The sequence below is a fragment of the Perna viridis genome, chromosome 11, assembly GCF_037379345.1.
Source record: "Perna viridis isolate PV_CMFRI_1.1 ecotype Kerala chromosome 11, ASM3737934v1, whole genome shotgun sequence".
Classification (NCBI taxonomy): Eukaryota; Metazoa; Mollusca; class Bivalvia; order Mytilida; family Mytilidae; genus Perna; species Perna viridis.
Window position 1 is genome coordinate 5,795,267 of NC_142455.1, and position 57,544 is coordinate 5,852,810.

The window sequence follows — 57,544 nt, forward strand, 5'->3', positions numbered from 1 at the left end:
TTTGTGAATTGTTTTGGTTACTTTATGTTTTTTGATATGTTTGTCAGTTTCCCATGTCTGGTCTTTGTCTCCGGATTTTATTCTTTTGGTTTTCGCTGGAGTTCTGGTTCCCTTGATTACTTATTGTATGACGAAATTTAGGCGAATGTCTATACATTTAAGATCTAGCTCTATGTGCTTATTAAGTACTATGCTATTTAGTGTATCAAGTCAAAAGAAATCCTAATACTCAAATATTTTATCGGTTAATTAATATTTAGCGAGAAACTAACGCGTAAATCTCACAACAACATTCAATTAATAGATAGTATAAAAATGCTAAAACAAGGTACCATTTAGAAACGGGATTCTAATATCGATTATCGCAAGCATATGGCAGTTACCACTGTTTTTTTTAATGAAAAATCCACACCTATACATGTAAATACTGATTAACTTTAAAATTCGCACTGCCCTGGAAGACCCCGACAAAAAGTAATTAATCATGGCAACAGAACGATTACAATTATTCAAAATCAAATAAAAATGTAATGCAAATGTATCATGATACAACGACATACTAATGACCAACAACTCTTGACTATTGACTGTGCATACAATAACTGTGGTGTGGTTTAAATAGTTTTATTAAGTATTAACCATCCCCTGTGATATAAGGTCAAAAATAATTAAAACATCAAACAAATACATCATACAAATCAATTAATAAAACACCCAATTCTCTTGTTGATACACCTAGACATACACCATAAAGTGACAATTAGTGAAAGTTAGTTTAGGTCATATTTAAGAATGGAAATATCATGAAAACTACCTGCATTAAAGATAATCAGGGCAATTAATCTTTGAAAGAATGAATTACAACTTATAGGGAATTATAGTTAATTGACATACTCTACTCTCAATTGTCAATTTTAGCGGTAGAAGAGATACAATCCTGGTTCGATTCATTGATGAATGTGCGTACATTACATGTAAAGATATTGATTACGTAAATGTATGGTAATTTTCTAAAAGGGTTAAACTGTTTGACATACAATTAAACCTCATTCCCAAAATATATACACCAAAACAACGCCGATTAACACATCAAACTGTACAATCTTAATTAGCATGTATCTCACTGATTCCATATACAAACGAAAAAAGTAAAGAAACATAGTAAGGAAAAGTAGGCAAATTAAGGATAACGGAGATAACTATCGAAATCAGTGATATGTTTGTATCATATTCAATTTCATCAAAGCTTTTCAAACATTTACTTGAAATAAAATGAAATCAATGTAAATTATATTTAGACTTTTACATGGAATTAATGTAAATTGATTTACACAAACGAACCAATGACTTGTAGAAGTTATGCCCATTAGGCTAGGTCTACCTGCTTTCCTTTAACAGTTCTAGCACTATATTTGTCATTTCTCTTTCTGAATAACAGCTTCGAGTACACAAATCGTGTTTGAATGTATTTGTCTACAACGGTCTTCAAAGATGCGACGATATTCATTCACAGCTTTTTCTTTATCCTGGTGATCTCGTTCTGTCGATAATCCCGACATCAGCAATTGTGTCAACCATGTCAGATAAGGCAAAATGATTTCTTCTGAAAAGATGTTGAATTATCAAGACGGGAAGAATAAACTAATGATCCATGAGACAACGCTGAGAGGAATAGTTTGTATCGAGAAGCAATACATTTATAATATATTCTAAATTTAATATTTCATAATTGAACAACCAGTAATTGTTCATATAATGAACCATAATGTTGTCTTTATAATATATAGGGAAAATGCGAAATATGACCGTTCATTGTTGTCTTGTCACGCTTGATCGAACTTAAACGTTGTTAAAGGATTAACCCCCAGAACATTTGAACATTCGTTAGCTAATGAGAATCGGAAAGAGAAATACGCGAATTATGATAAAGGTAATACTGCCCCATCAATGAAAAAAGGAAAACTGTTGACCGGGTAAACAGAATAATCAAAGTCAAATAGAAAATAAATGCGGAAGTATGATAATAGTAAAAAAAAAATAATAGGAACATTTGTTGTAACTTAAATTGATTTGTATCGATAAAAATATCTAGAGAACAATAACCCAATACTATTTTTTTTGTAACCAGAAAGTTACATATAATATTTTATCAATTGTATTGTGAAGGAGAAATAAAAAAAATATAGGTTTTAGATGAGTCTCTAATTGAGATTTATGATCTTTTACATGCATGGCTATTACAAAAGTGTGCCTGAGACACGAGTAGAGCACCCGAGAGGTAAGGGCTGGCGTAGGTATTAGTTAAAAAAGCAAATTAACAAAAATACATTTCTATCACAAAAAAAGAAGAAATCTAAGAGATCAATGTTCTTCGGAAAAACGTTACATTTAATAGAAAATCAACCTGTAGCACAGTAATTTATCAATATTATTTCCAACAACCATTTTGGGCTGTTGAATTATTTCGTTTATTTGTTATAATCTGATAATCCATAAATCAGCTACTTTGTAACTGAGGAGGAACAATGCAAAATAATAAACGTAATTTCAAATGAAGAGCAAATTAACTAGCATTTTGAACCAATTTTGGATGAAAAGTATGATTTAAAAAAAACTAAAACACACCCAATACACAATACATAAAAACGTGTCAGGCCATACAAGATACAATCTATTTAAAATAAATGTTTTCCGGTTTAAGAAGTCAATGTTTTTTTCAATATTCATTTCTCATGAAAGTAAGGTGTATAAGTCTCAAAACGTTGTTAACGAGAATAAATCCTGGTCTAATATGTAAAAGAATGTAATTTTGTTACAGAACTTTGAGCGCTATATTAAAGAAAACACCTCTCTTTGTAAAATGTCAATGAAAAATGGCAAATATCTATTTCTATCCGATAAAAATGTTTAAAAAACAATAAACAGTAGATTTTGTTTTGTAATGTTGCGTTTGGAGAACCTGGAAGTAAATGATCCAATGCAGGTCGGTCTTTGGATTTCAATACGTTCTACATCGGAAATTATGGTAAGGAAAATCAACTAACTACGGGACTCACAGACCATACAGCATAAAACGTTATAGGTGTTTCATGTACTAGTTTCGGAAGTGATTGGTATGTCTACGTATGTAGATGATTCCTCATACTTTGTAAAAAATCATTCCAAATCATTTTCCAAATATACAGAGTAAGATGTTTACAAAATGCTGGAATTTTTAATCGACAACACATTTGTCCAGTGTAGTGGCCGTTTTTTTTTTCAATAAACGGTCGACATTCCAATGGGAACAAATTGTGTTCCTTTAATTGCTGACGTATTCCATCACTTTGATGAGGCTGATTTTATAGCTGAACTGACCCGAAAGAAAAAATATCGTTAGATACTTCAATCTCAGTTTCCGATGTATAGATGACGTATTATCTTTAAACAATCCTAATTTCAGGGATTTTATACATCGCAAGAACTTGAGATAAAGGATACCACAGACACCGTAAAGTCAGCCTCATATCTTGACCTTTACTTAGAAATTGATGGTAAAGGAAAACTATTGACCAAATTTTACGACAAACGTGATGACTTTTTATTCATAATTTCCTTTCTTCTATGACAACATCCCTTCAGCACCTGCATATGGAATGTTCAGCCCATGGTCTGGGAGGGTCCACCGTGCAGCCCCCACTCATCAACTTCATGGTGATTTTTTAGGTACCTTTATACCTCCCATTATAAATCAATTGCTTGACCGTCTAAGTCTTCCTGGGATAGCATGAATGAACAAACTAAATATATTTAGATATTATCATGTAGCCAAATGTCTCAGCTTTTCAATGATGCCAAAACAGTTGCGGTAACAATCAGAGTTTAGGGGTAAAGTGAATAAAATTAGAAAATCCCTTTGTTTGCATTTGTGTGTAAATTCTGACTACGAAAATTCGCAAAATTTATCGAAAGAACCCAAGAAGTATAAATTGTGATAATACTAAACAGAAAATACCAAATAAACCATTTTTGTACTGAAGCATAAATGCTATAGGGGTTTTGACATTGAAAAATATATGTCAATTTAAGCAATTTGTCGGCGGGGTAGGGGTACATTTTATTCCTTTTACCCAAAACCCTACGTGTTACCGCAACGGTATTGGTACCATTATAAGGCTGAGACATTAGGCTACATGTTGATACATTCATATGTAAGTTTACTTCTTTTTAAAGACGAAGTTCGTAGAATCAAAATACTCAAAACAAGGATTTTTGCCTTTACTAGGTATAAAAGTAGCCAAAAAATACAAAAATGCTTCAGGTAATTTTTTGGCAACAAAAATATTGTTAAATAGGAGGTATTAGGGTACCTGAAAATCAATTTTTGGTTGATGAGTGGGGTGGGGTGGAGTGTTATCTCAGCCCACGTACTAGTTCATATCACAACTCATACGTTATGCCAGAGCTTGCCGAAACTACGCAGACTTTTTGTATCGCGCTAGAACTCCAACAAATAGGCTTCTGGAACAGGGTTTTGTTGCCATAAGATTGAATTCATCACTACAGATGTTTTATGGTCGTCATCATGAACTCGTGGATCCTTATGGTGTATCCATCGGCCACATGAAAACTGATTTATTCGATGGGTCATTATTTTCCTTTCCTCGTTTGTCCACCTCGGACTTGACTTTTTATGAGCAACTCTGCGGGTGCTTCTAGAAAGGCAGAAGACGCTTACTCTACCTGTACATCTGGTCCATGCTCCCAGTTGTAAGTGGAGTCCGAGTTGCTCATTTGCTTTTGTTACTTTGTTTAAGTTTAAGTTGAAGACTAAACGTTGTATCTTCAAACGGTGCTCGAATTTCATCTTCGCTTCTCTCATACTGCATGAAGTTGATATTTCGTAGTTCTTCCTAGTAATAAACCATATTATAATATAGATAGCAACGATTTATTGAATGGTCCCTTGTAATAAATTTCGATAATTCACTGTGTGAAGTAAAAACTCCCTTTCACACTTCCCCTGCGAAAACATCACTTCACAATTGTCATTCCATCGATCACGAACTTGTAACAAACAACATATTATTAAAATAAAATTATACAAATAGATTCCGTGAATATCCAAATTATTCGGGCCGGACCAAATTCCGTACATTCGTTCAAATTTGGCATTTATCACGATCGGTACTTATAATATATTTCAGTTTTTCACTTAAAAACAATCATATAAACAAAGAATCAAACAAACTTGGTTGGTAATTTGGTGTTTTGATTTCCGTAATTAGACCTTCCGACTTCAACACCCTTCTTGTGCATCACTGCTTTTGTAAAGGAAAAAAAATAAGAACTTTGTTTTAGCAACGTAAAATATTGTTTTAAAAAAACAATAAAAACGGTTTTTTAAAGGATTAGACAAAATCCTATTTCATATCTATTTTGGATCAGTTTAACTTGATAAGCGATGTTTTAAACCTTCAAAATATAGTCGTGCAAGCATAACTGGTAAAAAATTGAAGTCAGTTTTAATAGATTGATCTTTCATCCAGTCCAGTCCAAGTTAACATTAAGTTTAGATCTTAAATCAAAAAGTTACAAAATTTTGGGTTATTTGAATCGCAGAGTGCATGCAGATCTATTGATATTAAAGACGTCATGGTGCTAAGTTCATTAATACTAAATAAACCAACTGTGTTGGTCATAGAAGGTCAACCTTTCTGAAGGCTTATTACAAATTAGCTCATATTGAGAAAAGTACTATTTTAAAAAAAGATAGCCGACGCAGTAAAATTTTGTTCTTTTTACTTATAAGTTTCTACATTTCAGTAACAAAAATTAGTGCATGGTTTCGATACAGTTTTTTCGAACGCCAGTCAGTTATTAGTATTTGGCCCATCGGAAAAAAAAAGAATTTCCATCAGGTGACTTGCGTATCCAACGAAGAGCGCCCTTAAGGTCAAAGGGTAAAAAGCGAAACTATACTGAGTGCGTCGGAAAAAAATGCTAAAGTTTCAATCAAGTACAATGAAATGTGAATCACGAATTTCTATCTGTTTTCAAAGAACTGTTACAAGAACATTGAGCTGCAGTGAATGTTTTCGTCATATGATTTTTTCGCGCATCTAAATCTGCGTGAGAAGTTAATGACAGAAATCGGGAACAAAGACTGTCTACATTTGTCGGTTTATTGAATATATTTTTAACAAAAGACAGGGAATAAAATACACACATTAAGAAAGTAAGAAAAAACAAGTACACAGAAACTGTGTAAACAAGCAAAACAAACTCAACTAAAACATTGATGCAGGCATTGGTAGGCTCAAAATGACAAACTTCATTGTTTCTTTTTATTTAAATAAGACTATATCTATGTTTTTCATTCTTACCTTGGTAATTAACCCAAGCTTATAGATATCAATAAATGTGTACTCGAAAGCTTTTGTGTAAGCCGGATCATGTTTAACAGATCTGATGACAAGATATCCACCTAAAAATAATAATTTTGAAATGAACAAAATTATGGTAAATGAAAACAAAGGGCACTAGAACTTATCGTTTGAAAATGTTTTTTTTTTCAATTCCTTGCTTAATTAAGGAAAGAAAATGGGCTTCGAGAGATCCTAGTAACATGGATATATAATGTGTATAAGTAAGCATAAATTATACGGAACGGGGAAAATAAAAAAAAGATACTTCAATATTTTAAAAGTAATTAAAAATGAATTTTCATTTGATTTTTCACAAAAATCATCGTTGTTTTTCATGCATCTCTTGTATTTGTTCTGATATAAGTCATTTGTCAATCAATGTGAATCATAGTTAACGTTTGAATAAATTAACGTATTCGGTATGTTTTCAGTAAGCAGCGTTCTGTACTAAAAAGTTAGAGAAACCACTAATGACTGTTAAATAATAACACGTTAGAAAATAACATCAGAATTGTGCACTCTCGCAATTTTTCGAAAGTATATATTAAGAGCATAACTCATCCCCATTTGTATTGCTTTTTATGAGCCCTCAGGTATATATCGCTCTCGAATATAACGATCCTTTGGCATATGTATATGTACAAATATATGGCTGATAAAACGTTATTCAAGAACCTATATTTCCTTTCCTGATTTCAGGATTATTTCAAACTTAATTTTAATTACGTATTCATTTTATCATCTATGACATGGCGTGTGTGGGGTTCTTTGCGCTTTTGTTGGATATTATATATCACTTTTTCGAACAGTTTTGTACAATTTGTTGTCTTTTGTTGAAAGGGTACTTCAACTTGCAGTATGAGTTAGATAAAAAAAATATGAACAGGCTCTGGGGAGTATCCATCCTCCCTGTTTTAAGGGCATAACCCAGCTTCTTTATTTTAGAGAAAACTATTCTTTAAGTACGTACGAACCCGTTTCATCGTTATCGTTTATAATTGGTATCAACTGCTGTTAGCAATATCTTATTATAAATGATACGTCAGTCGAAACGGTTTACAGGTTTACATGTAATTACAATAATGAAACTGATACCGATTTTCATTTCTTCATATCTTTGGGTTAGAAAATGTCTCCAGTCACTTGCAGCCTGGTCTTTCATCCACTGCCTTTCTGTCTCAGTTGCAGTATGCCATCCTATCCCGTTTTCTATTCTTCCCCTGTAAAGATGAATTTAAGTTTAATAAAATGTCTTTCGCCGTTTTTGTTTTTGTTTTTGTTTTTTTCCTCAAACTAACTGCATTCCTCATAGTGTCTTCAAAATTTTGGCAGAAGCCGTATTTGATTGATAAAACTATAAAACGTACAACTTTACGGATTTTTATCTTTGTAAAACTAGTTACTTTTGTCAGACAATATTTATTTTTCATTTTCAAAGTTCTTTACATGAGGGTTTTACATGTCACCTTTTCCCCAATACCTTAAATGCGCGATTTTACCTAAATTGGCTATCAAGAGAATTGAAGTGGGTTGGTCATTGATGCAAATAACTTTACCATTTTTGTCCTCAAACAAATACGAAGTTTCTAAGCCCTATCTAGTTATTCTTACTTTGTTAAAATTAGTATTGCATATGTACTAGTGCATAAGTCCAGAAAATCTTTTGGGAGACATCTTTCGAACATATCACACGGATTCATCAATATGTGTACAGTCATTCCTTCATCTTTTAATGCTAATTGAAAAATTTACATAATTGATTTATTTTTGTAAATGTCGAAGAATTCATTCTTCTTTCATAAATGTCTCCAGATGTTTAATCAGATTGCATATACTGATAATTAAATATATGTTAATTCAAAGTTAATTGGGGATTCTTTTTGTTTTTGTTTTGTTTTTTGTTTTGTTTTGTTTTGTTTTGTTTTTTTTTTTGGGGGGGGGGGGTGTTTCAAAGTTAAATTTGAAAAAACGACAGTACAAAACATACTCGAATTCTTGAGATGTATAAAATAAGTAAACGAAGATATAAATCATCTGACACCTAGAAAAAGGCACAACGGATATCTTTAAGAGCACTTGAAAGGTTCGTGAACTGTCCAACTTGATAACTATAGTTTCCATAAATGTTGGTCGTTAAATTACGGAAATCTTACCCCTGACCTTCTTGCTTAATACGTTATAATCAAATCCAGGTAAGTCATTGAATATGAGTGTCAATTCTCCAGAATAATCTTTGCTCTTTAAAAAATCTAAACAAAAGATATATATACCAGATTCTACTGGAACTCTGTTTAGTCAATTTGAAAATATAGACACATTTGAGGAGGTAGAACAATGGTAAAGAAAACAAATCTTACAAATCATTCAAACGATTGTATTAACCATTTAACATCAATCTCATGTAAGCATCAACGTTACTTGGACTGATTTCAATCTGTTTCAAAAGAAGTTTTGAAAGGCTTTGGTGAAATTGAATAATACAAACATATCACTTATTTTAAGACTTATGTCCCTTTCCTACGGTCTACCTCCGTAATATGAACAGAACTTGTTCACGTTTAAAGTTTAGCAATGCAATGAATCTATTCAATTTTCAATTTTAACATGAGACCACAGTAAGAAATATGAGTCCACTCACTTGAAACTGGTTTGCTTTTCGACAATAAATTATTGGAATTCAACTCAAAATAAATCAAAACTACTTGCTTCAGACGATTGGTACTGAATGATTTTACGGATACGTTGAAACATGACATGTAGTTTATGTTAAAGTCATATGCATAAAGTGTTTCATTTTCAACACCCTAATATCATAAACTGATCGAATGAAGATGACAGTATTTATTTGCAAAAAATACAAATTTGCACTGGTCTGGTCGTGGAAGCTAGTTAAATATTGAAAGACTTGCCCATCACGCTTTATTGTCCTCTACCTGTTTTCTTATGTAATTTATATGTGCAAGTATAATCAATTTGGAAACATGTTTTCATCCAGACAGGCATGTTATATCCAATTATTCATGAACTGATATATTTACTGATATATACTGGCCTTTGTCCCTGGATTACATTCTTTTGATTTCTGGCTCTAATGATTACTCTTATTTCAGCTTAACAAAAAACATCTTGTATCTTATTCGACATTCTACCAATAATGTGTTTCAAAAACGGGATGACGTTTCCACCATCAGAGGTACCGAGGTCAGCTATCACCAAACTTGTAGTTTTTTCTTTCGTAAGATTTTCTGAAATATTACCAAATATTGTGAATTTGATAAATCACCGAAAAAAATGTAGAACAGTAGCTTTGTACAAATAAAAAATACTAATTAACGTTTTGAAGTGAAATATGAAACAAATCAGTATAATATTGTATAAATTTTTATATTTTTTTTATATGTTCCACAATCATATAATGCAATACAGTTTTGTTTAACGTTATTTTAGTCTTAAATATATAATGGAGACAATAAAAAGTACATTATTATCTATTTCAAGAGATTCGACCAGATAACTCAGCCTTTCTAAAAAATAACATTTGCTGAGTACCCTACGCTTCGTTGATTTGAATTAGGATTATTACTGCATTAACAATAAAGAATCCCGCAATCACAACTTCGTTTGTATGACCTTTAATACACTAACTATCTTCCCTGTATTATAAAAAAAAGGATGAACGTCTGTCCCTAGAGTGCGTTTAAACGCATAATAAACGAATGATACAGTTTGTATTTGAGTCATGCATATAACTAAAACTACTATATGTATTAAATCTGTCAGTGATTGGCTATCTACGTGAAAGAACACATATGTAGAAGGTGTTTTTAACATAAAGTATAGCAGGTAGTTTTAACTTCATACTCTTTTTGACATTTGACAGTTGATAAGACTCTCCAAAGGTGATTCAAAGATCAATAATTGTCTTTCTCCTCTAAGTTGCCAAGTCATTCTAGTATTTCGTCTGATTATTAAGTTTCTTCTGCTTCAAACGGAAAGACATTCTTCTTTTTTTTTTAAATTAATAATGTTATCAAAATCATTTTTTATTATTGGCTGGCATTACGCAATGTCTTTATGGTACTTACTATACAGTTTAATCATCTGGATGGCTCTTTAACATTGACCCAGATAAGCGATTCAAGCCCCTAGCTACAAGGCTGTGCTGTTTACCTCTTTTAACGGTATTAAAGTAAGCGTATTTTCTATGCATAAATAAATTTAGATTAAGTATGACCTTACTCATAATATACACGCAAATCATTAAATATTTACTTGTCAAAGAGAATACACAACCACAAATTAGTTATATATATTCATGTTAATTGTGCTACTTTCGATTTTAACTTGTATACACATTACAATGGAGTCTCTAATATGTATGATTGATTGATTGTTGGGGTTTAACGCCCGGGCAGCAATATTTCAGCTATATTCAGGCGATGTACATGAAATGGGTGATAAAATGAAAAAAATGGGATGGGACACAAGGATAATAGGGTCGACAAATTCTGATTGCCACTGGAAAAAGGGAGAGGTGGGTAAGTTATTTAGCGTCCTGTGGCGGGGCCCTACGGTTCCTATTCCGGGAGAATACCACTACAAGGTTCTTTAACGTGCGAGGAACGTGGCACCTTTCCAAACACATTGCACCACTATGGTTTGCGGTCAGGTTTTCCGTAGTATGACCTGACGACCCCAGCATGTAACGTGCCAGGGTTACCCCATTCCATCACCTGGGGCACGCAACCCAGTTGCTCTGTGGGCAGAACGTCCTGACCCCCGGCCAGGGTCCTGAGCACTATTTAGTCGCCTTTTACGGTAAGCTTAGCGCTGCTGCGGGTCTATTTTTTTGCCACTCGGACCCGTACGGGGCCTCTAATATATAAGTCACAAACGGATATGATATGATAACTGAATGCAGAAACTAATTAAAGATGATAGAAAGTGATCAGCTTTACTTTGGCATAGTGAAATATGTTGAATGAAACGTACATATGATTATGACTTTTGGTATCGCCCAAATAATTAGATGGACTCTTCCAAACGTGATATAAAAGCATTTGTATTTTTCCAAAAACGAAAAATAAAAAATGATAAATCTACATTTCTACTATATAAAAAGTCATTCTAGATTACAGTCCATGATTGTTTGAAGCAAACGGTCTCTATTTTAACATGTTATTAATTTGATTGAGCACTTGATAATAGTACGATATTGCAAATCGGATAAATGTACGTTATAGGTATCTCGCAGTTTTTTTGGCAAATCTTATCTTACAACTACGGACTTTCTTGTTTTCTTGGGGATACGTTTCTTCTGCTATGGCAAGCGATTATGTATGTCGTCAATAGACATTGTCTTTGACTGGTACTACATCTCCTATATAAATGTTAACATGTTCATTGAGTCCATTAACGGCGGAAGAGTAATCAAGGGAACCAAGGTTAAAGCGGTAATCAAAAAATTGTAATCCAGGGACGAAGATCAGACATGGAAAGCAGACATACACAACAAAGAACATAAAGTAACTAAAATCATACATACAAAGTAACAAAAGCAAATGAGTCTCCACTAAACACTGGGAGCATGGACCTGGTGCACCGGTAGCGTAAGCGTCTTTTGCTTTTCTAGAAACACCCACCGAGTTGCTCATATAAAGTCAAGTCCGGGGTAGACAAACGAGGAAAGGAAAACCATGACCCGTTGAATAAATCTGTTTTCATGGTGCTGATGGATACACCATAACGATCCACGAGTTCATGATGACGACCATAAAACTTCTGTAGTGATGACTTCAATCTTGTAGCAACTTAACCCTGTTCCAGAAGCCTATACAAACATTCTGCTTAGTTTCGGCAAGCTCTGGCATAACGTATGAGTTGTGATATGAACACTCCAATACCGAAGGTGCCGAAGGGATGTTGCCACAGATGTTCCCATTGGAATGCCGACCGTTTTTTGAAAAACACGTCCACCACACTGGACAAACATGTTGTCAATCAAAAATTCCAGCATTTTGTAAACATCTTCCTCTGTATATTTGGAAGATGATTTGGAAATATTTCTTACAAAGTATGAGGAATCTCTACCAAGAACTATATATTTGTATCTAGGTGTACCATCTTTTTTGGAAAAATAACGATGTATAATGTTTTTAAGTCGGGATTTTAACTAAGTATGGGAAATAGAAGTATACAGTGTTGAAAAATCATAGGTTTTAATGCTATTATATTCAGATAATAGTCTTGAACTGATTGTCTCCAAAAGATCTTTCGAATTTTCTGTTAGCTAGTTCCGTCTTGCCGGCAACTACTGATTTTCCAGGGACCAAAACAATCCACTTCTAAACTTATAATGCTTGGACTTTTTCAGTTTTTCATCGACTCCTGAACTGGTCGGAAATATACTGAACGAACTTCCTATGTTTCTTGTAAATGTCAGCTTTGCGCACCCTTTGTCCAGGATTGATATTTTAATGAAGCTTTTGCATCAGAAGCAAAGATGGCGATAACGGTGTCGGAGTATCGGCATCCAATGTTGGTGCTGTTAGAGGCCTTGAGGTCATGATTGCTGATTCTACAGAGAGAAACGTTACGAGCATTTCATGTGTGAATTTGTTTCGACGATGATCCATGAGAAGACAATTTATTAAACGACGAGTGACACCGATGAGTCTCTCCCATACTACTCTCATTTGCTAAGCATAAAGCGGTTAAATTGCCGGACGGTTTTGTTTTAATATAGAAAATCCTTGACTCGGACATATTCAACGTTGGTCACCTGTATTCTTAGGTCATCGTTTCACCTAACAAATTTTGTGCTTATATCTCATCTGAATATCGTAACAGGTCTTATGGTTGATACAAATCTACGTAAAGCCACGACGAAAGAGGATGAGCTGATTGCTTTAGTGTGAACAGCTCGTGTAGTTAAACATGTGAATATTACAGCCAAGCTCCGTTAGCTAGTCTCGTTTTGCCGGCAACTACTGATTTTCCAGGGACCAAAACAATCCACTTCTTCTCGTGTAAATGGAGGTCCGGGTTGAAGTCAGTCTGTTGGAAGATCAGACCTCTTCTATTCGCCAAAAGGTCTCCTTAACTTGCGGCATCTAAAACATTTATGTATGACATGAGAGGTTTTGTTTTTGTAATCCAAATTCCAATAGTTCCTCCGGTGATTTGACGATTTTGGTGCTTGGCAAGATCGTGGTAATGACGAATTATTACGTAAGATGTGGGTATTTCCATTAACGAGAACTAGATTCCTTTAAAGAGCAGATGATGTTCAGTTACGTAGTCTTCCTCCGACCCTTAACAGTCCATTTGCGTCTAGGAACAGGAAAAGACGATTGAACTTGACATAGACAACTATATGCCCTTTAATAGAAAGTATGTCTCATCCTTGTACACGTCGTGGTGTGCTTGTAAGAACTAGCAACATGTAGCAAGATTTCTCAATATTAAGAATTTTTCAAAGCATGCACTTGGTCGATGTTTTTTTAGTTTCAGTCATGTAAACTGAGATGGTCTGTCTGAATTCTTTGTCGTGCTCCGGGTCTTGTAATCGAAAGATTTCCATAATGAGTTTTTTTCATGTCCGCTTCACGTATGCCACGTGTGCTTTGATCGGCTGGAGTTTTCAACGTGGAAGTGCAATTTCATTGATTTGGTGTACTAAATGTATCGATTGGCAACATAACTATAGAAGTGCTACGTGTCGTTGTTGATATATCATATTATTATATTTCATGTCAATATGCTGAATTTTTATTGGTTCATACATAATTGTAGAATCGATTGGTATCGTTGTTGATATATCATATTATTATGCTTCATGTCAATATGCTGAATTTTTATTGGTTCATACATAATTGTAGAATCGATTGGTATCGTTGTTGATATATCATATACTTATACTTCATGTCAATATGCTGAAATTTTATCGGTTCAATACGAGGGTAATATTCTGTTCTATCACATGTCTCAGAGGGTGATTATTGTAATGTCTATTGCCATCTCGTAAAAGGCTAAACTGGTTCGGGTAAAAATTAGTTACTAGTTCAGTGTCAGGTTGGCGTTTGAAGGAATTTATATGCAGAAGGACTGTTATGACGATCGATTGATAAATTAATTTCACCAGGAAATGTAGTATTTTTTTTGGTTATGATGCCAATTCTACTTCACTCAAACAATGCTATTAGTATTATCCAGTTAAAAAGTCACGGAGTTTGGAATTGGAAAATGTTCAAATGAGAATTTGTTGTTAAATTTCCATACACCGCATTAATGACATTTTAAGTTTTTGTTTTGTTGTTGTTCATTCTGCCACGGAAATACATACGGTAACAGTTGGATTTAATAAATATATACAAGTAAATAAAAGCCGAGAACAAAACTTCTTTTCATTGAAAAATTATCATTTCATGTGTAAAACTGAAACAAATATAGAAACGTATGTCCTATCACCTCAATGTTTGAGGAACCCCTGCTAGCATCCCCTTTTTTCTGAAAGGTGTATGATCCAAAATTGACCTGAACGAAAATAAACAAGTAAAGCCAAACATACAAAACTTATTGTTATGGCTTACTTAGAAAAATAATGACAATGGAACATACAGTATAACAAAATAAATATCATATACGTTAGAGAGTGACAGAGTTTGTTACCCCTTGAACATATAATGCCACCCTCGGCTACGCCTCTATCACCTCCTTACCTCTGTATCATTTATATAGTACGACCTTGCTGTCTGAATAAAACCTGAAGTATCATGTTTTTTTTCTAAATTGTGTCAGCTAATTCGGTTGAACGTACGACAGAACGAAATTCTAAACGTAAAATGGTGTGTTCAAATGTTGGTTACACTTTTGAGTTCACGAGAGAGAGAGGAAAACTGATTTCTAGTATGTTTGATGAGTTCCTGACGAGTGAGTATGCTACCTCAGTTATTACCTTTTCTGACGCAACGCAAAATGTATAGACAATTTTTTTTCAGAGAAGTGAGTAAGGCTAAATGTAAGTTGATCCAGGTTTTGTAAAGAGGCTGTCCATCAATTCCAATTGCTGTGGTTTTCTACAGGCAACGGTTCATCCAATCGTTGGTTATTTTGATTAAATCTGTCTTCTAGTATTAATGGGCTTAAGAATCCGAACGGATCGTAAATAGATTTGATGATAGACAAAACTTCTCGCCTTGAGAAATACTTTTCGTTATCTGTTCTTTCGAATATAAGAAAATCAGTTTCTAGATTCCATCTTATTCCAAGACAGCGTTGAGGCGGTAAAGTGGCAGAATTGTCAAAATATAGATATTCAAAATCCTATGCTAAATCTTCTGACAGAAAATTTCTTACGACGTTGTTGTTATTTGATGCGATTTTATACAATCTGATGTTTCATTTATTTTGAAGTACTTTTTGATTTTTCTTTAGTAAGTTGATTGCATCATCAGTGGTTGGTAACGAGAACAGTCCGTCATCCACGAGAAATTCATTTTCTACAAACTTGATAGCCCCTGATGCCGCTAATCGTAAGCCTCATGTTTCGATTGACGGTGATGCAGTGTTGCCAAATATGTGACCTCAGAAGAAGTGGTTTCATGTGGCTTTGCCGTTGGTAGAATCAATACCTGAGGCCAGATCATGAATATCGTAAAGTTTTATGCTTTTCTTTATCCGATAATTTTGAGAATTTTACTGCTCGTCTCCCTATGGCAGCTTCCAACATCTCTAAATAGCCATATCCCTATTCTAGTCATCTCCAGACTTTCGAGGCCTCGTGCTGGATAGTCGCTGTTTGCTCAGTACATATCGTTTTGACTTAGTACCATTCTATTTAACTAGACGATCCAATTATTCAATTGGTCTTGCTGACAGTTCATGCATCACAGTGCGGAATGACGATTTCCATGTATGGAAGGTCTCTGGTTTGTCGTCTTATTGAAACTCATTTACCTTTGGGTACAGTAATTTAATGGATTCTGTGAGTTACCTCACAGACAGTTATTACATCTGCTGCGTCATCTGTGTAATCTGAAATTCCTTTCATCTTAATGACAGGTTTTTAATCTGTTTGGCGATGGTTCTTGTGTTTTAGTATAGTTCATATCCCCTGTCCCTGTCTATTCTTGCAAAAGCTCCTCTACCTTCTTTAGTCAAGTCTGACATCGTGAGATATAGCTTATTTATAGGGTAATCCTGAGAAAAACGGGGTGATCGGTAGACCATCTTAAAGAAAAAAAAGAAACAACGTCAAAATATCAAAATTAAACAAAAAATGACATTGAACAGTATTAAATGCAGTTTAATCTGACTATCATAACGGTTAAAATAACAACAAAATTGATAAAGTGTATAAACGTGGTGAGTAAACAAAGTAATGACCTAATTACACGTGTAGCGAGGATTACAGAATAATCTATTTTTTTTCTTAACGTGAGTGCCGAAGAATGAAATAAAGTACAAGGCGCAGGTAACAATGCAAGTAAATTTAGAGAAAAAAACAAAACTAAAGGAAAATGAGAATTTCGAAATATAACCAAACCACAATGTAGTTTTTGAATTTCGTCCCTACCCAGGTAACACAAACCTTTTTGAAAACATTCTTTTAATGACATATTGGAGGTGCTAAAAACGTTCCATAGAAACATTATTTTAAAATTACAAAACAATTTCTAAACAGAAAAAAACCCAGTATAGACACATTTCAAACAGATTTTGATAGAACGTAAAGAGTGATCTGTACTCATAAATAAATGTTTTAAAAATGTTTTGTCAAACATTCTAAACAAACATATCAAAAACTTTTTCAAAATGTTTTTTTTTATCATTTTTGACATTAACCATTAAGAAAGTCAGGAAAAACATTTTAGTCAAATTTATATCGAAACGTTCTTAAAAATGTTAAACAGAAACACGTTACACCAAAACGACGTTATAATTGTTTTAAACTTGCATAAAAAGTGGTAATAAATCATTTGATAAAAAATTCTAAGTTTAAAAGTAAAAACATCGAATAGACTTTGAAGCAGTGATTATAAAGAGAAATAAAATAAAAAATCAAAGTGTTGAATTCAAATCAGGAGTACCTGTACAAAACACGTAATTTGATATTGTCTGCTGAACGCATAACATGAAGTTCTTGGCCAAATGACTTAAAATGATCTCGTAGCTGTGATTACTGTTAATAGAATATAAAAGATAAATGTAACATTAAGTTGAAACTTGAAACACTAGTACTTGTCTTATTAATTCCTTATAGTTTTATTTTTTGTTTAATGAAAAAACAAAAAAAAAATTGTACAAATAACTTAATTGATGTTATAAATCAGGAGTGTCTTGCTACAAAAATGCTGCATTATGGGAAGAGAATGGGGAAAACGGGGAAAACACTTTTTCACTATATAAACGGTCAAAAAGTTTTTATGTCACAGATGCCTCAGGACAAATTCAAATAACTTTTCATTTGCTTCCCAGATGTATTAAAAATATTTGCAGCAAAAAATACAATAAAATAAAAAAAATAAAAATAAATAAAAAAAAAAAAATAAATAAAATAAAATGAATTGAAATAAAAAATAAAGAAAAATGATGTGCCACTCATAGTCTGATTCTTATACATACCGGTACTTTATAGATTTGGTAGCTTTTAAAGAAAATAAATTACATGCAAAAGCAAAGGATACTGCATATATATAGGAAAGTTTTAAAATAAATATGAGTTTTGAAAACTTGTTTTGTATCAATCTACTGAATCTTTGACAAAAAAAATCTTTAAATAAAAACAAGGAATCCCAATTTTAACATTTAATTTTCTTGAATTTTAATCTGAAATGTTTTTCTTTGGACACACTATTTTTTTCTGTTTATACATTTCATCTGGCATTTTTCAAAAGTAGTGATATTCATGAAAAAAATTGTTTTCTTTTACTGAAATTTACTTCAATCACTATGTTAATAAAAAAAAACAAAACACAAAAAAAACAAAAACAAAAACAAAACAAACAAAGAACCAAAAAAAAAAAAAAAAAAAAAAACGCAAGAAACAAACAAACAAACAAACCAAAAAAACAAAATGATATGTTTAACCAGGTCAGACTTATATTGATCATCATCATTATCATAATTTTGATCTCTTGTCTAGATTGACAGAAAAAAGTCATCATTATAAAGCCTAAAATATAACATTTTTAAATATAAAGTGCATTATTCAATTTTAAATTAGAATTAAATTGTCGAGAAATGATCGCAAAACCCACAAAGTTCACTGCATCAATTTATTAGAAAAGGTACTGATTCATTGGTTGTGTCCCTATACCAAGCTTTTCTACAATGCAAATTCTATATTAGAAAACATGTATCTAGAATGTCTTTTGCAGTAATTTTCCTACATCCAAGACCAAGACACTCTTATGTTATTAATCCGCTGAACGATACAAATGAATGACAAAAGATATTAGTGCATTCAAACTGACCAGTTGCTATTGTAAGAGCTGATAAATACTCACTAGCTCCTGGATATTTAAATCTGGATTATTCTATATTTTTCATTGGTAAGGAGAGTACAAATATGATGACTGAATGTTTGTTTTATATTTGAAGGGAAGTTAAAAGAAGATTTATACTACTATTTTGAATCAGAATTTTAATCTTAACCAAATTGCACAAAAGTCTCAAATATCAAAATAAAAATGATACCTCTTTTTTTTCTTCTCTCCTTCATGCAATATGAAGAGTCCTAATAAGGAAACATTTCAATGATGGTTGTATAATTTCTATTGTAGTTAAGGAACAAGCATTATATAAATTTAGGTTACAGACCACCAATTCAACCAATGAGCATTTGGAACGTACGCAAAAATAGTCCTACGCAGAAATTACCCCTGTTCCTCATAGTGCTGTGAAAAAAGTTCTCATCTTATTTAAAAAAATTTAAACAGGTTCTGAAAGGAAAAACATTTCTGAACATTTTATAGGTGCATTTTGCTTCTTGTGATGTGAAGCCTAATCTCCATAATGATTTTTAAATGTACCCCTATCTTGTGAAAACACTGGGATTTCCCATGCTATTTATAGACCCTTCACTTCCGGTGACCAGTACTGCACTGCAAGTCTGCTAACCCCACATGCCATTCTGAGGATTGTGAGCTGACATATGTAGAATCATGCTGATATATAGTCATCTGCAGGTTAAAGTTAAGGTAAAGTCCAGAGAAGCCATTGAATATTGTGAAATTAGCATAGAAGCCTATGGGAAGTGGAATTAGTGGTTTTTAGCCTTAAGTTGAAGCCATGGCAAAATGAAAAGTTTCTTGAAATAGCTTTAAACTACTTGAAGATCTTGTTAACTTTGCCATGACAGGAATACACTACAAAAATCCTTCAAAATATGCATTTTTTTAAGTTATAGGTCCAAATTATGGAAAATTGGTCTTTTTGGCTGATTTTTATGTCCTATCTTGTAAAAAGTGTAGAAAATTTAGTAAAAATATCAAATATTAAACTTTGAGGGCTATATTTACCTAAATATGGTAGTAATAAGCACTTGAAATCAAGTTTTGTGTAGATTTGAGCAAAAATTAGGTTAGAAATGAGGAAAAACTCACTTTCATTACTGCGGTTAAGGCCATATAAGCATTCCCCTATGGCAACATGGAAAATCCATTATTGAGCACTTTTTTTGCTTTAGGTGCCCTTTACTGGTCATGTTTTAATGTGAAAACACTGTATTTACAAATTTAAAGCCAAATATATCACCTTTTGTGAAAATTTAAAGATTTAGGATTTTTGACATGTGATCAAGAAAAAGGGGGAGGCATGTCAGAAATAAATTTTTAAAAATAGACCAATTTCTCAGAAAATGATTACTTTTAAAACTATTTCTTCATTAATATTGTTAAAAAACAAGTTGTGGTTGATATTTTTTATTTGAAAAGTCAGAAAAAGTTCTTTGCAAATATTTAATGCATTTCAGTATGGTAGAATATTGTCACTTTTTTGCTCGCACAACTTGGTTACCCTATATTTAAAAATCAAATATTTAAAAAAGTGCTTGTCACATTTCACTGAAACTTTGCAGATGCATTCAGTATGTGTGTAGGAAGATACCTGTATAGTTATTAATTTTTTCTAAGACAAAAAGTGACTCTTTAGGTTACAGACCACCAATTCAACCAATGAGCATTTGGAACGTACGCAAAAATAGTCCTACGCAGAAATTACCCCTGTTCCTCATAGTGCTGTGAAAAAAGTTCTCATCTTATTTAAAAAATTTAAACAGTTTCTGAAAGGAAAAACATTTCTGTACATTTTATAGGTGCATTTTGCTTCTTGTGATGTGAAGCCTAATCTCCATAATGATTTTTAAATGTACCCCTATCTTGTGAAAACACTGGGATTTCCCATGCTATTTATAGACCCTTCACTTCCGGTGACCAGTACTGCACTGCAAGTCTGCTAACCCCACATGCCATTCTGAGGATTGTGAGCTGACATATGTAGAATCATGCTGATATATAGTCATCTGCAGGTTAAAGTTAAGGTAAAGTCCAGAGAAGCCATTGAATATTGTGAAATTAGCATAGAAGCCTATGGGAAGTGGAATTAGTGGTTTTTAGCCTAAATGCATACATTTTAAGTTTCATTGGTAATATGGTTTTTGAAATACCCCTATGATATTTCTATGTGAATTTGTAAAATGAGGGCTGAGGGCTTTCAAACTGTGAATGATTTTGTTATATTGTTGATTATAATTATTTCTGACGTTTAAACCATAAGAAGGAGGTTTAGAACTAGAGTTTTTATATAACTCACATTATTTAAAAAAAAAAACATCAATATCCTCAGAAACAGAGCATTTCTTCTGGGAAATCAGCAATAAATGATGAAACATCCCTAAAAATAGTTTATGCTTTATCCAGGTTTGAACTGAATTATTTAACATATTGTCCAGAAATTCTCCATTAAAAAATATTTTGAGCACACAGACAAACAGCTTATCAACTAAACAGCAAACATCAATATAGGCTTTTTAATTTATATCTTATCGATATGCGATAACAAAAACACAATATTCCATTACAAAATTGAGACATCACAAAATCTACCAAAAATATTGTCTTACCTTGTCAATCAATAAATAAAATCATCAATATGAGGACAAAAGACTATCAATGAATAATGGTGTAGATTTCAGTCCATTAAATGATTTGATTGATCGTGTTTTATGCTTAATTTATTACTACCGCCAGCTGCATTTGTCCTGTTTACAGGTCAAAACCTAATATTTACATCATAGAAATATGCATAGTCTGATGCAGTGATATGATGAAAACAATAGAGTCGAAATAATATCTTCATAATGATCATAGGCATTGTAATTCTGTCTATTCCTGACCAAAACAAAAAAATATTTATAATATTTCAGTCCTGAAATGCAAACGAATTAGGAAAGAAACTGGACAAACGAAAAAGAAATAAACAAATACAATATAAGAAACAGTACACAATACGGAGGAGATATCGACATGTACAATTGCTAGACCAGTTTGTAATTAACAAAATGGACAAACTTAAAGTTCGGGATTTTAACCATTAAGAAAGAAACTTTCTGTACTTCACTCTAGCTAAACGAACACTTTTTCTAACAAAGGTAAAAACATTGTCATTCCTATATATTTCATGGAATAAAAGTCACATTTTAGGTTACTACTCCATAGTTAATTAACAGTTTCATAGATATATGAATGTGAATGTAAATTGATGATATTTTCTTTCTGGGGCTTCAGCCATTATACAATACTTATTGTCGTAAAAGGCGACTATATAGTGCTGAGAAACCTAGCCGGGGGCTAGGCGTTCTGCTCACTGAGCAACTGGGATGTGTGCCCCAGGTGGTGGAATGGGGTACCTCTGGCATTTTACATGCTGGAGTTGTCAGGCTATTATACGGAAAACCTGACCGCAGTAGTATACCCTGTTGGGAAAGATGCCACGTTCCTCGCACGTTAAAGAACCTTGCTGTGGTAATCGATAGATGTAGAAACCTTTGAACTCCGCCACAGGAAGCTTAATTGCCCGATCCTACCCATCTCTCTCTATTTCCAATGGTAATCAAAATTTGTTGACCCCATTATGCTTCTGTCCCATCCCATTTTTCATTTCATCCTCATTTCATGTTCATTTAATCATCCATTTCATGTTCATTGGTTGAATATAGCTGAAATATTGCTGCTCGGTCGTTAAACTCCAACACTCAATATATCAATCAATGCACTCTGTATCTATCTAGTTTGGTTCATTCTGTTCACGTTTCACCTTATTGGTAAACATTGATCGGTAATATAATTAATAAATAATCACACAATATTCCTCAAATTGTGAATCTGTGTTAAAATATATCTGAATGCGAAATGCAATTGAAGTATTTGTGATGATAATAAGAACCTGTTCTTGGAAAGGGAAAATGCTAAAGACCGATATCTGCGGCTTAGAAGGGAGTTGCTCTGATAATATTATTACGCAAATAATAATAATAATTTTTATTATAATTCTGAGTTTTGCGATGCGATTAATATTCCATAAACATACCGGAAGTGAATGTTAGTATTATAGCACAATTTACTCGCACGACAAGACCGTAATTTAACATTTATGTCCATGGTATGCAAACTATATTAAGATAGAGAACAACCGCACTTTGACGTTATTTGACATATCGGGACGTATCGGGACGTAAATATAAGAGAACCGGCTATTGTATAATTATAAAATCATGACAAAACAAGCGTATGACAAATTGTATTTCATGACCTATGTATTAACTTTATTTTTTTCATTTTTTGTTAATTTATCTAAACTATAAACCATCTACAACAATTTTTTTTATCGTAAAGAATGTGTTCACTTAAGGAGGTAGGCCTAGGATATGGAACATAACTCATGGAATCAGTGATATAATTGTATTATATTATTCAATTTCACCAAACGAAGGCTCTCAAGCATTCGTTTGAAGCAGAATAAAATGAATCCAAGTTAATTAGATGCTTACATAAGATTGATGTAAAATGCTGCATACAAACGTTCCAATGATTTTTAAGAGTTGTGTCCCTTACCCTCGGTCTACCTCCTTTATCAGTAAGTCGGTTACGTGTCAGTATGTTCTCTTATGTTCTTGTAGACTGCTCCAAGTTTACTATTTTTGATTAAATGGCTGTAAATGTTTTCTTTAATATTTAATGAAATTATTCGCAAAGCATGGAAGCATGTCACAAGAATATAAAGAATAAGTAGTTTGAATCCATTAAATTACTGTACCCAAATGTAAATGAGTCTCAATAAGACGACAAACCAGAGACCTTCCTTACATGGAAATCGTCATTCCGCACTGTGATGCATGAACTGTCAGCAAGACCAATTGAATAATTGGATCTTCTAGTTAAATAGAATGGTACTGAGTCAAAACGATATGTACTGAGCAAACAGCGACTATCAAGCACGAGGCCTCGAAAAAATCTGGAGATGACTAGAAGAGGGATATGGCTATTCAGAGATATTCGAAGCTGCCATAAGGAGACGAGTAGTGAAATTCTCAAAATTATCGGCTAGAGAAAAGCATAAACTTTACGATATTCATGATCTGGCCTCAGATATTGATTTTACCAACGGCAAAGCCACATGAAACCACTTCTGAGGTCACATATTTGGCAACACTGCATCACCGTCAATCGAAACATGAGGCTTACGATTAACGGCATCAGGGGCCATTGAGTTTGTAGAAAATGAATTTTTCGTGGATGACGGACTGTTCTCGTTACCAACTACTGAGGATGCAATCAACTTACTAAAGAAAATTCTAAAAGTTCTTCAAAATAAATGAAACATTAGATTGTATAAAATCGCATCAAATAACAACATTCTAACTCCAGATCTTGATTAATTTCGAAATCCTAATTTTCTATAATAGTGAGTATTTGTGAAAAAAGTTTTTTGGGTGCTAGGGGAACGCTCCAAATTACAGACCAAGTATGGTTTAGGTATTTGATATAATGAACATGACATGTTAAAATGTTATCAACCCTCGACCTACATCACCCCGTGGACCGGTAGCCCTTGGTGTGATATACGAGTCTCTGTTTGTAACAGAATGTGATACATATGTTGACATGTAATATTCAGTTTTGATTGCCCCCCTTTAAGAATGTTCGCTGCTCTGTTAAAATCTGTTTTGAGATATAAGCATTTGAAAGTTTGCCAGAAAAAGCATTTCTCTGCATTTTGTATAGGTTTGTCGTTAGAAACGAAATGTAATTGTAAGCAATTTCGACTATGAAACCCCCTAACCTTGGCAAAACAATATATTCGAAACGATTAAGTACTTTTACCCAATAATGTCGACTTATTACTATACCATTGTCTTCCTTTCGATTGATGACTGACCTATTGCGAAATCGGCTGCATGTACATTCAAGGATGCGTTAATACGTAATTCAGGTCAATATGAATGAGGCATTTCAAGCGTAGTTGTTTTCTCCCTTTTACTCTATTATCATTTATTGATATGATGTCGAAATCAAGCACGATCCACTCCTAAAATACAAGTACAATTAAAACATGCATAACTCGTACAAATATTGCTACAATAAATATTCCTACATGTACTCAATTAACCTTAATATAAACAACGTAACCTTACTCAATATTTTTTAATTTTTGTTTTCTTGAGAGCAAGGTTGTTAGAGATCATTTTGTTTTGGGTTTCTATTGTTTGTTTGTGTTTTTTGGTATTAATTTTTCTTTGCAATTATATTTAGTTTTGTAAGCGTTCTAGATGCTCTTTTAAATATGAATTCAAACAGCAAGCTGTTCATTTTAATTACGTGTTGTCATCTATTGCTTTTGTAAGATATGCGAGATACGTCATGTTATATAACTATCTTCCATTCGTTTAATGAATAAAGAATAATAAAGCTTTTATATTCTTTCATTGTTGTTTAATAAATGGATTAAACCTTGAACTCACATATGTTATATGAATCATTTTAATTGGTAATAATTAAAGTTGCCCACAAAACGATTTAAGGTACATGTAGATCATACCTAATATTTTTAGTAGATTAATCACCTTTTTTTTAGGTTTACATTAAGAACACTTACATAACATTATGTCATCATTAAAAAAAAAACCAAAAAAACAAAAACAAAAACAAAAAAAAAAAAAAAAACAAAAAAAAAAAAAAAAAAAAGAAACATTTTCTTGTAATATTAAAAGAAAAACAATAGAAACCCCATTACTTTTTTCTGCCAATTAATCAGTCCTTACAATAGTTCAATAGTTTTTACAATTAATTTTTATCGTTCTACTAAACAACTGTTTCAGGTTTTTTTCTTGTAATTTAAACATAGCGTTTTTTACATCATTTAAAATATATTTGGTTCTTGAAAATGTAATCGTTTGAACGATTTTGAAAGTTAACAGAAAAGAATGCTCAATGTATTAGGTATGATCTGCTTTAAGATAAAAGTTCTTTACTAATTAAGTGAAAGAAAAAAAAACTTTTACAAAATTTCATTAAACTTTGTATTTTGTATTCTATTTTCATCAATTGTTATTGATTGTCATGTTTCCAATTTTTAACGAGCTTGGAAAGGTTCAACATTTTAACACGTGTTTATTAAATGAAACAAATAAATACCTTGAACAAAAATTTCCTAGGAGCTTCCTACTCTAAGCATATTTTGTCAGAATCTTGCTAGGACATGTATTTTATATCTTAACAAGAATGTGATGCAGTTTGTAAAACGATATTTATTTGATTCTTGTTTAATAACCATCTAAGTTTTCTGGTTAAATCGACATTAAATATTTGACTCCTTTTAAGATTAAACTTCATGTTGTTGTAACGTCATACTTGTGGGAAGTAGAAAACATCATGAAGTACTTCATAGCAATAATGTGGTGACGCGAAATTTCCGGTAAAAAGAGAGTCCTACTCGTGGAAAGTAAAACTAAATTGAAATAAAGGAAGTACTTCAGAGTAATTCGGATAATAGTCGGCAATATATTCAGTGACACTTGTAGTTTTATTTATACAATGCATTACGTGACAATAACTATTTACAAGCTTTATAACAAATACTGGGAATATGTCAAAAAGACAACAAACCCACCTGGATGAAAAATGTCGGCTCGAGACGTATCAGAAAACGTTGTGTTCGTAGCATACTTGTGCGTCATTGGTAGTTAACTGTCCCCATGCATTCAAATTAGTGTCGCAGACATATACAAAGAAGTCAATCGGCCGTTTTCCCAATCCTATAATTAGTAAAATTGTGTTTCTGATTATAAAAGATGAAGAGAAACCTCTCATAATTCATAACCTTTTAGATGGAATTTATAGCACATTAAGAAAGCCTACACTATTGTTTACAAACGCAGTAAATTAGTGCTAGGTAGCATATTCACATAAAATACTTGTTCTAACGATCTTCGTGTAGCTTACTCATAATAAATACTACGTGAATAGTAAGGAAAAAAGTTAGCATCATTGTCTTAACAAATTAAGTCTAAAAATGGAGTTAGTCGTTATAACGAAGTAAACATTCATTCATGTCCATGCCAGTTTTTCATTTTCGAATTTACATTTTTATTATATCAATATTTACCATTCTGGACTCGATTTTATATTGTAACAGCATTGATATCATATTACTGTCCCATGTCCACAGCCCACCAAGAATCAGCCTGATTCGTATCCGTTTGAGTGCAGTATATACCATAAGGATTGTTAAAAGTCTGATTTCTGTTCCCATCATCCGCCCAATAAGCACCGCGGTCAACAAATACAAATTCGGAGCTTTGATGCGATTCTTTTCCATGTGCTTTATTCTCTTGCAAAACTTCTGAAGAGACAAAAAAAGATAAAGATATGCTACATTTACTTTAAACGAGATATAAACGATATTGCAGTAATGTTATCGTTAATAAAATTGATACAATAAGTTTTACCACCTTTAAGTTTTACAAAAATGAAATAAAAGTTGATTAATGTAATCGCTGATATGAATCCGAGTGTCAGCTTTTTGTTACTACTCTTCACGAGAAAGTCTTATTATTTCTTACAAATAAAATATATAATTTGCGATCTCGCCATAGTACTTTAACGTTGCCACATTTTTGCGCCTGCCGAAGTCAGGATTGTCTGGCCTCTGTGTGACTTTTTCGTTTTCACTTTCAGTTAATTTATGTTCCTGGAATATACAGAGGTAGAGTTTTCATTGTATCTGTGTATAATGTTCTGTTTGGGGCCAACTGCACTTGCCCAGTGGTATGAGGGTTGCATCGTTGTTCATTGAAGACCCATAGATGGCCTTGAGCTGACATTTTTGTCCCCGTCTGGTTGCTGTCTACATTGTATATTCCATTATACTCATACATATCATATTAATTTGGTTAAACTATAAACATGATCAGCCAGCTTTATTAATGTATACCAAAATGCCCGCCTTGTCGAATATCAAAAAGCTTATGTACAACTTCAGATGGAATATGTACCGCACACGTATTGGAAGTTCCGTCAGAGTCCTCATTACGGTTTTTAAAAATCGTTGGGACAAATTCATGGTCTTGAAATTGAAAGATGACTGAAAAAAATAATGATAATAAAAACGAAGTAGAAAACAATAAGTCAACCCCACTTTGTAGTTGGTGACTTAATAATAATAAGGTTCAAAGAAAGATCAATAAGTATTTTACTAACTTCGTGGTCGGTGATCATAATTATTTATCCATTTTTACAGGAATAGCACCGTCAAAATAGCAAAGAAAGGAACTTATATAATATATTGATACATTACCACTTTTCCACAGTACAAATATAGCTTTGAATGCAAAATAAAATTCCGAATTTCAAACCATTTGCATGACTATTACAAATGATTTTATCTTTAAATGAAATGATGAAGAAAATACATAATCACATAGATCTCAAACTATTTATCCGCTACGAGAATATATACATCTAGAATCCAAATGCCGTAATAAGAATTTCATTTCATTCCTACTTTAAACTGCTTTAAATCCTATTTTATTGAATTTTGATTATGATTTTTGATCCGCTATCATAGTTAAATAGTGTATTTATAAGTGGATTGAATCGTTAAATGCCTAATCGGGTAACACATATTTTCTATTTTTCTTTACTTAGAACAGATATTTCTAAAACAAGTTATGCCCAATAAAAACACAATGTCCCAATCTTATCAAATTCCAAGTTATTTCCTCATATGGTTATGTTAGATAATAAAGAGTAAGTTTTTTTTTCTATTGAATTTGAATATATATTTATCATCTAAGATAAGCTATTTCAAAAGTGCAACAACTAAAAGACTGGTTATGAGGTATGAAACTGTGAAATTGTGAATTTGTAGATTTTTTGCATGCACATATTTCTACCTGTCTGATAATTTTAAAAGCTGCTTGTTATAGGCAATAATTATTGTGTTCATATGAAAACTACATGTATATGTAGGTGATGCATGTTTATGTGCATAGAAATATAGCATAAGTTATTTTCATCTTTGATGAACATTTTCAGAAATCCAGATGGAGTTTCATATATTCCTCCAGAATCTGTACCCATGTTAGGGGAGGAATCAGAGGTTGAAGAGATAAAAAAAGATGCTCTGACCTTGTCATTTCGAGATGAGGCTTGTTGTCATGGTAGCCTGGTTGGAGGAAAGGGTGCACAGCTAGGTCAACTGACATCAATACAGGATAAGGTTATAGAGCTACATAAATTTGATTGAAAATTCATATAACACCAAAATAATGAAAAAGTGATTAAATGTTAAAACTTTCTTTTCTATTGTCATGAATAATGAAGAATTGTACAGTTCCTGAATCAATCCATGCAACGATTTGATGGATCGCTAACCCTGCCTGATTGATTGCTGATTGATAACAGATGACCTCTGACTGACTTAATTGCTGTTTTGCTATGTAAAATGACGAATGATCTGATAAAAATAAAACAATTGTAAAATAAAAGTATTAATTTACGTTGAAATCGACTGAAAGTAAAAATATTAATTGATGTGTAGAATGTTGAAATTATGTTTATATGTGTAAAATTGACAAATAGAACAACAGAATCTGTAAAATGTATTGACCGCGCCATGGTCAAGTGATGCGATCACCAGTTTAACAGATTGGTTTGATGGATCGATGAATGATCAGAAACTGATCAATCACAAATTTTGTTGCATGGACCAGTTCAGGTACTGTTTTATCAGGATTTGCTGATCCCTAAGATTTTTGTTGGAGCTTTGCTCCTTTGAACTTAGTTTTGGGAAATGCCTTTCTGAAACATCTTTTTATCCTGCAACTAAGCTTTCTACTATACAAATAATTAAAATTTAAAAAATTATCTCCACTGCATATTATAGTCTCCTGGTTACTTTTTCAGTTATGGGCAATGTCAAAAACAGGAAATAGATAAGAAGTTAGAAGGTGCCCTCACCAACTGCTGCGCTTAAAACATTGCTGGAAAAAATAAACTATTTTGGACAAATTTTGCATGTTTTATTTAGAAAATTTTGTTGCCAGACAAAAATAATACATTTAACATTGCCAAGATATCAATATATTTATTTGTACTAACTTCAAAACCGTCAGATTAGCTCTGGGAACCCTCAGTATCTGACTGTTCCTAAAGTTCGTCAAATGAATGATACATTTTCGGGCAATTTACTTGTATTGTATATTTAAATGAAACTCCTTGAATCAAACAGTCAAAGGAGATAAAATTGTTTTTTTTTTGCATCATCAGTGTATAAAATTCCCCAACCTTAAACTGACTCTCTTCCTATGTGGATGTGTCCAGTATGTGAGCATGCTCACTAAATTCTTGAATAATTTTGATACAACTACTGTTAATGAATGACAATTCATGGTTGTTAAGTTTTCAAGGATTCTGTCAAGTGACCACATTTAGGGGTATCAAGTTTTGTGGTTTCAAAAATTAATATCTGTTATATAGTGATATAAATAAATTTCAGGGGTACTATTTTTCAACCTTTTCCTTCCACTGCAAAATAGTGAAATTAGTAATTTTTACAGTATACATGTATGGCATTTTTCAAAAAAGAATGGTGTAAAATATTACTCTATACATCATAACTATCCCCCATGCTTTCCACACTTTTATTTCTATATTGAACACTTTTGTGTAGTTATGTTTTATATGATATAAAGATGTACTACATACATGTGCCTGAAATTTTTAGACTTTTAATTAATAAGTCTTTAATTCTGAATTTTTATTTCTTTTTATAGGTTGACATGATAGTACCTAAGGGTTTCTGTGTAACATTAACAGCTTTCACAAAGCAACTTGAGGTATGTGTTCCATGCCACTGGCTGGTGATGTCTTGGTAGCATGCTCGACTCAAGTGAGGGAAATTGTGGTTCAATACCTGGCTGAGTCATGCCATAGACTTTAATATTGTATCATTTGCTAGTGACTGCTTATTTGCCAAGTATGTTGCATATTGAACATAGAATCACTTCTTTTTGGCTCAGTTTCAGAATATTGTGCTTGAATGGAGTGACATGCATTCCTGTTGGGCTGTTGCTTCTGTCAGCAAGCACAGTAAAAATCAAGTTCAAGGTGTAGGAGTTTTGATCTGTCAAAAAACATGGCCCCTATGTGTTCAATTAATTTTACATTCCCATCCAGTAATATATGAAATATCTGCAATTAGATGTAAACTACAATCAATCAATCAATCAGTTGGTTCAAATACAAGTCCATAAAAGAATCAAGCAAGTAATGATGCATGTTAAAGTTTCTGTTTCAAGTGTTTAATACCTTAAAGGTACCACTATCGTATTGCATATCCCTGAGCGGGTGTAAGTTAAAACATGGATGCTATAAAAATATAGTGCATTTTCTTTTTGCCTCTCTACAAACAATGTTTTGTCAAAAGATATGAACAATGACTTATAAAATAGAGCACACATCACACTGTAAGATGAAGAACTTTTTTAAAAGAAAATCTAACATAATAACATAAAAATGTTCCACTGAAAAGGTTGCTTTGGTGAGTGCAAAAAGAAAGTGAAAGTAGGGAAAATGGCTATTTATAGTTCAAGACTACTTTTCTGTCCGATCTTCGTGGACTCACCCTATTTTCTTTGCGGGAAATTATTTTTTCACATGTCCTTAGAAATGCTACATAAGTGAAAGTTTTATTGAATCAATTTACATATTTTTTAAATAATCCTAAAAATATGCACTTCACTATAGAAGTCTATGGGAAAATTAATATGATACTGAGACCAAAAGTGGTCATAGGTGTAAAAGTTTCCAGCTTTTAGCCTGCCTCCTAATATTTAAAAAATTAAACAATTTTTTACTTATGTGCCTGTGTTAAATCTGGAGATTTAGCCATATTTGAAAATTTCTCCCATGTTATTTAAATTTTGGGCTTAATAAATGTTCACTTAATATTTATGTAACTCCTTTTGAAAAATCATTTCCCTTGATAAAGTTTTTTTTATAGTGCAAACGTACTATTTCAGCAGTCAAAATGTTTGGTCCGAATATTTGTAAATGATATACGGTCACTGACTGAATATAACTTTACTGTTATGACGACACGAACGTTATATTGTTTTGAAGTTGCCAGGATGTTGTTCGATTCGAATAAAAACAACATTGTTTTTCTTGCATGAAACGTTATTTTTTGTCTATAATTTTGTTGCAGTATAAAGAAAATAAATGTGTACTGACTTAACCAGTACTTTAATATACGACTCGACTCGAACCAGTGAAAACGATCGACACAGACTCGCATTTCCCGCGGTTATAAGACTCATCCGTATATCAGTCAGTGCACTGTTATTGTCTTTCGTCATCACCCTTATGTTATATGTCCTCAATTCAAAATCCAAAAAAAAAAAATGTACACTTTTTCTGCCAAGACATTTCTATCTTCCCAAAAGGATTAAGTATATAAAGTTATATCCTATGTGTCAGTCTCTGTAAGAATCAGGCTGTGGGTGAAACATGGTACATATAAGAAAAACTCTCCATTTCAAAGTTAATTTGGTTATTTGCACCATCAGAATCAAGGAAAAAAGACAAGAATTTCCGCATTACTTCGGTAAATTGTGTTATTATTTCATTGCGATGCACTAAAAATGACAATTTTAAGGGCTTATAACTCTGTCTCATTAAATAACACTAAAACAATAAAGTTATTTATAAAGCTAAGACAACGTAGCTTCGAGGATATAATTTGACGGTCTTAGTGGATATAAACCACAAAAATTCCCCAAAACCTTTCGTAACGTGGTGTTAACCAATCAAACGCTCGATATGGGTGACACTGGCGATCAGTTGAGTGTTCCTGTACTGTTCCGTTTTTGTGCTAAGAATATATACTCAATTCTTTGCACTCATTTGTTGTATTTGATTATGACCGACTAAGTGAGTGATTCTCAACGTCCTTGGCCATTATTTGTTCATAGTACTATAAATACTAATTTTATTATTTATTTTGCAGTCTCTGAAAAGCCAGCACTGATGAAATGCACAGGAAATTATTATAGTTCTTTCTCCTAAAGGTGCAAAAATGTTGGGGAAATGGCACCAACTTTATTGCTTTGATTGTAAGAAAAGTTCTAATTCATGTAACTTCACGTAATCTATAACAACCATGCAGCTTCCTTTCAGAGTTTTGGAACTTAAAAACTTCAGTACAGAAATGTCTTTATTCAATGTAACTGATAGCTACCACACTGTTACTTTCTGTTAAACTAAAAAACCTTAAGATAGTCCAGATTTAGAGCAACTAATCTATATTTAGCGAAATGGTCAATCCTAAACATGAAATAGCGAAGTTCCACAAATACATGCAAGTACACCCTAAGCTAAATATATGTATATAACTTGACATAACATATAAATCTAAACCTTAGTTTCTAAGAAATAGGACTTCAACACTGAAAAACAAGCACCCTCCATTTCCTGTATAATATGTGTCATGATTTCATTTAGAATGGTATTGATTTATTTGGGGATCTTTATTTTCTATCATGAAATAAATCGAGTTTGCAAAGGTGACTAATGTCAAAAGACCAAGAGCCATGACTACATAAAGAAAACACTTTTTTTTAATTTTAAGTAGCAGTCTTTTTAAGAATCATGCAAATTCTGTAAAATGTGATGCATCGCCAAAAAAAAAGGCTAGACTTTTAATTTTTTTTATTAAGTTGCTTTATAGGTTTATATGATGAAATGTATAATTATTCATTCCGATCCATCTGCTTTTAATGAGACAAGCCGCATGGAAAATCAAATAGTTTCTATTGTATTTTAGTGTCATTCATAAAGTTATATCCCTTGATTTTGAATCAAGTACAGTACATTCTATATATATATTTACCTCCTGTGAGCATGGGTTATATAAAAAACCACATGTTATCTGTTACCTATGACATTTTAAACAAAATATCAAATATAAAAATATGTAGGCTTTCCAACCAGTAATCACAGTTTGCATGATTTTGTTTATGTAGAGTGCTGCTTAAAACATTTTATACCAATTTTGGTTGTATTTCCAACATTATTGCATAATACTATGTCCACATGTAAGAATTATCAGGCACCCGAGTTGTGAGATGTGATATTTTTAACTTTTCAAAAAGATCTGTTAAATAAACATTTCGCCTACATATTACCGTATAGTGCACACAATAAAATACATTCTTTACCTTCTCCCTCTTTTACATCATTATTATTAAATCTTCTGAATACATATGTGTCAATTTTAGTTTTATACTGCAAACGCAATTTATGTTTTTTTTTTTTATGTTTGTTCTCCTTTTTTTCTTTTCCTTATGTCAACTGTGTAAATTTATGAACAAGTAGACGGGTGTATCTAACAAAGCAAAGCCTTAAATTTTATTTCTATGTATGGGAATTTTGATTATTATTTTCTCTTTGCAGGTGTCTATTTTCTGTGTTTAATGTTATCTCTGGAGAGTGTTCTTTGTTTGTTACAGTTCCTCTCGTGCTTCCTCTGACTAACGCATTTCCTTGTACACACTCAGTTGCAGGTGCTAAACAATGAAGCGTTGTAACAAAACATAAAAGAAGTTCTTTACAATTTATTCTCTGTACTGCACATAAATTGCTTCCTCATTTATTCTACATGCATTTTAACACCTTGTTATGCATATTAATTGCTTCCTCATTTATTATACATGCATTTTAACACTCTATACTGCACATAAATTTTTTCCTCATTTATTCTACATGCATATTAACACATTGTTATGCATTTAAATTATTTCCTCATTTATTCTACATGCATTTTAACACTCTGTACTGCACATAGATTTCTTCCTCATTTATTATACATGCATTTTAACACTTTGTACCGAACCTAAATTTCTTTCTCATTCATTCCAGATGCATTTAAACACTCTGTACTGAACATAAATTCCTTCTTCGTTTTTTCTACATGCAAATTTACACTCTGTACTGCACATAAATTCCTTCTTCAATCATTCTACATGCATTTTATCACCCTGTAATGCATATAAAGTCCTTTCTCATTCATCCTATATGCATCGTTACACTTTTTACTGCACATAATTCCATTTCCCTTTATTCTTCATGCATTTTCATACTCTGTCCTGCACACTATTTCTTTCCTTATTTATTCTACATGCATTTTAACACTCTGTAATGCATATAAATTCCTTCCACATTCATTCTATATGCATTTTTTAACCCTTTACTGCACAGATTTCCTTCCTTCTTTATTCTATATGCATTTTAACACTCTGTAATGCATATGAATTTCTTCCTCATTCATTCTATATACATTTTTAAATCCTTTACTGCACACAATTCCTTCCTTCTTTATTCTATATGCATTTTAACACTCTGTAATGCATATAAATTCCTTGCTCATTTATTCTACATGCATTTTTACACTCTGTATTGCATATGAATTCCTACCTCATTCATTCTACATGCACTTTAACACTCTGTACCGCATATAAATTCCTTCCTCATTCATTCTACATGCTTTTTTATACTCTGTACTGCATATAATTCCCTTCCTCATTTATTCCATATGCATTTTAACAATCTGTAATACATATAAATTCCTTCCTCATTCATTTTTTATTCTTCTTTTCTCTCTTTACTGCACATAGTTCCCTTCCTCAGTCATTCTACATGTATTTTAACACTCTGTAATGCATATGAATTCTTACCTCATTTTATTCTACATGCAGTTTAGCACTCTGTCATGCATGTAAATTCCTTCCTCATTCATTGTACATGCATCTTGACACTCTGTACTGTACATACATATCTTCCTCATTCTTCTTTATGCAGTGTTATACACTCTACTTCATATATGTTTTTCTCACACATTTTAAAAAGTAATTTTGCCAACAAATTTTAACGTAAATTCCATTTCAAGCATTAGACATGCACATTTTCATCAATACTACACATTCATTCCATATAAACTAAATTTATGACCATGGTGCGGCAGTTGTGTAAATCTGATCAAATCAGATTAATCTATATAATATTATTTCTGTTAAATTAAATTGACCTTCGATTCCAACATTCATTCATGAATTTGATAGTTATTTTAGTATTTCTATAGAGCTACTGTTTAATATATCTGCTATGTCTCTTGGTGTAAGGTGAGGTTTGGATGAAGAAATTAAATTATGGTTGTCTAATTTCATTCTGTATTGATTTCTTTGCGATGTGTAGTGGGTGCACACCGAGAAGAAGTGATATTCACCCTCTATGTTCCCACTATTACATGATTTACAAATACGTTTTTTTTTTCTTTATATTTTTGTACCGAACCCTTTCTATTTCTAGTGCTTGTGCACTCAAAAGAAATTTACTGGTGATAGATCTTTCTCTTTTTGATTTACATAAATCAATATATGGGGGTCTTTTTGACGATATATTTTACGGGAAAATGACAGTTTGTCACTCATAGCTAGTGAGCCTACCAAAATTTGCTAAAATTGATCGTGTAGTTTTTGTTCGATTCTTTTGATATGACAGAACCCTAATTTAGTTTTTTTTTACATGGGACATCCACAAGTTGTTGTTTTTAACTTCTCTGAACATTTCGTAGACTAGTGTATCAGGGGAGTTAAGAATTTGGTTTAAACATTTAATCGTATTCAATTGAAATTTTAGATGTAGAGATGTTCTGTTCAGTTCTGTTAAGCATGCAATGTTTGTAGTTTTGCTGTTTACTCCAAGGATTTCTTGCATGAATTTCAAATGTTCATACATGTATGGACCAGAGTCCCTGAAAGTTTTTCCAGCTCCCCAGACCACACTTCCGTACAGAATTACAGGTATTACCAAAGTGTCAAATAACTTTTCAAGTAAATTACTAGGTACATCTATCTTTTTCATTTTAAACCAGGCCTTTTTTCTCTTCTCCATTAGGTTAATTTTGATAGATTCAAATTACCATTATAGTTAAATGTAATGCCCAGGTAGCAGGAAGATTTTACTGCTTCTAGCCTATTTTTATCAATATTAAAGTGATTGAGAAAACTTTTACCATGTGAATTGAATGTTATAATTTTTGATTTTTTGTATTCACTTCGAGTTTCCCTGTTTCTGACAGCAGAAAAATATCATCTGCATACATAAGTTATGTAATTTTTAAATTATCAATTAATATTGGTTCAGTGCTCCCATTTTTAAGCTGAACAAAAATACCATTTATTAGCTTACTTAAAAGGGTTGGACTGAGGACATCAGCTTGTTTAACTCCACAACCGGAGGGAAAATATTGACTTAAACTGTTTGGGAATTTAACTCGGCATTTTGTGTTCTGATACATAGAATTAATGATATTAAACATATATTCGGGACTTTATGTTTTGATAATATACAGAAGAGGCCCTCTCGCCAAACCGTATCAAACGCCTTTTTAAGGTCTAAAAAGGCGACAAAGTCTTTCTTTTTCTTTCTTTTGTAGTTATCTATTAGTGATTTTAATGTAAATATGTGACCAGTAGTTCATGATTTTGGTTTGAATCCAATTTGATTTTTATCGATCAGTTTATTGGATTCAAGAATAATTTTATTAAAATGTTTATCTAGACTACAGGTAATTGATATCCCTCTATAGTTTGATGGGTCTAATCTATCTCTTTTTTTGGTAATAAAGAGATGTAGCATTCATTCCATATTTTAGGGAATGATCCTGTATTGAATATTAGGTTAAATTGTTTACATAATGGTTTCAATAAGACTTGTGTACCACAAATGATCATTTCATTGGAATTAAATCAGCTCCTGCTGATTTGCCATTGTTAGTGTCTTTATTGCCTTTAATATTTCATTTGAGTCTATTCTGTTGTTTAGAGTGTGATCATTATTGAGATTATTTTCTGCAAGGTCATTCTGAAGGTTTGAAATTATCATTTTATGAAAATTGTTATTTTTTGAATTACCAGAATTCATGTCCTTAAAAATTTTTATGAATTCTTCTTCATAAAACGTTTCATCTTTATTGCTTTCTGATAACCTGTTTAGTTCATTCATAAGTTTTCAAAAGGAAGTTGTTTGATATCTTATCATAGATTTGTGCTTTGTATTTTTTCTCTTCTTCTTTACACCGCCTTCTATATTTAGATCGGAAGAGTAAAATGTTGTTTTTTTCTGTACTCACCATTATTGGGATTTTTATTTACAAGTGAACAGTATTTGTGTACATTTACATGAAGGTCATGGCAAGATTATGTGACCCATGGTTTGGGGGAATTTCTTTTATTTTTATTTTTTTTTTTTGGAAGCTTTTAATAAGTTTAGTAGAGTTTAAGTCTGTATCATATGAACCTGTATTTACGTTTTCAACGGCTGTTCCACTGTGAGTGTGTGCAGTTGTCATGAAATCATTTAACTTTTGTTTTACATGAGGGCTTTGAATATTATTTGAGTATTTAACCAGTGTTTCTTCATTCCATATGAACTTGCCCGGAAGGGATTTATGGTTAGCTTTTTTGAATTTTTTAAGTTATTAAAGCACGTGAACAGTGAGCAGCTAGTTGCGCAAATGATCTGAAATAGTTGTAAAGTCATGAACATTGAAAGTTCCAATATTATTGAAGAGATCATGCGATGCTATTGAATAATCAACAACACTACATTCCTTATATGTTATACAAGTGTAATTACTAAGTAAATCACCTGGTTTTCTTCCAATTAGTATTCCTATACCTCCTTCTCTACATAAATCTAACAAGAGTTTGCCACTTTTATTTAGGTTTCTTATTGAGATTGTTTCTATAAAGCTGAGAATCACAAACATATTTTGGATCAGTCATTTTTGGGAATTGTGTATCATCAGTTAGAATAAAATCATGAATATTACCGATGTATGCATATAAGTCCCCTTGGATAAGAATATCTTCTAGGCTATAATATTCAATATTTCTAAGTAAATGAGAATATCTTTCATTCAAGTCATCTATGCTATTAAGAGAGTTTTCTGGAGAAAAATAAGCTATTCCAAGATATATGTCTTTCTTCAGATTAAAGAACGTTTTGTCTAACTTGGCCCATACAATGTCTTTATGATTATTCTGCAATGCTGTTTCGCATTTACCTAAATTTTGATCAACATATATGGATATACCACCAGAGTTTCGTTCGTCTTGTTTATGTTTACGTCTATTGCTATTACAAATACATACAAATCTAGTGATATATTTTTGTGGGTTACATGTACCACTGTCACACCATGTTTCAACTAAACTAACTATTTGCATTTTAGAAACAAAATTTACAAATTCTTGACTGCTTATCGTTTCATTTGATAAGCCTTGTATATTCCACATTCCAGTGTTAAGGTTAGAATTGATATTATGTATTTTTGTCATTGTTTTCATCTTTCCGAATCACCATGATGCATCAATTTCCCAAAGTTAGGATTGTTTAAAGATGATACGTCATCTATATAACGGAAACTGAGATTAAAGGATCTAGCTAAAATTTGAATAAGATATGTAAATAATTAGAAGAAAAATACCTTAATGCATATATTTTGAATAAAGAGCCAGTTTTCAATGGATCTAGATTTGAAACTGGATAATGTTAACGAACTGTAGCATTAATTTCAAGCTTTTTTTAAAACACAAATTAAAAAAAATCAATGGAAATTGATGGTATTATTTTTCCGTACATTTTCCGTTTATTTAATCGGCGAGTTTCTTAATATTTTAACTTAAGAATTAAGAACATTATCGACTTTTAACTACAAATCTACAATTAACCCTAATTACATTTCTGCAACACGGTAAAATATTTGAGAGGCCTAAAGTCTTACATGAATATAAATTTAATAGAAAATTAAACAAATGGTAAATTGTTGCTTTTTTGTTTTCAAATTATTACCATTCATCAGGTTGTAAATATAGGTTAATCGTTGGTATCTGAACCACACAACTGTAAGGGGAAACCACGTTGATCGACGTCTAAATAACAAGTTTTTTTTTTCTATTATACTTCATTATTGACATTAGGCACTTGACCTCTCTTAAAACATTGACACATATGTAGGACAAAAAGAAAAGTTCATAGCGAGAATATAAAGAATATATAATATATAAGGCCATAAGCGTATTAATGATTTTAGTTTTCTTGGCCAAGGAGTAAATATTATTGACTATTCAAAACTGAGGTAGTTAAACAACTTGACAATTATAAATGTAGAAGAGGAAAATATTGATTTAATTTTGACAATATGATTAGGAGTTGTCCATGTAAGACCCAGGCAGTGGGTTGTACATACAAAAATGTCCTTCTAGAAGAACCCGTTTCTCATGTTTTCTAAACAAATAAATGTAAGGTTGAACTTTGTTATGTTTTTACTAAAATTGTAACAATAAAATAATTGCTTAAAAAGCAATGTAAACTATACAAAATGGCTGTAACACATTAATCTAATCAGAATTTGGATGATTTCGTCGATATATATATATATATATATGCATATTCAGTCAAATTGTGTATTCAGATGTTTAAGCAAACACATGACCTTAAGATCTCTCCTAAGTAAAAATTATCACACATATGAATGTCTCGGACAACTCTATGCACTGCTTGCACACGAATCTAGAATTTTCCAGTGCAAATAAGATGGGAAGACCTCTGCAAGGTGTCAAATAAGGAAGTTAACAAATAATTTGGGAGTATCAAATTCCCATGTATGTGCATTTTCATTGAAAAAAATACTACAAAATGTTTATTCATTTGAAATCTTTCCTATATATTTCAGTACAAAACGAATTGTTATAGTGACTATATGTGTGTTATGTATGTCGTTAATTTAGACTAGGGAAAAGTTTAGGCAAAATATATGTTTAAGAATCATCTGAATAATCAGTGATTGAGAAGTGCCTGCTCTTACATGATACGTTTCTACATATATTTGACGAGCCATGTTTATTATATATACAGAAATACAAAAAAAACCAGGTTTTTTTTTTATAAAACACGGATACCAGTATCATAGGGCTTCTTTATCATTTAACAGGGTATTTTCGGAAAGATGAATCTATGAACAATCGGCTAGTATGTATGGAATGGCCAACTACCGCAAAACAAAATTGCATTTTTTTCTCTTCATTCTACTGCCTTTTGAACTTGCACATGCATGATACCGTTTAGTTTGCTACAATATAAGATCATTGCAGTTGACTATGATAAAATGTGTTATTAAGGGGTGTATAATATCTTCGATCGAACACGTGATGTTCCGGTATGTATTGTACCCTCTCATATCTGTTTTACATTATTCCTACCGTTATATCCGCTTATATGTATCATTCTCAACTTGTTATGAAATATTGATGTCTTCCGTTTTTCCAAGAACCATTTATGTACGATAATTACTTAAAACGCATTCACGGGACATCAAACATATACGCAAATTGCACGAAAAATGAATAATTCAGTAGTTCATTACAATAATCCTGAGGACTACACAACAATATCGGATGAATATTATAATGATTTAGGAATGCAAGACAGTAATATATACGAACCTATATCTGAGCCGTATCTTGGACTTAAATGCAAATATGACAACCACAAAGAGACAGGTCCTGGAGGATACTATACGGATTTAGGAAATGTTGATGACGGCCAGAACAATAAAACGTCTAATTTAAAGAAAAACAAAACAGAACTGGGTGTGCTAAAAGGACCCGATTCTCAAGTGAAATCGGAAAATTTTAACATTTCAAACCATCTTTTAAAAAAACATGCGGTTATACTGATAGTAGTAGTACTTGTATTGGGTACATGTGCCGTATTATTCTTCAGTTTTGCTTGGCCTGAAATAAATCAGGAAAAACTTACGGAAGGTATGATATTTTTTCATATTGCATGCTTTCCCTGTCTTTTTCCATTTATTGTCCTTTCCTTTTTCAAGCTCATATAGATATATGTTTTATTTGATAGAACCATAGGATATGCACTATTTAGAAAGTATATAAGAATAAAACATCCAACATTATATATTTTCCTTATTGTTATAGATAACAATGTTTTATCGAATGTTCCCAGTGTAATACATTTCGATAGTTCACCCTGTGAAATAAATTCGGTAATTTTACTCTCGGATTTTCTCGCGCCAAAACGTCACACCTTTGATATCAATTATGATGAAAGTCTACATAATAATTAGGATAATTAATTGATTTATCTTGAATAACGAAAATATGATCACTCGTGTCAAGAACAAGTTCCTCACATTCGTGAAATGTAGGCTTTCGTCGGCAATTGTGATAATATTTCGGTTATTCACTCTGTTCAATCAATTATCCTATTATTATATATACGACTTCCTTTTTCTTTTAGAATATTTCATCCTTTTTATATTTGCACCATTTTTATCCAAGAGGTTACATTTTGTGGTTCCTCAGGATTAAGGATAAAACTGTCTCCAAAATAAATTATTAAACTTTATTAACTTATTAAATGGTCATGTCACAACCATTTTGGTAGCAGAACGAAAACAGTTTTTAAGAGTATGAAAGTCCTATAATCCTTATTAAGATCAAGCTTGCTTCTTGTTGTTTAAGGGTCCAATTGAGGGCAGATGCGGTATTGATCGTAGGTCGAATGCTCATTTATAAATTGGATGTTTTTGAAATCCCCATATTTTTTTCTTTTGAGATTTATAAAAAAACCGTAACTAAAAGATGTATGGTAAAAATATACAGAAAAATGCAAAGGAAATAAAAGACATCTGTTAAATGAGAAACGATGACTACGAACTCCTATAGCATGTTCCTAAAGATGCAGTGTATTTCTGCAACTCTGCATGCTTGCGTGTACACTGAACGATATTTGTAAATGGCGGAATTTATACCATTTAAGGAGGTAGACCTAAGGTAAGGGACATAAATCATCTTATCATTGGAAATCATTGGAACGTTTGTATTGTATTCAATATATTACATCAACCTCATGTTAGCATCAAAGTAACGTGGATTTATTTCACTCTGTTTCAAAGGAAAGCTTGAAAAAAGCTCTGGTGAAATTGAATATGATACAAACATATCACTGATTTCAAGAATTGTGTCCCTCAATGTAGGTCTACCTCCTTAAATGCGTTTAACAGTGTTATGAAACTCAATTTATAATAAGTATATCCCTCATTACATCCCTTTAAAATACACATGAAAGTGTCACAGCAATTATTTTTCTATTGGTTCGCGGTATTTGTATCGTTTTATTATACGATGAAGACTACTTGTATTGAGCTTAACAATTTGATGCACAGAGAGTCGGATTGATTAATTTTATATTTTATAAGATAAATGACTGAATGTAGTTAATGCTGTAGGAAAACATTTTGAAATGAAACGTGAAAAGGCGAGTAAATAAGGGTTAATGATTTATTCAACGGGTCAAAGTTTTCCTTTTCTCGTTTGTCTACCCCGTACTTGACTTTTTATGAGCAACTCGGCAGGTGTTTCTAGAAAAGAAGAGTACGCTTACACTACCGGTGCACCTGGTTCATTCTCCCAGTTTTTCGTGGAGTCCGAGTTGCTTATTTGCTTTTTGTTACTTTGTATGTATGATTTTAGTTACTTTATTTTCTTTGTTGTGTATGTCTGTTTTCCAAATCTGGTCTTTCTCCCTGGATTACATTCTTTTGATTACCGCTATAACCTTGGTTCCCTTGATTACTCTTTGCTTAAAAGTATGAAATCAACATGTATTCTGACATATTTTAAAGCTTAATTTATTCCGTTTTATTAGCCAAAACGTGTACTACATAATTTTTTGTTTTTTTCTTTTTGGCACTTCAGCAAATTATTGCAAAGGCAGACCTTGTCTTAATAATGGAAGTTGTGAGAACACAGTTAGTGGATTTGACTGTTCTTGTCAAGAAGGATATTACGGAAATCAATGCCAAAGTAAGTTAAACAACAATCTCATCTGTTGGACATGTTAAAAGTGAACTTTAAATGACTCTATTAGTCCCTCAAAGTTTGTTAGTTTGGTATTTTCCCCTTTATTAAGATCAAGCTGGCTATTTGTGGATTAAGGGTCCGTGATATAACGAGGACGCTTACCTTACCGATAAACCTGATCCATGCTCCCAGTTTTTAGTTGAAAACGAGTAACTCATTTACGTTTGTTAATTTGTATGTGTTATTTTAGTTATTGTATGTTCTTTATTGCGTGTGCGTGTCTGCTTTCCATGTCTGGTCCTTGTCCATGGACAGCATTTCCTTTTCGCTAGAATCTTGGTTCTTTTGTCCACTCTTTTAAATTTCTTTATGTGAAAGCTGACAATTGATTAAGAAGTTAAGGGTAATTTTGTTATTAATAATGATGAACAAACATTCATCGCCTAGTTTCAGATTTATTTATTTCAATGCAACATAACTGCTTGATCGAGTGCAAATCCCAATAGAGTTTTCTGGTCTCGCCATGTGACTCTCTGGTTTCACGACAATGGGTCCTGTAGCTTCCATTTAAATTTGAGAAGCTTTGTTACAGAGTCGTTTAACAGAGTCTGAGTTCAGTATTAAAGGCAAAACATCTTTCATGTAACAGTACCGATAACAAATGAAACGTTTATATTTCTACATAATAAAAGTGTTGAGAAAAAGCATAAAACAAAACAAAAACAAAACAAAACAAAACAAAACAAAAAAAAAACAAAAAAACAAAACAAAAACAAAACGTATCGAATACTGCGCTACGAGATCCCAGAAGTAAACAATTAAATGCAGATCGGTCTCCGGTTTTTATGACATTTCACGCCAAAAACGTCGGTAAGAAAAAGAAACAAGGACGAAACTTTCAAACCCAAATATATTTTTCATTATTCAAAATAGTTATAAATTTGAGAGTCATCAGAAAATATAATGCATTTGATTGTTTATATTTCTTTGAAATACATGCCATACGAAGAGCGCATAACAGATTGCTTTTTCATAATTTTGTACATGGTATACATTTCTTATACCTATTCTTATTCTTTATATTATAGAAAACTACTGTGATAGGCGTCCCTGTCTCAATGATGGAATTTGTCTAAGTACAAAAGGTGGCTACAATTGTTCCTGCTTAGAGGGGTACAGTGGGAACCACTGCGAAAGTAGGTTGAAAAACATACGTATCACTGATTCTATATATTAAGTATAAAGTTAAACCTTTGCTGTTCGAATCTTGCAAAAGGCTTGATGTCACCGTGCTATTTTCATATTTAATATGCCAAATTAGGGATGAGCATCATCATCTCGATATATGACAATTTTTTTTCAATAAATTTTCATCCATTTCATATCACAAATGCATCCTGTCTCAAAGTTTAATGTTGGTTTTTGAAAACTGCAACGGTTAAAGAGAATCACAATGCATATAAAACATTAACATTCATTAAAATGGGAGATAACTGTTTAGTTTGTGCGAAATTTGGTTTCTTTGTTAAGGAACTTTTTAATCGTTTTCCGGGCCATCCATTGTCGCTTTAAAACATCTTTTTACTGTTTGACATGCACATTGAATCAAAAATAATACAAATGGATAAAATTTACCCTGTGCCAACCATATAAGGACAGCCTCTTAAATGTTGATTTGCTCTCCCTTTGAATGTTATAGACACTGTTACAGTTCTTTAACGTTTAATCACAAGCTGTTGACAATGATATTCCATAAACAATACTCCATGTAATTAGATATGTTATGATCAGCCAATTAAAATTAATAGCGGAATCTTTCTAAACTGAACCCTAAAAAGACGAAAAACGGTCTAAACAAACAGTTATAAAGTTCTTTCATGGCTTGTTCAGAATTTCAAACGATTCACGTATGATACAATACATGAAAAACTAATAATTTGTTTGCCATTTTAATGGAGGGATTTTACTTATATATATGTAAGCTTTATTTTTAAATGTTCACGGGTAACAGATGATTAAAGCCATCTTCTAACTGTTGATTTATCTTTATATGAAGGACGATTGTAATGTGCGATTCCTTCTGGATTTCTTACCAAATGTATATATGAAAATGGCTGAAATGAAACTGAAATCGGTTGTTTGTTTGATGCTTGATTAAAGAAAATCAATTAAGACAAATTTGTAAGACACATGAAACGAAATTAAATTTATGCGTAGATCTATTTATACAAGTTGTTTGTAATCGTATCTGTACAGTCACAGCCAACGAAACCGAAACTACTTGAACGAAGACACTTAAGGCACTTCCTATTTAAGATGCTGTAGTAGATTTTCCAAAGGTCGAAAATGTGTTGTAGGTAGGGACCTCGAAATGCTATTTATTATTATGACGTCACCACATGCGAGTAATATTACACTTACAACAATTTGTGAATCATTTTTTTTGTGAAAATAATTACTTGCTTTTGTTCTAACATTATCAATTGTCAATTCAGTTATGCTTAACGTCATCTATTTAAGAGAATGAACAAGTGTGTGTCTATGTATGATACATTTCATGAGCAACTCCGTGGGTGTTTCAAGAAAGGTGTAGGACGCTTACCCTACCGGTGCACCTTGTCCTTGCTCTCAGATTTAAGTGAAGTCCGAGTTGCTCACTTACTTTTGTTACTTTGTATATATTATTTTGTTTATTTCATATTTTTTTTTGTTGTGTATTTTTTTCAATAACTGGTATTTGTCCCTGGACCAAGTACTTTTGATTTCCCGAAGAATCTTGGTTCCCTCGATTTCTTTTTCAACTATGACAAGACGTACATGTAGTAATAAAGACATCAATCCATTGTACGTTGTTGTACATTTTTTATTCAAATGATTAACTAAATACAAAAATACTAATCATAAAAATTAAGGTAACCATGTACATTTAATCTGTGCTATCTTTTTAATTTGCTTTCTTTTCTCTTTTTTTTCATATAGGAACACCATGCTCTAACTCGCCATGCATGAATGGTGGTACTTGTCGTGTATCAGGAGGAACATATTCATGCAGCTGTAATAAACGATTTGATGGTAATCGTTGTCAATGTAAGTATATTGAAACAATTACAGCGAGTTGTTCCAACTGCTATGATAAATATTGTGAACGATTCGTAAAAATGACTTTATGTTCTTGTTAAAATCGTTTTTCCTAACTATAATGAAGAAAGGGCGCAGTATAAAAATGAACTTGCCTCTTGCATTTTAATTTAGATTCTAAAAAAGCTTCAAGTTATAGGGCATAGTGCCGATTAAACTCCTTCTGCATTCTATTTTGAAACGAATTGCAATGAATACGCTTGAGACGTTGTCTAACTTTCAGCTCTTCGGACATGTTCATATGGATGGATACAACATGGTGACAAGTGTTATGATTTCAATCATTTTAACAGGGACTGGGCTGACGCTAAGGTAGGATTGACGGACATGATTATGGTTATATCAAAAATAGAATTAAGATGCTCAGAGTAAAAAATAACCTGTTATCGAAAATTTACGAGACAATATATGATATTCGGCTATGCCTATGATAGACGGAAGTCAATGTATGCCCTCAAACTTTCGTTACAGCAGGTGGACGGTGGATAAATCTTTGTTTAAGGCGCATCGCCGTTTTGCTATGGTCGCAGCTTAATTCGGTGAGGAGAATGTGTAACTCACAGGAAAGCTTGATAGATTTCTGCACAGCCAATGATTTCGAAATCATTTTTAAATAAATGAAAAAAAAATTATCGACGTATATAGAGACAAAATGTCACATCCGCACTTGCGCAACCGTCTACTTCTTTGTCGACCCACTTCCGTCGCAATATATTTAGCTATTCATAGTTCTGGTCTTACATTCTACATGTATAGGACATAGATGACGCTCCATTCGTATTACACCCAGAAATGAACGCTGGTTTTGTTTAGTAAAGTTGACAATATTCACTCAATTCGTGTTTATTGTTTTAAGTGTAAGGTTTTGTAAGAATCAGGCAAAATGAAAACCATGCATGTCAAAACACTACCGATCTGATAGTACAATTTCATTCAAGAATACTTTCTCCACGTGGAAGGACCAGTCTTTGATATCTGCGTCACTGGATTTGCTAAAAAACGTCTCAAAAGAATGTTAAAACAATGATCGAGTTCTCTTCCACTGAAATGTACTTTTTCTGTGCTTTCCAATGAAATTATAACTGAATTTACCGAAATGACATAGACAATTTTTTGTTTGTTCAGATGGCGCAAATATTCAAATTAAACTTTCAAAATTATGGTTTTTCATGCCATATTTCATACACTGCCAGATTCTTAAAACGACTGAAACTAAGTATCTATCCTGTGCATGTTTATTACCGTTCTTCCCTTCATGCCTGTTTCCCTCAAAATTTGTCTTATTGTGATGTATCCGAATTTCACGATAAACCAAGACTTCACAGGTCGCTTTTTTTCATTTTAAACCCAAAAATGGAAATTTGGTTTTTTTTTTTTTATACCATTTTTTCTTTACTTGTGTTCCTTTTTTAAGTGTTAGATGTCCTTTGTGCTGTAATTTACGTAAGAAATATCTTTTAATATCATTTTAAGTTTCCTTAAGATTTTCAGGTCTTCAATATATGGTTATTTCTTTCACAAATGCTTCCCCGATGTTACGACCAAACCATTCCCTTAACAGTACACTTATTTAAATAATTATAATAAAAAACACTTTATTCATAGTCTTTCGGGTAATTATGTTCGAAGATAGTGTGCAGCGGGTATCAATGTTTGTGTTTCGATTTCCATATAATGAACGTATAGTTTGCAAGCATTAGCGTAATTTCTTGGTACTATATATATTAATGACTTTACAGTCTCGCTGTGAAGAATACAACAGTTATCTAGCAGAGCCGAAAACTTCATCTGAAATCGCCTTTCTCAGGTCCGAGGCAAGATCAAGGGGACACAGTAAGTGCCTTTACTAAAAGGGATTGAAAAAATGACTCTTGTGTATTTCGTTTCCTTTATTTTTTTTAATAAAATTACACGAGGACTAGTATGATAAAGGAAATAGATAATTATAGCATCGAATCAAACAGAAATGATTTACTTGTATTCATTATATTGATAGCAGTGTTTTATCGAATGTTTTCAGTGTAATAAAATTTGATAATTCACACTGCGAAATAAATTTGGTAATCTCATTCTAAGACTAATCATAGAGTCGAATCGTACATAATTTTTTTACTTGTATTTCACTTAAGCATGTGCAGAAGTAATCAAGGAAACCAGTGGTTATTTTTATATAACACATTGCAGGGAAATAAAATGTTCACATACGTTTTAGTTACTTGTCGACAAAGTGTTTCTATAAAATACTAAAGCCAGTTGATTATATTCTAACATTCTCACCTATGCCTCTAAATATTTACACACTAATATTTTCATTGCATTTAGTCTAAGTTTCAACCATCATCAAAATATTATTTATCCATAGAATTGTTTTTTCATTCATTTCCCAGACACTTAACTTCAAAATATTCAAGGGAACCAAAGTAATAGGTAATCAAAAGAATACAATCCAGGGACAAAACCAGCCATGGAAAACATGGAAAACGGACAAATACATACAAAGAACATAAAGCAACTAAGATCACACATACAAAGCAAATGAGCAACTCGGATTCTACTAAAAACTAGAAGCATAACTAGGTGCACCTGTAGGCTAAGCGTCCTCTGCTTTTCTAGAAACACCCGCATAGTTGCTTATAAAAAGTCAAGTCCGGGGTAAGAGGAAAGGAAAACTATAACACGTTGAACAGATCAGTTTTCATGGCGGAGATGGATACATCGTAACGGTCCACGAGTTCATTTAGGGCAAAATAAAACGCAGTAAAAGGAAATAACTACATACCTCGTATTTCTATTTTTGGTCTATTTTTTTTATTTGTTGTTGGTGTAATTATTATTGTGTTTTATTTATGTGGTAAGATACTTTAGATTTCAGTTAATTCAACTGTCTTTGTATTCTATAATGCAAATAACTTAAAAAAAATAAAAGTCAACTATTCGGATTTAAAATATCAGTTATAAAGTTTTATCGCTAAATAAACATGTTAGATCAGGAAAACGGTAAAAGTGGTATTTCTCATAAATTGATAATTTCTAGCTAGTTGAGTGGGAGTATTTATCATCTTCGATGCTAGTTATTGTGAGTAGTAAACAAACATACTACAGATCTTAAATGGTATAAGCGTCACACTTATACCATATACCATTCCAATTCCCGATTGAAAATTTCCAATCTCCATAAAAAATCCTCATACCCCCATAGAATCCAAGTTGCGTATTTTTCTTTTTTTTAATGAAATATTTACATTATCATTTAGATTATATATTTTTCTATTCTTTATACATTTTAACTGATATTTTTAATAAAATTCAATACATATTTTTTTTCAAGAAATACGTTAAATTCTAAATTCCAACACTTCATATACCATCCTCATTCCCTATCCCCATCTACCATAGTATGTAAAGTTTTCCCCATACAAGTACTGATTTGTAGTCCACGATAAAACATTTTAAAGCATATTGGCTTGGTGCAACTGACAGACAATGGGAGTCCTCTTGGAGATGGGAACATAGCAGATCATGGGTTACCATTACGGACTGGCATACCAGGACTATCATAGAGCCTAACAATGCGGATGGGAATGAAGATTGTCTGGCTATATCACACGCTCTTGACTATGAATGGAACGATGACAAATGTTCTAGAGAAAACGATTTTATCTGCGAAAAGAAGTAAGAGGACAATATATTTTTATTTATTTTATAGATAGCAGTGTTTTACTGAATGTTTCCAGTGTAAAACATTTCGAAAATAAATCTGTAATTTTCCCGCCAAAACATCACAAAACATATATTGTTCCGCCGTTCACAAAAATTGAAATTTAAAGTTGAAAATAGGAACGAATAATGTAGGAGAACTATATAGGATAATCAATTCTCAATAACCACGATCGCAGTAATATATAACTTGTGCGCGGAACAATTCCCGCCCACTCATTAAATCTAGACGTTCGACGGCACTCGTGATCATATTTTTGTTATTCACTCTTTCAAATTAATTAACCTATTATCATTTGCTACATCTGTAAAACAGAAATATTTTGGTGACAAATCATATCTTATTTTAACGTTACATAAAATTGAGCGAAAAAAAATGGGACAAAAGATAAATGTGCCTAGCATAAAATTTGTGTACGCCATTGTTTACATTTCCTGAACATTTGTGGTTAACATTTCTTAGAATAATGAGTGATGTTCAACATAGAACTTGCATAAGTACAAGTTTGATAAACGTAAGTTTGTATGCATACCATTGGGTAAGCAAAGCTTTTTAATGGTACATGTACAAATTTTCAATTTACAGTATATATCATCCCCATTCCCTATCCTCATTGTCACCATTTGCCTTCCCAATAGCAAAAATCCCCATCACCCATAGATTCTTCATTGCTTTTTCTTTATGAAATATTTACTTTTTCAAGTTAAATTGTATATTTCAACAACACTAAAAATGTTATTTTCAATTGAATTTGAAATGCTTATAAAAACATACACTTTTATAACTTATTTTCTCATCTTACCCATTGATATGTATATTTTTTTTCTTCAAAATATCATGTGGCGTAAAGTGTAATGTCATTTTTTTCTGTGACTTAAGTATTAACTCTTATTGTAGAGTATTTTGGTATCGCATTGCTTCTAATTGCAATAACTATCATTGAAAAATTGTCTTTTCAACAACATACTGTTTTAATTCTTTTACAGACTTTACTAGTACGATTAAAATGGAAGATCAAGTAAAGGCTTCTGGATCATACTGTCACCGTCTTCTTTTAAATACACATATTTGTTAGTCATAACCGTTAACGTAGATTTGTTAATTTGTCCTCTCATAACCGCGTTTTCTTAGTAAAAATTATCAAGGGAATTCAGCGTCGAGCGTTAGTTAACAGAATATTTTCCAAGGATAATTACTAAACAGGGTAAATAGACACAACCACAATAAACAACAAACATCACACAAAGCAAAGAAAATCAAAATTAATGGGAGCATGGACAAGGGTCGCCGGGCTAAAGGTGATTTTGCACAATGACGATCCAAAAGTTCATGATAACAACGATAACATTTATTGAAGGAATGAGTGTTATACTTTTTGGTCCATGAAAAAATAACCTAAATCACGTGGCACACATAGAATTACCTGCGTATTAGACCATGTTAAAGTGTGCACCAGGGGAATTGAGGTTATTTCAAAAAGACCGAAAATATATAACAGTCATTCCTTACAATTTAATTTAAGTATTAAAATTCAGCGAGTAAATCACACAATTTGCTCTATGATATGATAGACGAAATTTGTTATCCAATTAGATATTGTGTTACTTGTGAAATTAAATCATTAGTAATGCTTTCAGTCTTGTTGCAACGACAAAATATTCTACAAATTCATTTGAGAAATAATCACATTAAATTAAACTGTTATAGTTAAGAAGGTGTACCTAGGGTAAGGGACACAACTCTTAAAATTAATAATGTTTGTATCATATTCAATTTCACCGAAGCCTTTCAAGCTTCTTTGAAACAGAATGAAATCAGTCCAAGTTCCTTTGATGCTCACATGAGACTGGTGTAAAATGGTAAATACAAACGTTCCAATGATTTGTAAGAGGTTGTGTCCCTTCAAATTTCCCTTTTTTATTTACATTTTTCAAGCCTTAAATCTTTCAGAAAGTCACATGTATGATTAGAGAGCAAATAAGAGTTGTATATTAGGTAGGAAAAGTAATTATTTTGTTCAAACAGTCTAGTTGCAATGCAGTCTTTCCCATTAAATTTGTTCAAAACAGGTCGCTATGTAGTATGTAAATTAGCTTTTTCGCCATCTTCCTAGCCTTTGATTGCTTCTGAATCAATATGAACAGTACTGGATTCATTTGCATGTTTGAAATCGACGAAAAAGTTATCCCCCTTTGAATAGGTCAACGGTCAACAATGAAAAAAAAAACATCCTGTGTATATTCTTTTAGTATATATAATATGTTCTTTAAAACAAGAACTCTTTTTCCATTTTGTAATATGAATTGTATGATGTGCTTAAACATAATGAATAATGGTATGAAACAATGATTAATTATTACCTGTACAATAGTACCTGTATATGTTATAACATATTCAAGTCATTGACAGAAAATCCTTCTATTTGTGCAATTTTGAAAGTTATTAGATTTAAGTGAATTAAAATATAATTTCATGTAGTAAACAAATAAGAATATTGTTTTTTTGTTGAAAGGTAATATATGTATACACACCAAAACGAAATTGATGTCCCTTATAAGATCTATACAATTTTGCCTGAATTATCATATTGTTATGTAAGATGGGATTTATGGTTTTGTATTTGATTTTTCGGGTTTTCAATTGAGTATCAACTTTTGCTTTACATTTATGTATTATTATGTCAATCTCTTATATCAGTAGATATTCGAATGTTAAAGCGCATATTATCAATAAATGACTTATTTACACATGAGTGGGCCTATATATTTGTATTCTATACCATTGTAATGATTCTTATGAAATTAGGTTTCTTAAGTAACTGTCTTTGTAAGAATCGTGCAAATTCTGAAAAATGTGATACATCCCAAAAAAGGCTACATATTTAAATTTTTGTAATTAAGTTGTTTTATGGGTCGATACTATGAAATGTGTAATTATTCATTCAAATCTGCCTGCTCTTACAAGATAATCAACATTGAAAATCCAATAGATTTTATTGTATTTGAGTGTCATTTACAGAGTATTATCCCCCTTAATTTTGAAATCTACAGTGCATTCTATATAATTTTATCTCCTAAGAACACGGGTTATATGAAAAACCAAATGTTAATTTCTGTTTACTGTGTCAATTCAAACAAAATATCAAAAATAAAAATATGTAGGCTTTTTACCCATGAATCAGATTTTGCATGATTCGTAGCTGGAGTGCTACATAAAAAGTTTATAATGCATATTTAGACTATGCAATTTATTTATTTCAAAACCGTAAATAATCATGTATATCTCTTATATAAGACTATTGATATCAAAATGTAAAAGCGTGTTTTGATATTCCTTATGAATTAATTTTAGTACAAAAATTCAACGAGTAAATCATAGGAAAGGTTGATGACGTCACAGTCTTAAAAAAAATTGGCTATTGAGATGATGGGTAAACTTTTATCCAATCAGAAAGCGTGTTACTTATGAAACTAAATTATTGTAAATTATCAAAGATCCCACATTCAATTATACTAGTAGACAAGATTTTTGAATAGAGATAAATTAATGATTTTCATTTATTCGCAGAAAAGATGTATGTTTGCAAGTCCATTTACTTATGTCTTTTTGGTTTTAAGAACCATTTCAGAAATGCACATAATGAGGCTGAAAATAATTCGGTCTTAATTTTGCCTCAATTCCATTTCTTAAGATGTCATATCAAAGCTATTCGCAAACTTCTTAAAATGGTGGGCAGAGTTGCGAACTTTGCAAGTGTAAAAGTGGGTTGTTAAATTTTTACAGTTGTGTATTACTCTTACAAACACTTACAATAAATATCTGTGTATAAATATCTTTACCTACTGCATATCAGTTTCAGTTACCGTTGGCAATTTTGTTGACGAGATTAAATAGTTTCGTAAACAATATGGCACGTTTTCAGTCATTTGCAACAAGGTTTAAAATTGCGTCATGGGACATTTTTGTTACGACGAAAATTTCATGTAAATCCTACTTAATTTAAACTATAAAAAAGTATCAATACATATTCAACTTTGTCTCCTTACAGGTTTCTCATATTATCAATAATGATAATGTTAAATACATGTTGTAGTTATAAAAAAGGAACGGGAATTTTGTGAAGAATTTGGGTTTGATTTACAGGAATTAGGCATTGAGGTAATATATGATGTATTTTATACAGTTCAATAGATGTAGTAAAACTATTGTCTATATATCTCGTCATGTTTTACTCGAATTTCTTGTCAAATTGCATCTATTATTTTCAAGGAAAACATGTAATGTGTATAGTCAAGATACTTGAACTTATATATAAATGTAAATATCAGCCTCAATCTTTATTTGTTTATTTGATAACTGACAATACGCTCTTGACTTTTTCACTTAAGAAAACTTCCTGTTAGAACGAGGACATAGTCACATGTTACTATAACTAAACTATCAAAGTGCAACACTGTGGTTAATAGGGCGAATGTAACGAGGACACTGGGAATTTTAAACGATGTCATATAACTATTAAGTATCAGTCTTTATTAAAAAAAAAAACTAGACTGAAAGTGATTCATGCATGTCAAAACCCACCGAATTTCAGTTTTATATCTCGTGCAGAAAACGTTGAAAATTACATAACCAGTCTTAATTTTTCATTTTGGGGTTGCGCTTTTAAAATTTAAAAATATAGAACATGTAGACCACAAAAGCATTGTCTGATTTATATTTTTTACACCATGACTCACCTTACCATAGGCAGTGTCCTAATTGTATATGGTCTGGTATTAAATATGTTAATAAGTGGTTAAACCATAAGTTTTCAGTCGATATATCAACCACATATATATTTATCTTTTCATAATGTTATAATTGTGACACTAACTTAATTTGATGAAAGACATGTTCCTAAAGTCAATTTGCTATTAATAATTCAATGAAAATTCCTGTTTCCCCATAATATACATTTATGGTTGCCGTAAATCATTTGTGTCAGTATATACGATTCATTTTTTTTTACATTTTTGTTTTGATCTATTTCACACTTCCTCTAATACCTCTTCTCCATTTCACCATTATCAACTCCCCCTTCTCAATTTCACCATTATCAACCCCCCTTCTCAATTTCACCATTATCAACTCCCCCTTCTCCATTTCACCATTCCCATCTCTAAATGTCCCATGCTCAATTTCTTGAGACCGTTTATTATTAAGTAGTACTTATTTTTGTTTTAAATGTTATTGAGAACAGAAACTAACATGTGGCTTTTCATATATACATGATATAACCCGTGCTCTTAGGAGATATTATAATTCAAAATTAAGGGAAATAATTCTGTAAATGACACTAAATTACAATGGAAACTGTTGGAACTTATTTATATCGAAGAGTTTCTGTTACGAGTGAATTGATTATATGTTGGATCCGGGTTAAATTTAGGTAACTCAACTGATAACTGTGTCTTTTCACCGACAACATCTAGGTGAAAACCATAATTTACATGGTAACCTTTTAAGTGATATTTGTAAAGATTTTCAATTACGAATATTAAATAGGAGATTTCTCGAAGATTCATAGGGGTACATTTTTTTTCTTTACTTTTCATAATAGCAATGGAGAGAGCATAGTTGACTATATGATTGCTTTTCACAATATTTTGTATAACATTGAACTTTTTATGGCACATAGTCCTGCTGAATTTTCAGGCCATTGTTTGATTTCAAATTATATGAAATCAAACGTACAAAGGGATATAACTCCAAAACAAAATGTAACCTATACACGTAATTATAAATGGTATAGAAATCAAAGTAGCACCTATTTAAGACTCGAGACTTAAAATATTTTTACCCTTAATTCATTGATTAAGGATGACAAATATGACGATATTGATATTATCGTATCAAAAATGAATGACATATATCTTAAAGCAGTCCCTAAAAGGTTCATTTTACAGACTTTCTAGAAGGCCTTATAATAATTTCAAAAATACCTAGAAAACCTAGAAAAACCTAGAAAAATTTGGATGTCAAATGATTGTCTTTCGATGAGAATAGAGGTAAGGTCTTTTTTTGGGGGGGATTACAAAAAGATCCTTGCAATATTTTAATACGTCACACTTATTGCAACTGTGTACAAGAATATAATTAAACAACACTATAACGATAAAGTTGAAAAAGACAGCATTTTCCGTATATCCGTTACACCCTTCCATTATAAAGCTAGGACATCGTTGCTTCTAGGAGATAATCGAGTGTCTTTGTTGATATAAACAACTAAAATCCCCAAAAATCTTTCGTAACATAGTGTCAGTCAATCATTTGCACGATATGAGTGACACTGACCATCGGATGGCTGTTCCAATACTTGGTTTAATTTTCGTTTTTATGCAAACATATACACTCATATGTGGTATTTGCAATACATGACGGACTGAGGGGTTTCCTAACGCCCTTGGCTATCATTTGAGGTCTCTCACGGACGGTGTAAGCGAAGCGTTAAAACAGCCCCAGGACATAATGTTTACGCTCACCATTCTAAAATTTTGTAGGGTCGGTAGGTGGTGATTTATTTTGATTTGAAATTTTTGAAATGAAATTAGACATAATGACACCAAACTAAGAATTCAATGAAAACCAAATATCCAGAGACTAAACATGTAATAGGGTATGTAAGTCTCGTTCTAGTTTCATTTTCTTTACCGGAATTTACGAAGTAAAACGTATTGAAAACCGAAGACCGATCTGCATTTTATTGTTTACTTCCGGGTATTCGAAACGCTGTAT

General features: G+C 32.0%; 2 protein-coding genes and 1 long non-coding RNA gene across 3 annotated transcripts; 2 read left to right on the forward strand and 1 right to left on the reverse strand.

Moving 5' to 3' along the window:
* Positions 1 to 4,769: 4,769 nt before the first annotated feature.
* LOC148602721 (uncharacterized) lies at positions 4,770 to 35,932 on the reverse strand. Its single transcript, XM_088553306.1, has 11 exons — positions 35,701 to 35,932; positions 27,072 to 27,308; positions 26,577 to 26,721; positions 24,846 to 24,995; positions 10,493 to 16,637; positions 9,557 to 9,652; positions 8,561 to 8,656; positions 8,019 to 8,142; positions 7,503 to 7,627; positions 6,366 to 6,466; positions 4,770 to 4,892 (listed from the first exon to the last, which is right to left on the reverse strand). Exons 5-11 carry the CDS (start codon positions 10,506 to 10,508, stop codon positions 4,770 to 4,772), a joined length of 681 nt encoding a protein of 226 aa, XP_088409432.1. The 5' UTR covers positions 10,509 to 16,637; positions 24,846 to 24,995; positions 26,577 to 26,721; positions 27,072 to 27,308; positions 35,701 to 35,932.
* LOC148602722 (uncharacterized) lies at positions 28,989 to 30,999 on the forward strand. The gene is made up of 2 exons (XR_015916768.1): positions 28,989 to 29,186; positions 30,742 to 30,999. It is a non-coding gene; the product is annotated as an uncharacterized LOC148602722 (long non-coding RNA).
* A 5,368-nt stretch (positions 35,933 to 41,300) lies between the features above and the next one.
* Positions 41,301 to 53,522, forward strand: LOC148602723 (uncharacterized). The gene is made up of 8 exons (XM_088552960.1): positions 41,301 to 41,853; positions 43,810 to 43,917; positions 45,003 to 45,110; positions 46,894 to 47,001; positions 47,276 to 47,364; positions 48,792 to 48,885; positions 50,508 to 50,724; positions 51,757 to 53,522. The coding sequence occupies exons 1-8, from the start codon at positions 41,430 to 41,432 to the stop codon at positions 51,764 to 51,766; spliced, it is 1,158 nt and encodes a 385-aa protein (XP_088409086.1). The 5' UTR covers positions 41,301 to 41,429; the 3' UTR covers positions 51,767 to 53,522.
* The last annotated feature ends 4,022 nt before the right edge of the window (positions 53,523 to 57,544 follow it).

Coding starts and splice junctions, on each gene's coding strand:
- LOC148602721 (XM_088553306.1), bottom strand. Junction 8,657..9,556: donor GTTTTTGAAACACATTATTG/GTAGAATGTCGA, acceptor TCTTTTGTTTAG/ATTTTTTAAAGAGCAAAGAT. Junction 6,467..7,502: donor ATATGAAGAAATGAAAATCG/GTATCAGTTTCA, acceptor TATTATTTTTAG/GTGGATATCTTGTCATCAGA.
- LOC148602723 (XM_088552960.1), top strand. CDS start 41,430: ATGAATAATTCAGTAGTTCATTACAATAATCCTGAGGACTACACAACA. Junction 43,918..45,002: donor TTACGGAAATCAATGCCAAA/GTAAGTTAAACA, acceptor TTTATATTATAG/AAAACTACTGTGATAGGCGT. Junction 48,886..50,507: donor GGCAAGATCAAGGGGACACA/GTAAGTGCCTTT, acceptor AACATTTTAAAG/CATATTGGCTTGGTGCAACT.